General features: G+C 33.2%; 4 protein-coding genes and 1 long non-coding RNA gene across 9 annotated transcripts; 2 read left to right on the top strand and 3 right to left on the bottom strand.

The window, feature by feature from the left end:
• Positions 1-15,234: 15,234 nt before the first annotated feature.
• On the bottom strand, positions 15,235-16,388 carry LOC140876288 (somatic embryogenesis receptor kinase 4-like). 3 transcript variants are annotated; one of them, XM_073280214.1, is made up of 2 exons: positions 15,764-16,388; positions 15,235-15,562 (listed from the first exon to the last, which is right to left on the bottom strand). In XM_073280214.1, exons 1-2 carry the CDS (start codon positions 16,212-16,214, stop codon positions 15,549-15,551), a joined length of 465 nt encoding a protein of 154 aa, XP_073136315.1. In that variant the 5' UTR covers positions 16,215-16,388; the 3' UTR covers positions 15,235-15,548. The 3 variants fall into 3 exon arrangements, with proteins under 3 accessions (XP_073136315.1, XP_073136314.1, XP_073136313.1); XM_073280213.1 differs by having other exon boundaries at positions 15,235-15,514; XM_073280212.1 differs by having other exon boundaries at positions 15,235-15,509.
• A 7,558-nt stretch (positions 16,389-23,946) lies between these two features.
• Positions 23,947-24,423, bottom strand: LOC140871002 (CST complex subunit STN1-like). Its single transcript, XM_073273447.1, has one exon. It carries the CDS (start codon positions 24,421-24,423, stop codon positions 23,947-23,949), a length of 477 nt encoding a protein of 158 aa, XP_073129548.1.
• A 3,918-nt stretch (positions 24,424-28,341) lies between these two features.
• On the top strand, positions 28,342-29,167 carry LOC140870993 (uncharacterized). Its single transcript, XM_073273435.1, has 3 exons — positions 28,342-28,406; positions 28,610-28,799; positions 28,946-29,167. Exons 1-3 carry the CDS (start codon positions 28,342-28,344, stop codon positions 29,165-29,167), a joined length of 477 nt encoding a protein of 158 aa, XP_073129536.1.
• Positions 29,168-45,118: 15,951 nt separating this feature from the next.
• Positions 45,119-45,816, top strand: LOC140865286 (uncharacterized). Its single transcript, XR_012144551.1, has 3 exons — positions 45,119-45,252; positions 45,617-45,680; positions 45,764-45,816. It is a non-coding gene; the product is annotated as an uncharacterized lncRNA (long non-coding RNA).
• An 18,718-nt stretch (positions 45,817-64,534) lies between these two features.
• Positions 64,535-65,688, bottom strand: LOC140876286 (somatic embryogenesis receptor kinase 4-like). Of its 3 annotated transcripts, none has more exons than XM_073280208.1 (2): positions 65,064-65,688; positions 64,535-64,862 (listed from the first exon to the last, which is right to left on the bottom strand). In XM_073280208.1, the coding sequence occupies exons 1-2, from the start codon at positions 65,512-65,514 to the stop codon at positions 64,849-64,851; spliced, it is 465 nt and encodes a 154-aa protein (XP_073136309.1). In that variant the 5' UTR covers positions 65,515-65,688; the 3' UTR covers positions 64,535-64,848. The 3 variants fall into 3 exon arrangements, with proteins under 3 accessions (XP_073136309.1, XP_073136308.1, XP_073136306.1); XM_073280207.1 differs by having other exon boundaries at positions 64,535-64,814; XM_073280205.1 differs by having other exon boundaries at positions 64,535-64,809.
• Positions 65,689-69,185: the final 3,497 nt, after the last annotated feature.

Here is a 69,185-nt window from a genome sequence, read left to right as displayed (position 1 = left end):
TGAAAGCTAATCGAATCGTTTCCAGGCATGGATCTTCCCAAGAAATTTGTAGTCAAAAAAATTAGAGACTTTAAAACCTCAATAGAAATAGGATTGTTTACAATAATATTATTAATAATAAGAATAACAATAAAGTAATGAGATCTTTAAAATGTTATCCAAATCTTATCATATCTAAAAGATTTAATGAGAGTTTTACAGAAAGAATTGGATTCTTTCTTTCCCATCTCTATGTTTTACCTTGTTTTATTTTTTGAGATAGTAAAAGATGCAAAAAGCAGTATTGATTTGAGATTTCACAGGCATGGATCATCCCAAGAAATTTGTTCTTCGATCGATGGATCATCTTCACGAACTCAATATTGAATGTGTATTCTGGTAAAACTTCCCCTAAAATCAGTAATCACATGCAAGCTTCGGTTTGCAAATCGTGGTATCATATTCCATCTCCGACCCGTTTATTTCGCCCACGACCTATAATTCTTTGGAGCCCTTTAAATGCAGTCTGTATTTGGATTCAAGATCTGATGAGATCTGTCTTATTGAAACTGGAAAGGAAAAGGAAGTTGTTGAAACATCCCTTGAACGTGAAACGACGTCTTTCCACAAGAAAAGACCAGATGCTGGAATTAGTTGGCTCGTGCAATGGCCTGTTATGCTTCCTGGTGAAAACCCGATTACCAGACGATAGATATAAAGAAAACGTTTGCGTATACAACCCTTTAACGTGTGATTACATAGAGATTCTGGAAACATGCTTAGTGTATAAAAGAAAAGTTTCGGATTATGGCACGAAATTTGGATTTGGTTGCTGCAAGTATACGGGCCAGTGGCAAGGTTTTCAGCTTCATGCCAGAATGGGATAGAATTCTCTTTGGATCAACAATTCAAGGACAGGTTTTCACTGTGGGAGTTGATAGTAGATGGAGGGAGCACGAAATTGATGACTACTGCGAAATCTATTCCACACGTTGCAAATATCCTGTTGTCTTTAACGGAGTGCTTCACTGGCAGGGGGACGTATTTATCGACCAAACAACTAATATTATTTATACATTTGATCTGAAGAAGAAAAGAGTAGAATAATCCATCTACCACCCACTTTGCAAATCATAGGGTGGATTATACCGCTTGTGGGAATATTGAATGATCATCTTTGTGCAGCTGAGATTGAGGATTTCTCTTGTGTTTGGATAATGAAGGATTAACGGGGTTGTGGAATCTTGGACTAAGTATATAGTTTTGGAAGGACCCGATTTCACGGAATCCACATTTTGTTTGCACCGGTGCTTCACATGCATTTTCTGAAGAAGAAGAAAAAGAAGAAGAAGATATTGACTCTGAAGAAGAAAAGGAGGAAATAATGGGAGTCGCGAATCATATTTGCTTGCACTGGAGAAATAAAGCGCATATTTGGGTGGGAAAGTCGTCCACCTCTGCCATATGTTCCCGTCTGGAAAATTTAGGTACAAGATGTTTTTACAAGTTAATTAATTTTCTATGAATTTGTAAAAAAAAAAAAAAAAAGAAAAGCTAGTTTGTATTATGATTTTTTGTCTTGTGATATTACATTACAATGCACTCTTTATACAAGTCCCTTTGAGATTGTTATGATTGTATTAACTCTTTGTTCGTATTTATTTAGGGATTTTTATGGGTTTATTGGGGTTTGTTTTGCTTTATTTGTTAGCTTATTAGTAGGTGTCCGTTCATCCAGATGTTTTTTTTAATTCCCATTTTGTACGTCTATTGGATTGTACGTGTTGTGGCATGATGCATTGTAGAAGGCCTAATATATACCCCATATATTTTCCATGATTCCAATGCCCCTCTTTCATCGTTCTGTTGTAATTTATGTTTGTGCTTGCTTATAGTATTGCCCGTGTCCATTGTTTTTAGTTCATTTTACATCACACAATTTGAATTCTTGTTTCATTCTACGCTGTCTTTGGCCTTTTAATATTTAATGATTATTTCATGATCCCATTGAATTTCTTGTTTCTTTCTGACAGTACTATAGCTTCCCCTTGGTTTTGAGTCATATTGAGAATGAATCTCTAACTGACCTTGTTTCATCTTTTTCTAGTCAAGGAACGTACTTACAAACCGTGTTCAATCCACAATTCCATGCATAATTTCTGAAAAAAAAAAGGGAAAATGAAAATAAAAATTTGTTAACTGAAAAATACGAAAAATAAAAAATAATCAATTTGTAATTAGTTAATAATTATTAGCCAAAAATATTATAATCATACATTTTTATACTAAATCTATCATAATAAAATAAAGTCATTTCAATCCAATAATATTATACAATCAAATTATGGATAATATATTAATTATTTAGTATAAAAATATAATTCTATATTATTAATATTATATATATATATTTATATATATTTAAATATATATATATATATATATATTTTAAAATTAATTAATTCTAGAAAATAAGTATATGCAATGTGTGTGCGATACAAGATATTAATGAAGACAATGAGAAAAATGATAGTTGTTCTAAATTCGCCATAAATTAAAGAAAATTTGAGTACAATTTTTGTTTTGGGTTGAAAAAAAAAAATTCAAAAAGACATTTCAAAAATAAAAAAATAAAAAAATGAATATGTTTGGGGTTAGGGAGGAAAATAAGAAATGTGAATGTAGCGAACCAACTCGTATCTATTATCTAATCAAAATTTAATTGAGCATGCATAATAATTAATTGAAAGCTTAACATCGAAAAGTAAATACAACAAATCCAGTTAGCGGAATACAACCGACGATCTAAATTTTAGTAATAAATCCCGTTTATACAACCATATCGAAATAGGATATGAAATCCCTGACCCTAACCCCTAGCACTCACACTGCTGTTGTGACACCTGATCTGACTCCTGCAATGAACCGCCCGCACCGTCGAGCATAAGACCTGCCCCGCCACATCGGTATCCAAGATACACAAACACAAGGGCGTAAGCGACTACGTTCAATACGAAAAAATAATATATAAACAGATATGAAGCATAAAAATGACTTTAAAATTCTAGTAAAACAGTCTGCTCAGGGGCGCCAATGAATATACAACACCGTGCTGGAGAGCGATTTCGCGGGGCACTCGTATACTTCCTTATCACTCAAACATCAGTCTTGACCGTCGCGGCGTCTCACAGTGATAAACAAAATTATGGGGGCTGAGCCTCCTCATACACTCGACCCAGCTCTCATGAGATGCAGTTTATTATAAAATCATGCATGTTCTAAAGCAGTAAAACATAAAATATAAAGCACATACAAATACAACACATAAGTTCATATATCACGCCGGCTATCTCGATCAGTACTTGCGTACCTCTATCATAATAGGAAAATCCTAGTACACTGCTCTAGGTTTCAAGCCTACAAGTTAATATTATCATATATCACTATCAATGATCTAAAAGTCTTAATTAAGCTAATAGATACTCCTATTATTTTTAGGAGCCCAAAGTTATACTTTCGTTCATTGTCAGTCATTTGATGTCGATTGTCCCAACTCCTGGACACAGCTACCTTTCGAACGATTCGTCAACTCCCGGTGATAGCCTAGAAGACTAGGAACCGATTATATGGACTAAGAAGCAAGAGAAAATGATAGGAAATCGGTGCAATAAATGAGCTCTCGGACCATCTATTTATAGAGCTCGATCGAAGCCTTCGATCTGCACTTTGGAGCCTCCGATCCGTGCATGCCTGCCGCGTGTCCTGCCAGCATATTGAAGCCTCCGATCGCACATCAGTGACTTCATCCTTACATCACTATTCTGACATCATTGTGTTCAGCCGACTGCCAGGGTTCGGAGCGTCCGAACTCCAATCGAACCATCCGATCGGAATGGAGCTTCCGATCCTCCAAACATAGCTTCCAAACTGCCCATTTAGCTAATTATTTAATTTAATTATCATTAAACCCTTAATCACCATATTTTGGGTACGAGTCACTACATTGAATTAGTTATAAATTGGAACCTGGAACCGTGAAAATGTGAAGGAGTGAGGTGAGAGTTTAAAAAACAGATCAAGACACCAATTAATTATTCTACTATATATCCTAAAATTTAATAAATAATAAAGATTGATATCAATAATAAAAAAAAGCTCTAAACAAAAGTAATTCACAATCATTATATATTTCCTTTTCTTCGGCCATTTCTAATATTTCAAAATCATTACAAGATTTATTTATTATAAAAATAAGAGAATGGAATATTGCATGAAAAAGAACAAAAACTTCAAATTTGGGAACAATTGAAAATTCTGTACCGAAGTTTGTCAATTGTCCTCAACAATATAACATTATTGAATATATATTCAATAAATCAAAAACATCATAACAATATAACATTCATTTACCAAGATATACTTTAAAAACAATTTCAAGAACAAAACCCTATAAAAATTGGGGATAATTAATTTAAACCGAGGAACTGTCAAAATTAAATACGAAAATTAGGAATAATGATGCGAATGCTTCGACAAATATATTCAAACAAGAACGGTAGCAACACATTTGAGTCACAAAACCCTAAAAATAATGGAAACACATAAATATTAAAGATTAATTCGTACAATGAGGACCAAAATAATTTCTCTAAACGAACAATTTTCTCAGTTACTCAAGACAAATCATATATAGCAGCCGATTTAACAAATTAAAAACAGGGTTCACCTATTTTTTTTATTTCTCCGCCTTCTTCACAATGCTCGATTTCTTATACTTCCTCACTCCACAAGCTCTTTCAACTGACTTATCTTTTGACTGTCTGCTTCGTCTCGTCATCAGTGCCATTTTTTGAGCTCAAAACCTTGTCGCAAAAGATCACTGCTTTTCTGCGAGAAGAATCAGTTGGGGGAGGGAGGGAAACTACCGATCGTCTCGGTTTCCTGGTTTTTTTTATTTGAAAATTAAAGTGAGGGGTAGCGTTGGATGTTTAAATCATTTTAGGGGCATTTTGGTATACAGACCAAAATAGAGAGTTGTAACAAAAAACAGACTTATGTCAGGGATTTAGAACAACAAATTCCTAAAACAGGAACCGATGAAAAATTCATGTTATCTCAAATTCCCCCATGGAAAAATCACAATTTACATGCTGAGACGTGGAGTGCACACCATGTGCGAAGATTCCACGCTTTACCTTCTCGAACAACACACGAGTCCTTGTACAAAATGCCAGTCATATAACCTACACGGTTTTCATGAATATGCGAATTTATTATACATATCGACATGCATGCATTGCATTATATTTCCGATGAGATGGTCTCATTTTTTATATATGTCAATTTTATTTATATTTATAATAATAAATAATATTTTTGGCATAAAATGTAATAATATTTTTTAATGGATAACTCATATAAGAAATCTGTCTGAAAAAATGACATTTGAGACCGTTTTATAGGAATTTTTGTTTTACCATAATATATACTAGCGGATGACCGATGACATACACGTTATTTTGTGTTCTATAAAAAAGAATGAATAAAAAATGAAGTGTTTTTTTAAAAAATTAAAATAAAATTATTAACTTTTAAATTGTCATGTAGGAGATAAAAATAAAATATATAAAAAAATATAGTTAATTTGATAATACGATGGGTGTTTTACGAAAATCCAAAATCACACAATTAATTTCTCCTCGTATAGTTAATATAGGGAACTCTTGCATTATAATATATACTCGCGACGGAGCACACGCATTGCATGTGGAACATATTATATACAAATATAATGTATTGTATATTAAATAATTTGTTAATTTAAAAGTGTTTTTTTATCTATATTTTTTTAAATCTAAAAAAAATTAGTTAGTAAAGAGTACACACACTTAATAAGATAATAATAATAAAGATAGTAAATATAGTAAATATATATCTATATATAATATTTTATATTATCTCTATAGAACAAATGTAATTTGAATGAAAGAGAACAACATAAATAAATATAGAAATATGTCAAAGTATGTAAAATATTAAAGATTTTGTGTTTTTGGGTTAGTTGATGGAATAATTAGAGAGAAAAGGGGATCGAAAAGAGCAAATTGAGGAGGGTGAGAACAGTGGAAATTAATAAAATGCTGAAAAATCAAAAAAGTTTCTTCATCCATCATCATCATAATAAATTATTATTGTTGTTGTTATTTTGTATGCCCCTATAAAACTGCGACATAAGTTGGTAAGTCATATATATAACAAAAAATTTTATGAGATGTCTTGAAGGTCATTTTTTTAGACTAGTATCTTATATGAGTTATTTATTAAAAAGTATTACATTTTATGTTAAAAGTATTACTTATTATTTTCGAGGGAAACTTGTAAAACTTGTAAAAATATTACTTATTATTATAAATAAGAATATGATTGTTTCGTCTCACATGTATGAGACCGTTTCATATGAGTGTTAGTCATCATATACATAGTTAATGCAAATTTTATTTTATGAGACAATATTATGAGTTCATGTTGTGAGATAGATCTCTTATTCAATCCGATTCAAAGAAAAATAATTCTTTTTTTTTAATCTAAAATATGGTTTAATTTTCTAATAAGTAATCATCTAGAGCCATGAAACTGTCTCACATGATTAAACTCACTCAATTATTAATTATTAAATGATAAAATATATATTCATCAAATCATATTTTTTCGATTCCAGAATAGTCATATACATATATATACTAGAAAAGTGCACGTGCGCTGCACGTGGATGACTAACGGTTGAAAACATGATCACGAAATTTAGATATTATTTAAATCTGTTTAATAATACTATTTTTAGGAGTATTTATCAATCTAAATAGAACAAAACACATTAGATAAAAAAACAACGTGCATTACAATAAATCATATATATTCACATATCCAAATATGACACTTTTCAATCCGTGTTTTTGTGTGATTTTGATGTGAGGAAAACTTTCTTCAAGTCAAAAAAATTACTTCATTCGTCCTAATTATATAGAACTATTTTTTCACACGGATTAAGAAAAAAAATATTGGGATACAAATTTTGTACAAACTCCTTATTCTATCCCTATTTAATTTATTTAAAAAATGATTGCATAATTTTCAAGATGTAGTTAATAAGGATATATTAGTCAAGGAGTGTAATAAATATTATGTTGAATCCGATATTTTGGTGATAACAAACAACAACTCATTGTATAGGAATGTGCTGCCAATCCTTTGTATTTCAGGAATCTACTACAACTCCTACCGCAACCGTCTAAACCCTTCAAGTTATCTACCGGAAGCTTGTCAACCGCCTTTGTCTCTCGACCGATTGCAGTCACAAGCCTATCGACTGGTTATTCAAACCAGCAGAGGATAAATCTCTCTACCGAAAGCTTGTCAACCGCCTTTGTCTCTCGACCGATTGCAGTCACAAGCCTATCGACTGGTTATTCAAACCAGCAGAGGATAAATCTCTCTACCGGAAGAAAGTCAACTGCTTATCAAGACATCTCAAGACAAATACTTGAGACAAGACGTTCTTTGCAAGATCTTTTATTAAAAGCAGAACCAGCGTATCAGAAGATCTGTTGACTCTTGCATCGAGACAACAGGTTGCACTAAAATGGCAAAAACGCAGAATGGCTACAGATAAAGCATTCGACCGTTTATACCAGTTTTGGACTCTGGAAGTTATCTGCATCTAAAGAAGTGTACGATCTTCATACAGAATCATCAACGTATTTATGAAGCATTAAATATGCATTCAATGCAGCATCAGAACATTCAAAATAAAGACGTTGATGATTGACCTATATAAAGGGAAGATTGCTCAAGAAGTAAAATAGAGAAGACAAGCAACTCGAAAAATCTCAATCAACTCAATCACTTGAATACTATCAGAAGTCCTCATCTGATATACCAAAGCAATACTTGAGCACACTATCAAGATCATTCACTTGCTGCTCAAATAAACCCTCGCCTACAGTTTACATATCTGATCTTCAAGGATCATCCTAGGGTTTCCAAGCTTCTCGACCGCTCTGCAGTTTGAGAAACTCAACCGGACTGTACTCATTATTGAAGAGACTTGAAGCTACTCTGAAAGTTTCCACCAGTCTGATAAGAACTGAGAATCTTATCTGTGTAAATCTAGGAGTTTCGGATTAGGCATTGGATAAGTCCTAAGTCTGAAGTGGGTGTATTGCAAGACGTTGTAATAACCAAAGTCTTCTAGTGAATTCCTTCCTAAGTGAAAGAAAGGGAGACGTAGAAGGATTAAGCCTTCGAACTTCCATAAATCGTGCTCAGTCTTTACTGCATATTTATCTTATATATTGCTCTTACATCGTGTTATAACTTGCCTTTGCATCACTAAAACCTCTGAACTATTTCCGCACTTTTTAAGTTGTTCAAACCGTTTTAGAAGTTGAGAAAACAGATTAAGTGAACTAAACTTCACTTGATCATTTTGAAAAGGAAGAAGAAAAGTTTCAGAGTGTATTCACCCCCCCCCCTCTACCCTCTGAACCGATCCCAACATATTACTATACATTTGAGACAAAAAAACAATGTGACCTATATAAGTTGACAGATAGAGTTTTTTTTTTCATTAAATTAATACTAATAATAAATAAAACCAATAAAAATAAGGGTAGTACTACATGTACACGGATTTTTATACGTTCAATTAAACATTAAACTTAAAATTACATGATTATCCCAATACTATATTTGAAAAAAATCTTTCAAAAATGCATCAGAGATAATCATGTAATTTTAAGTGTAATGTGTAAACGTGTAACTCTCCGTGTACATGTAGTATTATCCTAAAAATAATGTAAAACCGATTGTATGACGCTTACCAATAGCTATAGCTGGTGGTGACGGTGCAACTCAAATCTTTTAAACTGCACAACTCAAGCTCTATGTCTCGAAAAATTTTATTAATTAAAAAATGATCATATTAATGTTAAAATAAAAACCCTAAAATTGTTATTAAATTCAATATCACTCATGTTTGTGCGAAATTTTCAACCATTAAAAACCTTTCTCTATTTTTTTAGAGTTACATAATATAAATAGTTAATTTTATGTCATAATGATTCTTCTGTAAATTAATATTGATGTTCATGGGAAATAAAATTTCTCATGATATGAATTAAATAAATATGTGTAATAAAAAAACATATTTTAAAGACAAAAAAATATAATATGTATTTTAAGAAAAAAAGATTCAAACGTCATATGTAATTTTTTTCCCTATAATTAATATTTATTATGAATATTATATTATATATAGTCTACACTAAATTCAAAAGTAGAAAGTAATTTATATCATTTAAAACTTCTCATTAATTTCTTTTTCTATGAATAAAACTTAAAATAAATCAAACTAATAAAATTATAGTGATGATAAATGTTAGAAAAATTTACAAAAGCACACTTAAAATCCAAATGATCTGAATACTCATATTCATTGGAAAGACGCTCTAAAAAAATGACATATATTGACATATTTTAAAGGCACTTGTGGATTTTTTTTAGTGTTTTTTTTAATCTCTTTATTTTACTTGTGGCTATTAGGCAAAAATTATATATAAAGGTTGAAAAACAGAAAAATCTGGAAGCCAAAAAAAAAAAGAATGTAGACGTCTTTATATCCTTAATATCGAAGTAAAAATAAAATACAAGAAAATGAATGACAAATTTATTTATATTTAGGAAGATGAGCAGGAAAAAAAAATTACATTAATTTTACAAAAAAATGGATAGCTGGTCATAATAATTAACACACAATATTTACCGAAATAATTAAATGCAAACACACGCTTCGAATGCATCAATAAATAATCCTTCCGTTATACATCAAATAATAAAAAATTAGACCTTATTTTTTTCTTAGAAATATTATTTTCTACTAAGCACTCAAACTACAAGGTTATCAAATTTAGTGGAGTTAAGTATATTATTAATGACTATATTAAGTTAGTACAGAAAATGACATAAACAACCTTATGAATCACAAATAAATTATAGATAGAAGAATAATATATATAAATAAAATTGAAAATAAATCAAACTAATCAAATTATAGTGCAAATAAACATTAGACAAATTTACAAAAGTGCATTTATAATCTACATGTTTCACTACCCAGTTTCATTGGAAAGAAACTAAAAAAAAATTGATATTTACTGACATATTTAAAGGCACTTGTGGATTTTTTTTAATTTTCTAATTTTTCCTATTTTTTTTATTTTACTTGTGGCTATTAGCAAAAAATTACATGAAAAATTACTTTTTTTAAAAAGTAAAATATGGAAGCGAAACCAAAAAAATATAGACGCCTTTATACCCTTCATATTGAAATAAAATCAAAGACACGAAGATGAAATCAAAATTTATTTATATTTATAAAAAAGGGGAAAACATTAGTTTCACAAAAATTAAAGTGGGTAGTCGGTTATAGTAATTAACACACATTATCGAAATAATTAAATAAAAACACACGGATCCAAATTACTATGCATTAATAAATAAACCTTCCACTATACATCAAATAATAAAAAAATTAGCTCTTATTTTTTCCTAGAAATATCATTTTCCATTAAACATTCAAACTACATGGTTATGAAATTTGGTGGAGTTATTTATACTATTCATGACTCTATTAAGTTTCTGCAAAAAATGATATAAACAACCTTATGAACCAAAAATAAATAAGAGGGTAAAAGTGGTAACAAATCAAACTCATATATTTATAGTTGTAGTATAGATTATAGTATTAGATTAGATAAAGATAAAATTGATCACAAATCAAAATCATATATTTATAGTTATAATATAGATTATAATATTAGATTAGATATTAGAGATATATAATAGATAAATCAAATCAAATAAGAAAAAAACCAAATAATAATGCACCAAATTTTTATTTTTTATTTGAAACAGTGCATATCAAATAAAAACAAGATCAAATAAAAAATAGTAGATGCACAAAATTTTAATTTTTTTCTATTTGAAAGAGTGCATGATATACTTTTTCAAATGATTTACTTAATTAGTTGAAGAGAGTCGCATAAATAAATAATTGAAAAAAACACATTAATTATGAAGTATTAATGGAAAAAGGTAGCCATGTAAATTCACAATTAAAATTACATATTATAATATAGATTATAGTATTAGATTAGATATTAGAGATATATAATAGAGAAATTAAATCAAATAAGAAAAAAACCAAATAATAAATAGTAGATGCTGGACGCACAAAATTTCCATTTTTTATTTGAAACAGTGCATATCAAATAAAAACAAGACCAAATAATAAATAGTAAATGCACAAAATTTTAATTTTTTTTATTTGAAAGAATGCATGATATACTTTTTTAAATGAATTACTTAAAGTTAAAGAGAGTCACATAAATAAATAATTTAAAAAACACATTAGTTATGTAGTATTAATGGAAAAAGAAATGCATGTAAATTCACAATTAAACTCACATATTTATATATGTAATAGAATAGATTAGATTAGATAAAGGTAAAATTGTTCACAAACAAAACTCATATATTTATAGTTATAAATAATATAGATTATAGTATTAGATTAGATATTAGAGATATATAATAGAGAAATTAAATCAAATAAGAAAAAAACCATTTTTTTTTAATTTGAAACAGTGCATATCATATAATGATCGGATGGACACTATGCAAGCTACTCTACTTGCTCAACTAGATGCAAAAATTGACACTATGCAAGCTTGCCTTGGCACTCAACTCACTGAGATCATTCTTCGACTCAACCAAGGTGATGCCAAAAAGGGGGAAGAAGAGCAACGTAGAGCAGCAGAGGCAAGAAGACGTGAAGAAGAATCCAGAAGAAAGGAAGAAGCCGACAGAAGAAGAAGAGAAGGCGATAGGTCAGGAGGAGCCAATTGGTTCAAAAAATGAACAAATTGTTTCTTCCTTACTTATCGCAGCTGCATCTCATTGTTGTCTTTCTTCAGTAGGTGTAATAAGAATGCTTATTGTAATTAATGAAATTCATTCTCTCAATGAAGTTCATTTTAATGTTTTCATATTGTTCTTGGAGCACTTAAGTTTTGTCATCACCAAAAAGGGGGAAATTGTTGAATCCGACATTTTGGTGATAACAAACAACTCATTGTATAGGAATGTGCTGCCAATCCTTTGTACTTCAGGAATCTACTACAACTCCTACCGCAACCGTCTAAACCATTCAAGATATCTTCCGGAAGCTTGTCAACCGCCTTTGTCTCTCGACCGGTTGCAGTCACAAGCCTATCGACTGGTTACTTAAACCAGCAGAAGATAAATCTCTCTACCGGAAGCTTATCAACCGCCTTTGTCTCTCGACCGATTGCAGTCACAAGCCTATCGACTGGTCATTCAAACCAGCAGAGGATCAGTCAACGGCTTATCAAGATATCTCAAGACAAATACTTGAGAAGAGACGTTCTTTGCAAAGATCTTTTATTAAAAGCAGAACCGGCGTATCAGAAGATTTGATTGACTCTTGCATCGAGACAACAGGTTGCACTAAAATGGCAAAAATGCAGAATGGCTACAGATAAAGCATTCGACCGTTTATACCAGTTTTGGACTCTGGAAGTTGTCTGCATTTAAAGAAGTGTACGATCTTCATGCAGAATCATCAATGCATTTATGAAGCATTAAATGTGCATTCAATGCAGCATCAGAACGTTCAAAATAAAGACGTTGGTGATTGACCTATATAAAGGGAAGATTGCTCAAGAAGTGAAAGAAAACAAGAAGGAGACAAGCAACTCAAAAATCTCAATCACTTGAAGTCCTTATCTAACATACTGAAGCAATACTTGAGCACACTTACAAGATCATTCACTTGCTGCTCAAATAAACCCTCGCCTACAGTTTACATATCTGATCTTCAAGGATCATCCTAGGGTTTCCAAGCTTCTCGACCGCTCTGCAGTTTGAGAAACTCAACCGGACTGTACTCATTATTGAAGAGACTTGAAGCTACTCTGAAAGTTTCCACCAGTCTGATAAGAACTGAGAATCTTATCTGTGTAAATCTAGGAGTTTCGGATTAGGCATTGGATAAGTCCTAAGTCTGAAGTGGGTGGATTACAAGACGTTGTAATAACCAAAGTCTTCTAGTGAATTCCTTCCTGAGTGGAAGAAGGGGAGACGTAGAAGGATTAAGCCTTCGAACTTCCATAAAATCGTGCCTTAATCTTTACTGCTATTTATCTTACATATTGCTCATACACTGTGTTCTAAACTTTGCATTACTAAAACCTCTGAACTATTTCCGCACTATTTAAGTTGTTCAAACCGTTTTAGAAGTTGAGAAACCAGATTAAGTGAACTAAACTTCACTTGATCATTTTGAAAAGATAGAAGAAAAGTTTCAGAGTGTATTCACCCCCCCTCTACCCTCTGAACCGATCCCAACAAAATAGTAGATGCACAAAATTTTAATTTTTTTTTATTTGAAAGAATGCATGATATACTTTTTTAAATGAATTACTTAAAGTTGAAGAGAGTCACATAAATAAATAATTAAAAAAACACATTAGTTATGTAGTATTAATGGAAAAAGAAATGCATGTAAATTCACAATTAAACTCACATATTTATATATGTAATAGAATAGATTAGATTAGATAAAGGTAAAATTGTTCACAAACAAAACTCATATATTTATAGTTATAAATAATATAGACTATAGTATTAGATTAGATATTAGAGATATATAATAGAGAAATTAAATCAAATAAGAAAAAAACCAATTTTTTTTAATTTGAAACAGTGCATATCAAATAAAAAAACAAGACCAAATAATAAATAGTAGATGTAAAAAATTTTAATTTTTTTTATTTGAAAGAGCATGTAAATATCAAATAAAAAAACAAGACCACATAATAAATAGTAGATGCACAAAATTTTAATTTTTTTTTTTTTGAAAGAGTGCATGATAAACTTTTTTAAATGAATTACTTAAATTTTTTTTATTTGAAAGAGTGCATGATACACTTTTTTAAATGAATTAATTAATTAGTTGAATAGAGTCACATAAATAATTGAAAAAAAATATTAATTATGTAGTATTAATTGAAAATGGTAGACATGTAAATTCACAATTAAACTCGCATATTTATATATGTAATAGATTAAATGAATTACTTAAATTTTTTTATTTGAAAGAGTGCATGATACACATTTTTAAATGAATTACTTAATTAGTTGAATATAGTCACATAAATAATTGAAAAAACACATTAATTATGTAGTATTAATTGAAAAAAAACATTAATTATGTAGTATTAATTGAAAAGGGTAGACATGTAAATTCACAATTAAACTCGCATATTTATATATGTAATAGTAGATTAAATGAATTACTTAAATTTTTTTTATTTGAAAGAGTGCATGATACACTTTTTTAAATGAATTACTTAATTAGTTGAATAGAGTCACATAAATAATTGAAAAAACACATTAATTATGTAGTATTAATTGAAAAGGATAGACATGTAAATTTACAATTAAACTCACATATTTATATTTTTTTTATTTGAAAGAGTGCATGATACACTTTTTTAAATGAATTACTTAATTAGTTGAATAGAGTCACATAAATAATTGAAAAAACACATTAATTATGTAGTATTAATTGAAAAGGATAAACATGTAAATTCACAATTAAACTCACATATTTATATAGATAATAATAATAATAAATATATGTAATAGATATATATAATCTAGCTCTTTCCTTTTTAGATTTGCAATACGAGTTAAAATTTCAAAATAGCCCTATCATTTCGGCTTAAACTTGTGAAACTATCCCTGAAGTATTTAACATGGTCAAGATATAACTTTGAAAGTATTACATGCCATTTTTGATTTTGTTTTAGAAATCTCACCTTTTACGTATGCCCCAAGAATATATTATATAATTATAGTGTCGTGTACTCGTGTACGTAATTTATATGTTATTATATTAGTTTGAAAATTTAATCCGTCCAACTACGGCTGTCTCACCTCATAAAATAAAATCATATAGCATGAATCCATTTTATAGAAAAGTATATTTTTAAAGTTGGGTTTTAGTTTTAAATTTATCTTTGAAATTATTTTCAGCTGTTGTATCCAAACTAACAAAAATACTTTTTGTTTGTTCCATGTTAATAAAATATCTAATAAAGTGTCGGCGATTAGTCAAAATTGGCCCAAAAAAGAGTTTATAATATTTTTACGTGGTTTCTTTCTAGCTCCGTATTACCATATATAATAAGTATATCATCCTCCACAAGTCTTGCGGCGTTGATTTTTTCAGGGCGGCGGCGCGTACTTGTTTCCGCCTCGTCCGATCCTATAAAAGCGGCGAGGCTAGTCACCATTTCCTCCACCATCACCTTGTCTCACCGTCGGGAACGTGGGTATGGCCATCGCCCAGACCATCCTCACCCAAGATCTCGCCGATGCATCAAAAACTGCTCTGCCGGACTCAGCTTTTTAGAGACATGAACCAATTAAAGCCAATATTCTTCTCACGCACAGAGACACAAAGAGAAGAGAAGAAAAGAAAAAAGGAGTCCACTTTTCAAACATCTTTAGTAGAAATTCAAACTTATAAGCAAATCAATTATTTCCAACTATCATAAAAATTCAAACTTTGTGTACCCCGATTCTACCGGAAACTTTTTTTGTAATTAAGTAACAATTTACTTAAAATTAGTACACGAACCTTGAAGAGTAGCCATGCCTCCAATTTCAGCCGGTATAGTTCCAGAAAAGTTATTAACATTGAGATAAAGATCGGTCAACTCAGTGAGATTAGCAATCTCCTTGGGTATCTCCCCCGACAAAGAATTGTAATGCAAATACAGACCCGACAAGCATTTAAGCTCCGCCACCGCCGGCGGCAGTTTCCCGGCGAGCCCTTTTCCTTGCAGGGAAATATTTGCCACCTTCCGGTGTTCATTACACGCAACTCCCTCAAACGCGCCGGAGCAGGGATCGCCGTCGGTGGTCCACGACGATAAGTACTTGTTCTCCGGGTCCAAAGAGTTCTTTATCTCCGTCAATGCTCTCAACTCCGCATTTCCACGAATGGGATTAATTTTCAAGGAAAAACATGTGAAAATGATCAAGAGAAGAGGACTCAAAACTGAATAACTTGATGAGCGAGTCTGCATCGATCTCGTAGTTGAAAGCAGAGGACTTTTCTTGGTTTGATCTGATTCAATTAGGCTGATATCTCAATCTCATAGTACTGTTGAAAATGTAAGATTTGGAATTGAATGCAAAGTAGTGTTGTTGAGAGGAGTATAAAGAAAGAAAGACAGAATAGTGTGGAGTTAGGCGACAAGGGTGGGAAAAGGTTGTCAGAGTGTACGACTTTGGAGCGTATTTACTTGCTTACACTTACACATGCATGCATATTAGGAATTTTGGGGAACCCATTCCATTTTCTTCTTTCTTTAATTTATACCTTTGTTTTTCTTTAATTTAATTTAAGCCTTTTTAATGCTCCAATTATATTTCAAAAATCAAAATGTTTCTCTCTATTATTGTTTTTATATTATTAATTGATATATCATAAATAGGATTTATTAATTAAAAATGCATTTCTGTGCATGTTTCCAAATAATGGAAAAATTAAAGTTGTAAAGATGAAATATGATTAGCGTGTAAAGATACTACTTATGCTAGTCCCACAAGAACGGAAAAGCTTTTAATCCAAATATAAATTTAAAAGTACAATTCTTTTGAATCTATAGCACGAGAATGCTGCAAAATATGTATTTGTATTGATTCTCATAAAATGATAATTGTATCAAATGATTTTTCAAGTTGTAATTATTTGACACAAAAAAATATCCAACTTTTTATCAATATATAATCAATTGGAGTATATATAATCAATATTTAAATACGTTTAACGAAATAAAATATAAAATAGTATAACCGCATTTTCTTTTCTTGAAAAAAAAAAACTCCAAACGCCCGGGAAAAAAAGTGGAAAAAAAATCTCCAAGACGTGCTTCAAGAACATCTCCAAGAAGTAAAAATTACAGAGAAACAAGAAATGCCGTCTTCGTCGGAAATAATCCATATTAGATTTAAAGTACGCAACATGATCATGTCGACTCATGATCCCGACGAAGGAGCGAACAGGATTCTCCATGCGATGCAGGTCATGAAAAAAAGTGATGTGAAGGATGAAGTTGCACAGTGTGTTCTTAGACACTGTTGCGAGCAGAAACTTTATCAACGCTATTACGCGTTGGTGGTTCAAGCAATGATAAAAATGGATCGCGATTATAAATGCTATTTCCAAGAAAGTGTCCCCATCTTGTGCGCGGAGATGGAAAAATGGCCCAAAAGTAAGATTATAATCTTCGGATATCTTTGCGCGGGTTTACTCGTGGGTGACGCCCTAAAATGGGAGCAGTTCCTTGAGATTGAGAATACATATGGTACTTTTGTCAACACCGTAAAACAGGTACGTTACAAATAGTAATTTGATTTATTTATAATAAAATCTGACATTTCTTTGTATTTTTTCAGAATGTGGTTCTGGAGATCGGGGAAGAAGCTGCAATGGCTAAGTTTGTGGATTTTCATTATGGAGATGGTGGCGATCGATTTTAGAATGATGAAAATTCTTCTGACAAATCCAGGGGACAGGTAAGTACGTACATCCTTTTTTCTTTTTTCTTTTTGGAACTTAGAAGTTATAATCACAATGTTTGAATGAAGAATTAGAATAGATTCTGTGTTCTTTCTTGTGCACTTGAACCCCTTTTATTGTATTATCTTTAATGGATGAAGATTTCTGTGTCACGGTCTCACTGAAATGGTTCGTCTACTTTGCAGCTGGATAATAATGCAAGTCTTGTGATTTTCCTTTATTTGGGATGCAATCACACGTTATCATGAAATTTTTTAAAGTGTGATGTTACTGTTCTATGACACTATGAATTTTCGGCTACACTCCTCTTAGTCTGTAATTTTCTTCTAAGATTTTTGTCGGCTAAACTTTTAATTAAAAAATAATTGTTCAAGTAATTTATTGGCGTGATATTTTGAGTGATTGAGCATTGTGAAGGTAAGTCAGATCTCTCATGAAATTAGGTTTATGGAGTTCAGTAAAAATCTCAAACAATCTTTTTTTGGTTTCTCTTTATTAAACAATCAATGCATATTTGGCTAGATACTGGATAATGCCAGGTGTTATGGCTTCCATGCATTTAAAAGTTGTGGGACTTCAATGGTATCTGTTTCATGAAAATTAAAAGAAAAATATTGGTTACTTGCTAGTTTTGGGTTATGAGTGATTGTGATTTAGGGGTGCGTTGGGGTCATGACACCCTATTCCAACTTACAATTAGTAGAATATGACGCCAACTTCCCTAAAAGGCATCTCCACCTAAAGTCATTATTGTTATACATGCCTATTAATATACCATTGATCTTTTGCGTATGAGAAGGGATTCTTTTTTAATGTGTAACATTCTTAGTATGCACGCCAGATCATATTTTTTAGTCGGTTGAATTAAAAAAGTTGCATTTTGATGCTTATCTTTGCAATGGGAACTACTGATTTTGTGTCTTATTTGGACATGTAGGGAAAAAGTGGGAGTACACAACATAAACCTGTTGAACTGTGGCTTTCTGAATGATCAAGAGAAGGGAAGGGCTCAAAATCAGAGGAATTTTATTGAACAAAGTTTATGATACACAAAAGTTTATGATACATTGCTTTTCTCCCGTGTACTACTGCTTTTCTTTCTTTTTTTTTTTTAACAAAGTTTATGATACATTGCTTTTTTGGTGTGAAAAAAAAAAGTAAGATCAAGTAAAACTAGAGCAATGTGTATGATATAGTTGTGCAGAAAAAGTATAATTACATGAGGAAGAGAAAAAACATCGTTGGGCTGTTGTGCTATCAAATATTGTGTATAAATATGATTATTTTGTACTCATATTATTAATCAGAAAATCATATAAAACAGCTTTATAAAACAATCTTGGGACTTAGCGCCTACACTTGGTTGAGTGAACAATTAATTAATCATTTTTCCTGATTGATTCTTGAGTTATTTGGTGGCAAATCAACTCCTACAGTACCTCTATATATACAGTTCTCTATCATCTAGATTCTTCTATATAAATCTAGACAACATATCATTCTAGATTATGCTTCTATTCATGTTCCACCCCCATGTTCTAGGCCCATGGATCTAGAATCATCATGGCTTGTCAGCAATGTTCTAGGTTCTTCCGCACGAAGGTAGAATCTTCATGTCCTTTCTCAAATTCTCGAACAATCCATTGTCTTCAAGGAATTGCTTGAATACTCAAGAAGGTTATGGATGCCACCATGTAGTTTTCTACATTGAGACAAAATGCAGAAACTACACTACGAATATTTCTAGTATTTCTTCACTACTAAGAAATGGAAATTAAAATGAATAAATGGTGAAAAGAGATTCATTGCCTTCAAATCCGTGTTTTCATAATCGGATCGGTGATCGAACTGGTCTACCTAAAAAAAACGATCCAACCGGTCAAACATTTTAACCGAATGGTCGAACCGGAAAACCGTTTATATAATATAATATAATAAATAATATATTTTGAATTTTAAAAACTCAAAAACGTGCCTAAATAGACAAAAAAAATATATATTACCATAGTTTGAAAACTAAATAAATATGTAAATATTCAAAATATCAATTATTGTTATACATTATTTAAATAATAAATTATTTAATTTAAAAATCTATTATTATTATTAAAATAATATTTTTAATGGAGTACAAATAAACATGTATATATGTAAAAAAATATTAAATTTAAAGTTTTAAAAATAAAAAAATTAATTTTTGAAAAAATAAAAAAAATTTAGAAAACCGGTTCAACCGGTTCAACCAGTTTTTCGGTTCTTTACCAGTTCAACCAGTTGTTGACCGGTTCTGACCGATTGAACCGGTTTTCCGGTTTTTGGAAGTGAACCGGACCGGACCGGCAACCGGTTTCCGATCATACCGGCCAATCCGGCCCGATTCTAAAAACACTGCTTCAAATCAAGATCTTTGAGGGCTCGTGTGCAAAATAGAAATTAGTTTATTATTACTTTGCATTGATTTCTTTCATAAACATTGCAAGATTTTGTTCTAAAAAAAATATATGTGAGCTTCTCTGTAAATTCATAAATTTTTAAAAATGTGTCATTTTATGAAACCAGTGATCTTGTGTTTGAATTTATAATATATATATATATATATATATATATATATATGTGTGTGTATGTGTCTTCATGTGAAATAAAATTTAAAGATATTATTTATTGTCGTTAATATAATTTTTGAATGAAAATACGATTGTTTATAGAATAACTGGAAATTCTAAAAAAAAGTTAAAAAATCAATTTTTATTCATAAAATTATCTTGGTGGTAGATTTATCATTTTTTATTCATAAAAACATAGACAAACTCACATATATTCATAAAATTATAATGGGTATAGATGTATAACATTGCAAGATTTTTCTATCAAATATATATATTGAAAAAAATATATCCTTGTAATTAAACCATAAGCTTGTGTTTGAATTTTAAAATACACAAACATATATATATATATATATATATTGTAAAAAAAAATTAAAAATATTATTTATTGTGTAAATATAATTATTGAATGAAAATACGACAGTTTATAATATAACAAGAAATACTAAAAAAAGTTAAATAATCAATTTTATTCAAAGAGTTATAAAATTTTAATTTTATTCATTAAAAAATTATTATTACTTTCAATTCTATGGCCAAATACATTTAAAATAGATGCCCAGTTCCAAATTCAGAATATAGGCATGCCTTGAAACACCCAAAAAACTCTCAAATACTGAGAAAACAAAACCTTATATACATAACAATAAAAGTACAAACAATTACCATATATTTATTTTACAAAGTTCAGTCTAAAGAACTAAAGATATTTTGCTAAAAAACAGTCTAAAGATTAGTTTACATAGATATTTTATAACCAAGCATATCTTATGGTATAAAATTTGAAAACACATTCACAACTTCAAGATCCAAAAAACTTAAAACAATGGATTTTTTTTCTTTTTTAACTACAAATCATGACTTGTCCTTTTAAAATGTAGGCAGGTTTAAATTTCTGGAGTAATTACCACAAAGGCCAAATAATACTCCTCTATTTTCTTCCTCTAGAATTTAGCACCCACACACTTTAATACCAATAATATAACACCAAATAACCGAGAAGGAAAGAAAAACATACCTCATTTTCAATCCATAAAAAACCAGAAAAGAGGCCTATATTTTTCTTCAAAGTTTGCACCTGTGAGAAAGAATTCAGTGATCAAACTCCACATTAATGGAATAAATTAACTACAAAAACCTGAACATAAGAAAGATGAAACAAATGATAGGATGACCGAACATAAATATTTGACATAGAAAAAAGAAAACCTTTGCCTTTTTCCAAAAAAAGAATATGTGAAAAAGATGCAGGTTCTCGTCAGCTTTTCTCTTGACAACTTGATAGCCACTAAAATTCATAATGTAGATATCAAGATAGAGATCCAATAATATCACTTCATTCAATATTAACACAGATATAAAAACGGAGGCCAGCAAGGTAAAATGCATTGAGATGGCTACCTACATGCAGTGCAGCCTCATTAGTTTGTTTAAAATAATGTTTTCCATTTGCTACTTGAATGTTACATTTTGGTTGGTTAAATCATTCAGGTAGTTTATGTTAGAGCGAAGAAGAGGTGACAATTGTTTTTTTGGGTTATTTATTTTGTCAGATTTCGATTTTTGTCAGCTAACTTTGTCTTTTTTTTTTTTTGGCAATTATAGTGTTTTTTTTTCGATTTGACGTCACCATGAAAACAATGCAGTGTTGATGTGTCGTTGATTTGTATAATGTCATATCAACAATTTCAATGAAAAAAATTAAAATTGACCAAAATAAAAAATTGTACGACTAAAACTGAAATTTGATAAAAATAGATGATCAAAATCGTAAAATGACAATTTACACGACCAAAAATGCAGTTTTCAAAAAAAAAAAAATTGAACTTTAGTGGATCAAGTTATAAACTTACCTAATAAAAAAAATTTGGAGTGAGCTACAGCCTTACATTGACCTAAACTAGATCTGTCCTTATTTATTTACATAGAGTGCTTGATTTCATTTTATTTTATTATCTTGTAGTTATATATTATTCATCGTCTATTATTCGAATCAAATGTGTCCAAAAATAGTAGTTTCTTGCACATGATGATACAATTTCATGATTCATCTTTGTGTTCAAAGAGGTAGAAGAATGTAATGGCTCATCCGCCAAACCTTACAACTCCACGAAAATTTATAATTTAACCCCACCACATCCGCATATATCTTTCAACTAACTATTCCATCTAAATAACTTCTCTTCTTTTCCCTATATGTGATTTCGCCATAGTCATCTAAAAAAGTAAAAATCTTAACTCGATTTAAAAATAAATTAAGAAACCAAGATCTCATGATAACATTAATCTCTGGAGACGGGAGAGTATATATATTTTGAGATTTGGGGTTATTATTATGTTTATCAAATAAAAGTTTGTCTGTGGAGTATCACGAAATATTGGAAGATCGAAGCCATATAATTTGGAGAAGAAATTGCATATTATTATTATTCGAAGCAACTAAACCATGTAATCCTTTCATTAGTCAGTCAATATGACCTGGCCACGTTGAAGAGTTACATAACCAAGTGTAGCAGTAATAACAGTGGGACTACTTTAACAAAGCCATGGAGTTGTAAGGTTTGGCGGATGTGATGGGGTTAAGTTATAATTTTCGTGGAGTTGTAAGGTTTGGCGGATGAGCCATTACATTCTTCTACCTCTTTGAACACAAAGATGAATCATGAAATTGTATCATCATGTGCAAGAAACTACTATTTTTGGACATCATTTGATTCGAATAATAAACGATGAATAATATATAACTACGAGATGATAAAATAAAATGAAATCAAGTAATCTATGTAAATAAACAAGGACAGATCTAGTTTAGATCAATGTAAGGTTGTAGTTCACTCCAAAATTTTTTTTTATTAGGTAAGTCTATAACTTGATCCACAAAAGTTCAATTTTTTTTTTTTTGAAAAACTGCATTTTTGGTCGTGTAAATTGTCATTTTACGATTTTGATCATCTATTTTATCAAATTTCAGTTTTAGTCGTACAATTTTTTATTTTTGTCAATTCTAGTCTTTTTTTATTGAAATTGTTGATATGACATTATACAAATCAACGATACATCAACACTACATTGTTTTCATGGTGACGTCAAATCGAAAAAAAACACTATAATTGCCAAAAAAAAAAAAGACAAAGTTAGCTGACAAAAATCGAAATCTGACAAAATAAATAACCCAAAAAAAAAACAATTGTCTCATATTTTTTCAATAGTATAGTGTAATGAATTTTTAAAATTATGTATATTATATTTTTTGTAATAATATATAATTTATTACATAAATTTCAAGTGCACACCAAATCTAATCATGAATCCCTCGGTAAATATAAATAAAATATGGTAGGACAGGGCATATCTTCGAACAGATTGATATAACCAAAAAAAAATGCAGAAATTAAAGATGAAAATGATATATGGTCATGGACTAGAGTCGATGAATTATAGTTGATTATGAGATCGAAGTCTCGGACAAACCCCTTCCCACTCAAGAAAAACGATGGAGTAGATAAAGGATGAACCCAAAACAACTACATATATTCACCAGATCATCATACACAATAATCATCAAAGATCAACCCTGAATTTGTTTTTGTACGTACCCAGAAAGATCAGTATAAAGTTTCAAATTGATCAACATGATTTTTTACCCTTGTCTCTGTTGTTGGGAAACTTGTCGTAACAATTCCTCCCCAACCTCACACAATCCAACCAGTGCAGCACTTGTGCATTCGGGTCTGCTTCCAAAACAACATGGGAAACCGTTATTTGGAGCGTGCCCCTGTAGGCCTTCACTTTCCCGCGGACCCTTGCGACAGCACCCAGGTGAATCTGCGAGGCAAGTTTGGCTGCCATATCGGCATTAAATCGAACAGCTGATGGATCGCGCCTGGAGAAGTAAGGAGAGACGAGTTGATTGAGCCAGAGGACACAGGGGATGCAACCAGTGCCATCATCGATGGTGAATTTCAGGAACTTCCCTGGTTTGTGCTCCCGGGTCACCACGATTCCCAGAGACTCGACATGTAAAACAGGCATGCCTCTTCGGGATAGGCCTGTGGGGCAGGGCGTAAGAGCAAGGAAATACAAAGCCAACAATTTGACGTCCATTGTTTGGCTCGATCTATCCGATAAACTCACAACACCACTCTATCTGGAAACCAAAAATATCATAAATTAAGGACCTGAATTCTGAATCACAACACCAATAACAGCAACAACACCAACAAACAAGTCGAGACGAGAGAATCTTTCTATCCGCAAAATGAAATTTTCCGTTAACAGTGCTCAACGTTGGCGCGGTAATCATCTCTAAGATACAACAAATATCTAGATATTCGTCGAACGAACATATGTGTCAACCTTTTTTTTTTTGTGAGAAGGAGGAGAGATTTTGCATAAATAGTTATCAGATTGTTAACATACTTATTTTTGCATATATGATCAGTTATATATATACCATGATGTCTAAAGACAAATCTTATGGTTTAAGGATGCAATCAATGATAGAAAAAGCCCAAAAAAATGCAACTTTTCGGAGCACATACGACACGCTCAAGCGGGGCGGACACTCTTGGCCAACCTTTTGTCTGCAGAATATAGTGTTGCGCTCGAGCGTTAATAACCACTCGGGCGGCCACTTTTATGCAGTAGGTGAGGGCTGCGCATTTTAACTCAATTTTATCCAAAAAAAAATATATATATAGGATCATAAGACGTTACCTCACCGCGCCAGCCATGCGCGTGTATTAATTGCATCGATTAACGTCTTGTCCATTTACAAAATATCGTGCCCTTAAGGGACCAATCCCATAATCCAAAATTGAATTATTTAAATATACAAACACATTAGAGACAAGACTTTTTCCTCCAATTAATTCAACAATTTCTCCAAAAATTTGGACAAACTTATTTCCCTCCAATTATTCATTCACTAACTTTTCCAACACTTGTTTTTCATTCCCTACAAAGACCAATTTATATATTTACCTCTTTATATATATATATATATATATATATATATACATATATATATTTCATTGACTTCTTAGAATTTTCTCAACCCCCACACCTCGCGATCTGCAGAAAATCTACACCTCTTTCATCTTTGAAACTTATACTATCAAGAGGCAAATCTTTTTTTCACAGAGTGAACAATAGGATTAGAATAATATCGACTAATGACCACACCTCGCGATCTGCAGAAAATCTACACCTCTTTCATCTTTGAAACTTATACTATCAAGAGGCAAATCTTTTTTTCACAGAGTGAACAATAGGATTAGAATAATATCGACTAATGATGGATCCCTTGAAATAAATCTGCACCTCTTCGATTTGCACGTGAGACACCCAACTAACAATGGAGCCCTCTTTCGATAAGCTTTTTCTACCGACTTCTTTTTAAACTAGAGTGGATTGGTGAAAAAAATAAAAACCGCTGAAATCGTTTTCTTCTTTGTTGTAATTTTTTTCAGGAAAATGATAAAAGAATGGAGAGAATGAGAGGATGAAGATTCTCAGATCTAAAATGAATGAGAAACCATGATCAGAGATACGAAGAGTCAAACCAAAGAATCAGCAGACTTTTTACAAATAAATTTTTTTAAAAATTTATTGCCACGTGTCGATCGATAACTGGCTCAGGGTAGTACTCTGCCGACTCATCCCTCATAAGGTACCTTATAAATATGTAAATATGTTGGACCAAAAATGTAATCTTTCGAAAAATAAAATATATGAATTATATATTATTATGGATCTTGTATATCATGAATCATCATCAAAGTAAACATATAAATGAGTTGTTGAAAATGCAACCAAATATTCATATTAAAAGATCTAGATAAACATCATAACATGGAGATCGGAACTTCCGATCAGCAATCGGAGCTTCCGATCGGCTGTCGGTGACAGGTGTGTGGTTGCATGTGGTTGAGATTGACACGTGGCATCGGAACTTCCGATCAGAGGAACGGAGCTTCCGATTTGCATGTTCGGAGCTTCCGATCAGGGAACGGAACTTCCGATCGACGTTTATAAATATAGGGTCCGAGCTCCTCATTTCAGGCTGATATCTTTATTCTGGTAAATACTGGGAGGCCAGATAATTTTTTTGATGCGATGGATCAGGCTAAGGAGCAGAAGCGGGACTGATGAGAAAGAGGGAGAATCAGTACCAGCCTCAACAGCAGCAGCAGAGGCAGTATCAGAATCAACCACAGATGATGAGGGTGGTAGCAGTGGTGGTAGCAAGAAGAACTATTTCCGTCCCAAGGGGAAGCAGTTCAAGAAGTTGGGAAGCACTTCTTCGAGCTTGAGTGGCTCGAGATAGTTCAGTTCTGGACAGGGTTCAGGATCATCTGGAGCTATGTGTAGCAAGTGTGGAGGATGACACTCTAGTGAGCAATGCAGAGGAATTTTTGGGAACTGCTACATCTGTCAACAGACAGGACATATCAGAAATAACAGCGGAAACTTAAACAATAATAAAAATATTTACAATCATATCGAATAAAACCAGTGTATTAACCCAAATACAACTGAAACAAAAGCTTAGACAATAACCAAAATACATTAGATTATTCGGACGTGCAACGGCGACATTCCAACCCTGAAACTCGCATAGACAATACAATAAAACGACGAAGTTCGAATTTTAAACATGTTCCAAAACTAAACTAGATTGACATGCTGATTCGACTTCTAAACCGAGTCCCACTACTAGCTCTCCCTCTTGATGCTAACCGGGTCTACGCTGACTCGATCCTGCCCTACATGTTGCCAAGTACACATACAAAACAAAGCAACAGCCGAATAACTCCGGTGAGAATGATATTCCCAGAAAAAGCAACATGAAAAGTAATATACCAACAACAATTCTTTCAGACAATGTAATCAAATCAAAACGAATGATATGCATGTCTTTAAAATAGGGATATCAATTTTGATAAACAAGGGGTTGCTGCTGTGCTTTTGGGATCCCGATGATGAGATCACGTAACGACTCACCGACTCTCCCAATCAAGGTGGTGCCACGTATCCCACTCTCCTAGATTTTGGTGCGACTATAAGGAGTACACTGACACCAGGTGAACTTTTACACCCAGGCCACTCACAGTATAGCCCCCAAAATGTCTAAATAAAAAAGGTCGTTCTGCCCGCTGAAATCAACGGTTTGCATCAATATGAATGCATAAGAAAACATAAAGCATTAAGCCAAATTACAAAACTCAATCAACAACAATATACAAGTTCCACATGCTAGAACAAGTATTGATGAAAGTATGTGATTTTAAGGGGAAACTCGAGAACCAACTGTCCCGAGTATGCTATCCCGCTAACGATGACTACTTTTACCTTTCAATGCAATAGCTCCAACTCTGGATACGCTACAACAAAAAGGTTATATCAGAAACTATACAACCTAACGATAACAACGGCTCAAGGTATTCTATTTACCGATTCTTCGTCCCACTCTTCTACGAACGAATGCTGCTAACACCGTGCTTGACAACTCCAAACAATCTATACAGGACAATAGATGATCAACAACAACAAACAATCCCAATGCCCAAAGTTTTACAACTCAAACATGGTTCAAAATCCTCAAAACTCAAACCGGCGGCATAACGACTATAAATGATCAAACCAGAAATACAAACAGCAGTACAACATCGATATCAACTCATAACAATGCTAAGATCACAACAAAAGCTCAAACCCAACAAGTCTCAAACCAAATTTTCGAACAAAGGCTTCCAAAAATCATAACAATTCCGAACGACGCTCAAATTCAAAACCGACTGAGAATAAACGATCAGGACTCTGCCAAGAACAACATACTCAAAAGTCAATCGATTCTAACAACATCAAAAAAACAAAACGTATCTAATCGGAGAAATACTTACGGTATAACAGAGCTCTCGCTGCCGTGATCGCTAATCTGCTTTCAGAAATAAATTCCAACGGCCTGATAGAGCTCGGACTGAAATCTGGGAGCTTGAAAAGGCATTTCCCCAAGCTTTAATGGAAGAAACCGATGGAAGGGAAGGAGAAGAGGATAATGAGACTAAGTCAAAAGCAATACAAGTGTAGATAATATATTAAACTCCAAAATTGCATTTTAGTCCCTAAAATTTCCAAAATTTTCAAAATAGACCCTGATCAAAATCAAGTCGGCTCTTCAACTCTGTAATCTCCGATTAACTCAAGTAAACTCATTTAAGATAAAAACGGGGCGTTACAACCGTTTGAGGCTCTGTATGGTTGTCGTTGCCAAACATTCTTATTATAGGGATGAAGTAGGGGAGAGACAGGTTGAGGTACCAGAGTTAATTCAACAGATTGTGGATAAAGTGGAATTGATCAAGAAGAGGATCAAGACTGCACATAATAAACATGCCAGTTATGGGAACACCAAGCGCAAACCTTTGCATTTTGAGACAGGAGAACATGTGTTTTTGCAGGTTTCACCTTTCCGAAAGGTTATGAGGTTTGGTCTCAAGAGAAAGCTAGCACCGAGATTCATTTGTCCATCTTGGAAAAGGTCGAGGATATGGCCTATCGTTTGGCCTTACCACCTTTACTATCCGGTATTCATAACGTGTTTCACGTGTTATTACTTCATTAGTATGTGGAAGATGAGTCGCACATTCTGCATCCGACAGAGGTTCAGCTGAAACCCAATTTTTCTTATGTTGAGAGACCGGACAGAATTATTGACAGGAAAGATAAAGTGCTTCGGAATATGGGCATCCCTCTGGTCATGATTCAGTGGCAGCGTCGAGGTACCGAGGAAGCTACTTGGGAGCTCGAGATTCGTATGCGTTCTGAACAGCCGGAGTTGTTTTGATTGTATCTCTTTTTCGTAGTCTGCAGTATTTTAATAAGATATTTCAGTTTGTTTTCGTTATTTTGATCTTGATTTCGAGGACAAAATCTCTTAAGTGGGGGAGAATGTAGTAACCCGTCTCCAATATAAGTTAATCAAGTGTATAATAATGATTAACTGGCTAAAAACATGATTAAGGGATTTCCTAACGAGTATAAGGAATTCAAAAATGGCCGGGAAGGTTCCGAGGGTTCGGAGAGATCGAAGGCTCCGAACAGAGTTCGGAGGGTCCGAGCCAAGATTAGAGCCAATGCCTAGGATCGGAGGCTCTGTTGAGTTCAGAGGCTCTGAACTTGGGATCGGAGGCTCCGATCGCATATTGGTCCAGCTATCCGTAATATTACATCATGCATGACATCATTGAGTGGACTTCGGACGCTCCGAAGATGGATCAGAGGCTCCGAACAAATGTCGGTCGGCATCCTCTGGAAGCAAGACACGTGTATGGCTGAGGGAGTTCGGATGATTTGATCGGACGCTCCGATCAGGATCGGAGGCTCCAAACTCGGTATCAGAGCTATAAATAGAGGGCCGCGAGCTCAATTTCATTTGCACCTTCCAAAATCCTTTCTCGTTCTTAGCTCATTTTAGGCAATTTTAGGGGCTTCTAGGCGTCGTATTGGAAAGCCGGGAGTGGCGGAACACTGCGGGGACAACAGCGGAGCTGTGCCTAAATTTTGAGGCATTCGTCATCAAAGGGCTGACTACGGACGCGGGTATAACTTTGGGTAACCATAGATAGTAGGGAGTATGTAATATCTTAGTTAAAGCTTTTACAACACAATAAGTGATATAGTGATTATTGCTTATAGGCTTGGACTGTGAGTAGCTGGACTGTTAGGTTGCTAGGGTGCTCGAGATTTCTTCTTAGAGGTGCGGATGTATTATTCGAGATACCAGGTTGAATATACGTGCATTATGTTTGCATGTTTTGTGTGGAATTATTATGTGCATTGATATTATGCGGCATGCATGTACACGTTGAGATTTATGCCTTGTTTTGCATAGCCTGTAGTAGGGGTCGCTCAGCCCCATATTTTAGTGGATGAATTCCATGGATTAGGATCCGAATATATCCACGATTTTTTATGGTATGGGAGCCACCTCATGATGCGACGACCCAGCGTGCTACATACCATGATGCCTTGACTAAAAAATATTCTGGATAGGTTTTCCAATACCCTTCATATTGCATATGCATGCATGGTATATGTATATTCATATTTCTATACAGAGCGTTTTGCTCACGTCCAAGTGTTTTGTGTAATATCCAGAAAATTAATAAATATATTCATGATTTATTAAAAGAATTTTAAATGAATTTTAAGTTATTGTATTTTATTATTCATGATTTAAAATTTATTATCAATTAAATATATTTTATGTGTTGTGTAAATGATTTAAAAGTTGATGTTTCATATATTAAAATATATGTTTATTTGTTGAGTTAAATGATTTTATGAAAATTGATTCTAAACCGAGAAAACGAGACTAGCCTACGCACGAAATTGTAGGAAATAATTCTACGAGTATTTTGAGTATAATATTGTTATGTTTTGTTAAACGAGTCAAAATATATTATTATTTTTATCAGACGAGTCGAGACGTGTTTTTGTGACTGCGTTTTAAGCAATCAACACATGATATGTATTATAATTGATAGCAACGTTTATCCACACCATCCCTACTAATTAATGTAATTGTTCCCTTGACTTAGCCACCCCATCTCCTTCACGTTTCCTTTCCCCATTTCTGCTATCATTAATCTTCTTCTTCATTCTTACTCCACGGTCTTCTAGAATTGTAAAAAAATTCAAGCTCCGATCTCGCTCGTTTCGTGGTTAACTCGTTACCAAGAATCCGGATCATCTCCTCCTCTAAATTAAGGCAAGTTTTTAAAGAAATTTTAAACCACCATTCAAGATATATGTATTTTGATGTGAAAATTCTGATTTATGTAATGTTTATTCATGATTTTTAAGAGTTCAAGATCATGGTTTATGTTTGATTGAAATCATGAAAATTAAGTAGTTCTTGATGATTCTTTGAGTATGATCGAGAGTTTAATGATGATTTTAAATTCTTTATTTGTTCTTGAGATTTTAAGAAATGTTTTATGCAAAACTTATAGCATAAGTAGTAGAAAATCTCATATTTTGAAGTTTTAAGTTAAATCTTTGAAATATGTTATGTGTTTGGTTGTTCCGAATTTGCAGCGCTTGTTGCAATTTTGAAGATAACGACTAGTGTACTAATCCAAATGATATGAGGCTTAATTTATTTGAAAGCTAGTTTAAATTTCTACAATTTTTGTGTTTTGAGTTTTGTCAAAATCATTTTGGATGTTTGGCCAAAATCGCCCCGAAGTGTGTCGGTTGTTTTGAATTTCCTAAACTGACCCTTCTCGGGAGAATACGTATAACGTTTTACTACAAAATTCAATTGAGGTGAAGTTTTCAGCATTGGAAATCCAAGATCAAGGGCTACAACTTTCACGTTTACCACGTTTCCAAATTCAGGGTGCAAGAACTCGAAAGATCAGTCTGAATACATGACAACTGCAGTGCAGCAGAGCTGGTGCTGCGCAAGTATAGCGCCCCAGTGCTGATCTTTCAGAGCTGGAGCGCTGTAGCTTCGAATTAATTTTCTTAAGTTTTGATTTTTGGGTCCTAATTTCATGGTTATGATCTTTTAAGGCTTCTAAAATATATTTAAGAGTTTTTATGAAAAATGTTTCAACTTTTAAGTCAAAAACGAAAAGAACGACTTATGTGGATCGATTACATTATGTGATGCATGTACATGTCTATGTTTCATTCCTGAAACTTATATTCAATATGAAAGTATGATTTTTATCATTTATGACATACATGAAGTTATCGAGTAAAGTTTTATGTTCATGAATGAAAGTTTTGAAGGAAGTTACGATGAAATAATGATGCTTCATAATGAATGAAATGATATGATGAAAGATGAAAGTTATGATGAAATGATAAGATGATGATGCATGAATGAATAATGTTATGATGAAGCATGAATATATGATATGTTGATACATGAAAATATTTTGATGTTTTATGTGTCTTTGTGGTGGCAATACGGGACTGATACTTTGGTTTGGGCTCCGGAGGGACCTTTCCAAATATGGCTCAATATACGGGTTAGGTCCTCTGGGATGAGCTCCGGAGGGGCCTCCGAAAATGAAAGAACGAATGTTATGAGGCTTAGTGCCATATGCGTTGATTAACAAGAAAAGATGAATGTGCCCATTATGAAGGTTGCCACAATTTCACATAATTCATCACCCCAAAATGATAAGTTTTTATATTATGTTCATGGTTTATGTTCACGGTTTGATGTTGTCCAAGTTTCATGATTTTATTTATTAGATGTTAAGTGCAAATGTTTATTTAAGAAGAAAATGGTAAAGTATTGAGAATATGCATGAAGTCTATTTTCAAGATTTAAAGTTAAGTAGTTAATGTCTATGTTCAAGTTCCTTGGATCTTTTAGGTGTATTAAAGTTCATGTTCAAGATTTTAAGTTTAAAGTTCTATGATGTTTACGTTAAAATTCTTCAAGTTCAAGGTATCATGTTATGTATGCTCAAGTCATTTTAAGTTTAAATTATTTTGAAGCTATAATGACATAGATATGTATATTTTAATCTTGCTGAGTCCTTTAGACTCACTATACTTGAATGGTACAGATGGTTTTGAAAGAGTGGGTGCCCAGTGAGCCAACTTGTGGCTATGGGCTTTGATGACTCTTTGTATAAACGATCTTTTGTTTAATATAATTTACACTTTTATTAATGGCAATGACTTTATCTTTCTTCATATTGTTATATTGTGATATACTATTGTTGTTTTGATAAAGACCTTGAATATACTATAGTGTATGTAAGATGTGGTAGAACATGGGGATGCCTATCATGAAACGCATCTTATAGTCACTGTATATTCTAAACTGTTCCTAGTCGATTGAGCCGTCCGATAATAAGGATAAAGATCGCTCGAGTTTGAGACTAGCATTTGCGATGCAGAGTACCACGTTTCATTGGTAGGGAACATGGAGATGTTCGAAGCATGCAAATGGATATTCATATGATGAATGATCGAACTACCCTATCCGGACTTTCCAAGTGGTTATCACTTATCGAGTGGATGAAGTCCGCGGTTTTGATTGTACACCATTAGTCCTTACTACTTGAAACATCATGGAGACTCTATATGCTAGTACTGTGCTTTGACTCGTTTACCGACTCTATTGGGGTCATCAGGTGTCGGGATTGGGTGCAGTTACGACACATATAGGAGTCGATGCATTGTTGTCAAGGATTCACCACATACTTGCGAGTGTGGATATCCTATGCGATCTGAGGAGATATTAGTGTGACGAATCTCTGGCCAGAGTACTTGATGTGATTTAAGAAATGGTTTCTTAGTAGCACATGCGATGTCACTAATTTGATCTTCAAGATGTATTGCATAGTTATCGAATCTTGAGCGACTCTCGATAAACCAATGGTTGTTGATTCGATCGAGATATATGGATGAAGGGACCGTACTGTACGCTAACCAAAATCTACTGGTTCTTGTAGGCACTATCAGTGATACCTAGGGAATCATGGGGCGATGTTGCTAGGCACTCTACCATGATTCGATGGGCAAGTCGGAAATTGTTGTTCCGAGTCACAAGGAGTTGTGAGCCCACGGCTAGCTGTATCCCTGAACCATTGAGGGTCACACAGAGTAATGGATTTTTAATCCCCGTTGAGATAGTTAAATTTAAAAAGTTAAATTTAATGAACAAAGAAGTTGGACTTCTTAATAAAGAGTAAGGGAGTAGGATTTCCTAAAATGACATAGGGATGGACATTTTTGGAAACCACTGAATTCGGATTCAGGAAAATTTATCTTGACTTTAAAATGTGCAGAAATGGTTTCTGTGCACATTGGTGAAATCGGTTTATCAATCGGAGTCACGATGAATTTTGTATTAATTTCTGAACATGCGGGCTTTGCTTGTCGGGCCTCAACTTATGACTAATGGGCCCTAAGGTGTTAGTGGCCTGCATTATAAATAAGTTATTGCAGTACATAAATTACACACAACTGGTCATAATTGGAGAGACAGTTTTCGAAAAACCCTAGCTCTCTCTCTCACACGACCGCCGCCCCTCCCTCACTCTGTCAGAGATTTTCCGGTCTGTAATTTTGAATTGCAGTCAGGATTAACGAATCAAATTCGTTATTCTCTTCGCAGAAAACTTCTGATAGATTTTCTAGTGCAATCTATCAGAGGGATTAAACCTCCATTCGTGGACCTGATTGAAGGAAAGATTATTCATCAGTTCCAGGGAGAGACAACAAGAGCAGAGAAATCTGTTGGAGTCCAGAATCTCGATTCGAGATTAAAGGTAAAAATTATATAATTGTTATTTAATTTTTACACACACAAATAATTTAATCGTAAGGTTGATACCCACACTATGGAATTGTTCCATATTAAAATTTTTAAACTTCCGCTGCACCGGGTATCAATCCTGATTGATCTGAACGCCGCGTGTTCTCCAACAGTGGTATCAAAGCCAGGTTGCTCAGATCAAACGATTAAATTAATCGATTGTACAAAAATTTTTGAGTCTCGGTTTTCAAAACAAAATAAATATTTTAAATAAAATTTTTTTTTTCCGGGCAAAACCCGGGCAGCGATGGTCGCTGCCCCGGGCAGCGATTGTCGCTGCCCTAGGGGGCAGCCGGGCTGCCCCGGCCCGACCCCACGGGGGTGCGGGCCGGCCCGGGAGTGTCCCGGGCGGCCCGCGGGAAAAATTATTTTTTATTTTAAAATTAATTTTAATATGTTAAAATTTTATTTTTGGTCTGGTCAAAAATTGTTTTGATTGGTTCACGAGGCTTCAGATCGAATTGTTCGAGTCCGAAAATTTTAAAATTTATTTTTGGATAAATTTGAATTTTTGGAAAATTTTAATATTTTATCCTTAAATTGAATTTTGAAATCAATTATTTTTGGTACAATTGATGATAAGATTTGATCTTATGAATATATTAAGTAAAATATGATTTTATCTATAAAATTGGATTCTGTAGATAAAATATGATTTTATTTGATAAAAAGGTAAAATATGATTTTATATGTAAAATAAGATTTTATATATAAAATATGATTTTATCCTGTTTAAATTTAAATTGCCATATGCATGTTATCCAATAAATTAAATTTGAATTAAATGTTATTGGATAAGGATGATCGATTGCCATGACCAATTTTGTAGGTGTATGTTAGGAATTTACATTTGTTTTTATTGTTGTTGGTTTTATTAATGGGCCTGGTTTATGGCCCAATATGAATGTCATATGTAATAAAAGTGGGCTTGGTTTATGGCTCGTTCCCACCCCTAAAAATGTATCCCCTACTTGTCATTGTTATTTATTGTAAATACATTAGATTTAGTGGGAGATCAAGATTTGAAGATGGTGGGCCCAGCAGACAATAAAGACAGAAGAAATGTACATTGGAAGCTAATGTAATAGGATTGCATTGCATACTGCATATTACCTAGGATTGGACTAAGACTCGTGATTGGCAACCACGGGTCAAATTAGAAATGGAATCAATCATCCTATATAATATATGATATTATGATTGTATGCATGTTTTAGACATAATTGCGTGAATCCGGCAAGCATGCAATATTTAAAAATGATGAGACAAATTTTTATAATTAAAAATCCCTCATTTTAAATATGATTTAAAATTGATATCAAGATAAATAAAGGAAATTTAAATTTGTTTAAATGTTCCTACCTTCCATCAACGATCAATGTATGAGATGCTACCCGCGGATACGGTCCGGCTCATATTATTGGGGGGGCCCGTTCGTCGGAAAGCTGTACATTGGATCGACACATGTTGTAAGTTGGGTGGAACTCCCATGGGATCGGCTCATATTATTGGGGGATCCACATGGCGACCGTCCATCATAACTTAATATTGATGGGTCATCTTGACATGTCACTATAAACGGCGTCATATTATTGGGCCCTTATTGGACATGAGGTAAAAATATGGAGGTTGCTTTGGAAGCAATTGGGCTCTACCTTTTGAGAATTATGGTTGGCTGATATTATTCGGGACCATAAGTTTGTCAATTGGACTCCATGTTCTCACTAAGGAAAAAGTTTCCCGTTTTCACTAGAGGGTAGTGAAATCGTTAAAATAGTGGGAGTGAGATTCATAAAATTAAATTTCGCCTATTTTATGTCTTAGTAAATTGCTTAAACAATCATTGATATATGTCTGTTTTTCTTTTCAGTATTTCATAAGATGAATTCGCGTAATCCATTATTCTCGATCCTCGAACAAAACAAGTTGACTGGCGCAAACTATAGGGAATGGTTCCGGAAGTTGAAGATTGTCTTGACTTCGGAGAAGATGCTCTACGTGTTAGAAAAATCTCCTCCGAAGGAAGCACCAGCTGACGTAAGTCCAGAGGAGTTGGCCAAACTTGATACATGGTGGGACCATGATATCAAGACCAAATGCTATATGCAAGCCTCGATGTCTGATGAACTCCAGAGGCGATTTGAGGACACCGTGAATGCTGCTGACATTCACGCTCAACTCAAGGAACTTTTTGGGGCTCAATCGAGGGCTGAAAGGTTCGCTACTGTTAAGGAGCTAATGACGTGTCGCATGCGTGAAGGGACTTCGGTCCGTGATAATGGGGTACGAGTGATTTGGCTCATACAGAAGTTAGTAACCTTAGATTTGGTGTTGGAGCATGAACTCAACGTGGACTTACTGCTTCTGTCTCTTCCTTCTTCGTTTGACGGATTTGTGGTAAATTTCAATATGAACAAGATAGAGGCCTCCCTTGAAGAGATGGTCAATATGCTTGTGACATATGAATCCACATTAAAGAAGGATAAATCGGTTTTCTTGGTGGGCTCCTCATCTTCTGCTAAGAAGGGGCCAAGTACGAAGGGTAAGAAACGTTCTGCCCCACCCAAGAAAGTCGAACCCGAGAAGAAGCACAAGACAAAGGCTTCAAACAATGGAAAATCCAAGGATGTTTGCCATTACTGCAAGAAGCCCGGTCATTGGAAGCGTAACTGCAAGGAATATCTAGAGCAGTTGCGAACTGCAAAGGGTATGTTCTATATTGAAATAAACGTTTCACTTAATACTACTTCTTGGGTATTGGATACCGGATGTGGATCTCACATTTGCAATGATTTGCAGGTGATGACAAGAAGTCGGAGGCTTAGAATGGGTGAGACCCAGCTGAGGCTCGGGAATGGTTCCAGAGTTGAAGCTACAGCCGTAGGAGATGTTTGTTTAATTTTGCAGAACGGTTTTAAGTTACTTTTAAGAGATGTTTTATTTGTTCCGGATTTAATTAAAAACATTATTTCTGTTTCTATGCTAGATAGAGATGGTTATTCTTGCAATTTTGTGAATGAGATTTGCAATATTTACAAGAATGAATGTTTGAGTGGAAATGGACAACTTGAAAACGATCTATACAACTTAAAACTGAAAGACATTCCAATAAATTATATTGATAAACCGGCAACAACAAACAAAAGGAAAATCGATAGTCAAAACCCGGCAAACCTTTGGCATGCTAGGCTAGGTCATATTTCCTCAAGGAGGATGAACAAGCTAGTGGGAGAGGGCATGTTTGATATGTCTGATATTAACTCTCTACCTACTTGTGAATCCTGCCTAAAAGGAAAAATGACTAAATCTCCTTTTAAAGGGAAACCTGAGCGTAGTCAAAATCTGTTGGATTTGATCCATACAGATGTTTGTGGACCATTTAGAGTTGGGACTCAATATGGCCACACCTACTTCATTACCTTTACTGATGATTATTCAAGGTATGGGTAATTATATTTAATGAAATATAAGTCTGAAGCATTTGAAAAGTTCAAAGAATTCAAGGCTGAAGTAGAAAACAAGCTAGGTAAAAGTATTAAAGCACTTCGATCGGATCGAGGTGGAGAATACTTAAGTACCGAGTTTTTGGACTATCTAAAAGAGAATGGGATTCTCTCTCAGTGGACTCCTCCTATGACACCACAGCTTAATGGTGTATCGGAGCGTTGTAATCGAACTTTGTTGGACATGGTTCGATCCATGATGAGCTTCCACCATCGTTTTGGGGCTATGCGCTTGAAACGGCAGTATTGTTGTTGAACAATGTCCACACTAAAGCAGTGGACAAAACACCATACGAGTTATGGAATGGCAAAGCTCCTAAGTATTCGTACTTGAGGATTTGGGGATGTCCTGCTTACGTGAAGCAGATAGTAGGAGATAAGTTGGATAGTCGATCCAGCTTATGTTATTTTGTAGGGTATCCGAAGAATTCAATCGGATATTATTTCTATTATCCTGCTGAAACAAAGGTGTTTGTTTCAAGGAATGCCACCTTCTTGGAGAAGGAGTTCTTATTGGATAAAAAAGGCGAGATGATGGAACTCGAAGAAGTTCGAGAAGAACCCGAAATACAAAATGACGATCCTACACCTCAGGAACCATTGCTGGACACGCCAATATCTAGAAGATCCGAGAGGACTTCTAGACCTCCTGTTTGATATGGTCTTCTTCTTGAAGGGGATCAAGATGAACCCGACATTGGATGTGATCCAAGAAACTTCAAGGAAGCAATTTCTGATGCGGATTCAAATTTATGGCTTGAAGCTATGCAGTCAGAATTAGATTCGATGCATACAAACCAAGTTTGGTCTTTAGTAGATCCTCCCGATGGAATTGTTCCAATAGGGTGTAAATGGATCTACAAGAGAAAGCTTGGGCCTGATGGTAAGGTATTGACCTACAAGGCGCGATTGGTGGCGAAAGGTTATACTCAAAGACAAGGAGTTGACTATGATGAAACCTTTTCACCAGTTGCAATGTTCAAGTCCATAAGAATCCTTATTGCCATAGCTGCATGGTATGACTATGAGATATGGCAAATGGATGTGAAGACTGCTTTTCTTAATGGAGACATTAAGGAAGAAATCTATATGAAGCAGCCTGAGGGGTTCACATCCATGGGAAGCGAGCATAAGGTATGCAAGCTTCAGAGATCAATTTATGGTCTAAAACAAGCATCAAGAAGTTGGAACCAGAAATTTGATGAAACAATAAAGGATTTTGGTTTCATCAAGAACCCGGAGGAACCATGCGTGTACAAGAAAGTAGTTAAGGATGCTGTGACATTCTTAGTACTTTATGTTGATGACATCCTACTCATTGGGAATGACGTAGGGATGTTGCAGTCAACAAAGATATGGTTATCAGGTAGATTCTCGATGAAGGATTTGGGTGAGGCATCCTATATTCTTGGGATACAGATCTATAGAGATAGATCTAAGAGAATGATAGGACTCACACAATCAACCTACATCGAGACCATATTGAAACGGTTTTCAATGGATGGGTCCAAGAGAGGACATCTACCTATGTGTCATGGAGTTTCTCTATCCAAGTCTATGTGTCCCAAGACTGATGAAGAGATAGAGAATATGACACATGTACCATATGCGTCAGCTATAGGTAGTATCATGTATGGGATGATATCTACTAGACCGAATGTAGCATTTGCTCTGAGTGTCACGAGCAGATATCAAGCTAATCCCGGTCAAATGCATTGGAAAGCCGTGAAGGACATTCTTAAGTACTTACGAAGGACTAAGAATATGTTCATGGTATATGGAGGAAGAGAACTGAAATTGGAAGGCTATACCGACTCTAGCTTCCAAAGTGACGTGGATGACTCGAAGTCAACCTCTGGATTTGTGTTCATGCACAATGGCGGTGCTGTCTCTTGGAAGAGTTCCAAGCAGGACACCACAGCGGATTCCACCACTGAGGCTGAATACATTGCAGCATCAGCTGCTGCTAAAGAGGCAGTTTGGATGAGGAATTTCGTCCAAGAGTTGGGCGTCATTCCTGAATTTGTTGGTCCAGTCCCGGTGTACTGTGACAACACGGGTGCCGTTGCTCAAGCAAAGGAACCAAGGTCTCATCAAAGATCCAAACACGTACTGAGGAAATACCACATCATCCGGGAGATTGTGGAAAGAGGAGACATCACTGTCGAACGAGTGGCCTCTGCAGACAATATCGCTGATCCACTTACTAAGCCCTTGCCGGGACCATTGTTTGACAAACATCGCGAAGCAATGGGTCTACGTAGTATGACTAGTTGGCTATAGGGCAAGTGGGAGATTGAAAGAGTGGGTGCCCAGTGAGCCAACTTGTGGCTATGGGCTTTGATGACTCTTTGTATAAACGATCTTTTGTTTAATATAATTTACACTTTTATTAATGGCAATGACTTTATCTTTCTTCATATTGTTATATTGTGATATACTATTGTTGTTTTGATAAAGACCTTGAATATACTATAGTGTATGTAAGATGTGGTAGAACATGGGGATGTCTATCATGAAACGCATCTTATAGTCACTGTATATTCTAAACTGTTCCTAGTCGATTGAGCCGTCCGATAATAAGGATAAGGATCGCTCGAGTTTGAGACTAGCATTTGCGATGCAGAGTACCACGTTTCATTGGTAGGGAACATGGAGATGTTCGAAGCATGCAAATGGATATTCATATGATGAATGATCGAACTACCCTATCCGGACTTTCCAAGTGGTTATCACTTATCGAGTGGATGAAGTCCGCGGTTTTGGTTGTACACCATTAGTCCTTACTACTTGAAACATCATGGAGACTCTATATGCTAGTACTGTGCTTTGACTCGTTTACCGACTCTATTGGGGTCATCAGGTGTCGGGATTGGGTGCAGTTACGACACATATAGGAGTCGATGCATTGTTGTCAAGGATTCACCACATACTTGCGAGTGTGGATATCCTATGCGATCTGAGGAGATATTAGTGTGACGAATCTCTGGCCAGAGTACTTGATGTGATTTAAGAAATGGTTTCTTAGTAGCACATGCGATGTCACTAATTTGATCTTCAAGATGTATTGCATAGTTATCGAATCTTGAGCGACTCTCGATAAACCAATGGTTGTTGATTCGATCGGGATATATGGATGAAGGGACCGTACTGTACGCTAACCAAAATCTACTGGTTCTTGTAGGCACTATCAGTGATACCTAGGGAATCATGGGGCGATGTTGCTAGGCGCTCTACCATGATTCGATGGGCAAGTCGGAAATTGTTGTTCCGAGTCACAAGGAGTTGTGAGCCCACGGCTAGCTGTATCCCTGAACCATTGAAGGTCACACAGAGTAATGGATTTTTAATCCCCGTTGAGATAGTTAAATTTAAAAAGTTAAATTTAATGAACAAAGAAGTTGGACTTCTTAATAAAGAGTAAGGGAGTAGGATTTCCTAAAATGACATAGGGATGGACATTTTTGGAAACCACTGAATTCGGATTCAGGAAAATTTATCTTGACTTTAAAATGTGCAGAAATGGTTTCTGTGCACATTGGTGAAATCGGTTTATCAATCGGAGTCACGATGAATTTTGTATTAATTTCTGAACATGCGGGCTTTGCTTGTCGGGCCTCAACTTATGACTAATGGGCCCTAAGGTGTTAGTGGCCTGCATTATAAATAAGTTATTGCAGTACATAAATTACACACAACTGGTCATAATTGGAGAGACAGTTTTCGAAAAACCCTAGCTCTCTCTCTCACACGACCGCCGCCCCTCCCTCACTCTGTCAGAGATTTTCCGGTCTGTAATTTTGAATTGCAGTCAGGATTAACGAATCAAATTCGTTATTCTCTTCGCAGAAAACTTCTGATAGATTTTCTAGTGCAATCTATCAGAGGGATTAAACCTCCATTCGTGGACCTGATTGAAGGAAAGATTATTCATCAGTTCCAGGGAGAGACAACAAGAGCAGAGAAATCTGTTGGAGTCCAGAATCTCGATTCGAGATTAAAGGTAAAAATTATATAATTGTTATTTAATTTTTACACACACAAATAATTTAATCGTAAGGTTGATACCCACACTATGGAATTGTTCCATATTAAAATTTTTAAACTTCCGCTGCACCGGGTATCAATCTTGATTGATCTGAACGCCGCGTGTTCTCCAACAGGTTTAGCAGTTTTGATTTAAAAAGCTTTGGTAGCATGACTGAAGAGTCCAAGAGGCGAAGACATTGCATGTCACAATAGTTCAAAAGCTCTGATGTATTTAAAAAGAAAATATTTACCTATGTTTATTTATGTTATGTTGTTACAATATTTTATTTACGATGCTCAAAAGTAATGGTTTAATTATTTTCATTTTCAGTCTTTTAAAGATGAGTTGGGATTTCAAATATTTCGTCTTTTAAATGTTTATTTTAGTTTGATATTTGTTATGAAAGTTTCTCGATTATTTTAAATGTATTTGATGTAGTAGTATGTTTATAGTAACTCACATTCCCTTATCCCATTTAAATATTTGAAGTAGGTTTTGACGTGTCGTATTTTAGAAGGTATTTGTGATAGGGTTGCTTCCGTGTTTCAAATATATTGTGTGTGGTGGAGTCACGAAATTATATTGTTACTAGTTATACTTTAAAATTCATTTTGAGTTAGCGTGATGCACTCCCTACATCATTTAAAAGTTATGAAAAATTTTATCACTCTTTTTTCGCAACTCTTTTATTAAATGTTTTAATATACGGGACGTCACAGTTGGTATCAGAGCAATTGGCTCTGGGAGATAGTTCGTGCATGCAATCTCGCCAAGGACTCGAATGCTCCTGCCTTCATGACTATAAGTTATATGTTTAATAATTTCAATTGTGTTTTCTCTTACAGTTATGATCACCTGTGATTTTCAACAGAAAATTTTCCTATGTTAGATGGATTTTTGGATTTGAGTTGTGATGAATCTGACTTGATTAAGAGTATCTTGGGAAAATAATGATTTGTTGTTCCAAAATATCAATTGAGATTTGTATTACTTTTTCATTTGGGTTAATAGGAAGATTTTATTATACTAAACTAAGTGATCATTTTTAGATTTAAGTCGGTATACTTGGGATATTATTGTTTGGATTAAAAGATTTTGTAAGGGCACATGATTTGTTGATGAAAATTTCTTCTTTGGACATTAAAGTTAAGATTATTTTCTGTTGGATATTATACTTTTACTATGAGAAATGTAAGATGATAATTGATTTTTGTTGGTATACTCTTGTTGTATGGAATAGGTTCGTTGACAAATAATGTTCTCGGTGATTGTTTCTTTGGACTATAAGAAGAATAATTTAGGATTAAGCTGTGACACGAAAATTTGCCGACATGTGAAATTACTTTTGGATTTCGCAAGGTTAAGTTTGTTGGAACAAGCTTATTTTCAAAATTAAGATTTTGAATGCTAGGCTTTAATGGAAGAATTTTAGAAATTGATTGAGTTTAAGTAAGCTCTATCATTATGACCATACAATATAAGAGAAGAACAACGAGTACAAGAAAATTCAAGAATAGAGAGAAAACATGGGGTGGATATTCATCGGTAAATACAAGGTACATGAGAAGGATAATCATAATAGTTACAAAGAGTAATATTGCAAATCTTATCTTGTTCTTCGAGATCTTGAGGAAATAACTTGTGATAGGGAGAATAAGTTGAGTGTGATTAAAAATAAGTTTGAGTGATCGTATTTATACGGTGAAAGAGAAGAAAACAAGCCATTTTGTTACCGTTTTCTTTGACCTTTAGCTAGCGTTGGGAGTAGGAATCACGTGTCTAAAGATTTTGAGGATTTTGGTGATCTGAATTAAGTCTTAAAGCAGATTCATGGCCGACATGAAAAGATATATTTCGATCTGAATTAAATCTTCAAGCGGATTCGTGGCAGATTCGAACAGATATGTTTTTATTTGATAAGATTAGAATTGCAAATAAAAACGATAAATTTTTATCAGAGTGCACAGCAGATTGTTGATTTATAAGACAATAATATTGGAAACTAGACATGTAAGTGTGGGATTGTATGGATTAGTTTAGAAAAATTTTATAATTTTGGAGATTGATCAGTCAAATTTCGAGGACGAAATTACTTTAAGGAGGGTAGATTGTAATATCCAAAAAATTAATAAACCTATTCATGATTTATTAAAAGAATTTTAAGTTATTGTATTTTATTATTCATGATTTAAAATTTATTATCAATTAAATATATTTTATTTGTTGTGTAAATGATTTAAAAAGTTGATGTTTCATATATTAAAATATATGTTTATTTGTTGAGTTAAATGATTTTATGAAAATTGATTCTAGACCGAGAAAACGAGACTAGCCTATGCACGAGATCGTAGAAAATAATTATACGAGTATTTTGAGTATAATATTGTTATGTTTTTGTTAAACGAGTCAAAATATATTATTATTTTTATCAGACAAGTCGAGACGTGTTTTTGTGACTGCGTTTTAAGCAATCAACACATGATATGTATTATTATTGATAGCAACGTTTATCCACACCATCCCTACTAATTAATGTAATTGTTCCCTTGACTTAGCATCTCCTTCACGTTTCCTTCCCCCATTTCTGCTATCATTAATCTTCTTCTTCATTCTTACTCCACGGTCTTCTAGCTTTGTAAAAAAATTCAAGCTCCGATGTAACGCCCGGTATTATTTAATTTTAATCCAAGAATAATTAATTTGGGAATATTTGGAGTTTTGATTTAAATTCTAATATTCTTAAATTGATTAGGATTGAAATTGAATGAAATAGGAAGTTGAGGACCAAATTGCAATTTTTGAATAGTTAAGGGGCTAAAGTGCAATTATTATTGAAGTTATCAGAATTTGAAAGTGAATACTCAGCATACACGTGTGATATAACACATATTTCATTAGATTTTCAGAGGCAAGAACCGTGAGGCAAGAACAAAGAACTCCAACCATTTTCTTCATCTTCAAATTGAGATATCTTTGGATTCGGGTATCCGATTTCGATTCCGAAAGATGTTCTGGAATCCTTGAAATGAGACCTTCAATTTGATGTAAGTTTTTTGTTCTTTCATTATGGTTTGAGAAGTCGAAACTGGCAGATATCAGATGTGGTTATGAATTGTTGTTGATGAGCTTCTATACCTTGTTTTCTTGAAGTTGGGTTGAGGAATGATTGTTGTATCATGTTCTTATGATCTCTGAGCTATGATTTGATTTATACCTGCTGATATGTTGAGGATTATGTTTGTTTTGAATCCTATACAACTGATATTGTTATAGTTGCGTTCGGGATTGCCGAGCTTATACCGATATGCCGTCAAACTCTTGATTTGAAATGGTTTGCTAGCTTGTGCTCGAGCTGCTGTTGAGGTGTATAGTAGCTGATATTTCCTTGGTTGTATGCTCTGTTTTCAGTGTATAAACAGGACACATCGAGCTTGAGAACATCGCCTCTGAAACCGATAGAAGAAAGATCAAGGTTTGAAGCTATTCAATAATGGAGTTTGAATGGTTTTAAGTGCAGATTTTGATACAAGTCTTGTGATTGTTGTGTTGGTTCAGATTTTGACAAGTTAGAAGACACCATACACATCACATTTGAAAGGTAAAAGTGGACTACTACTTGAATGGGATTATAACTCGAGATGGTTTGTATCGAGTTCCCTAAATCACATACTTATATACTTAATTACTTTTCTATGCTCTTCTATGATTTATTGAATGAGTATTAGATGTTAATGAATGCTCCTGTGATGAATATATTGAATTCATCTTGAAAGACTTATTCTTTGATTTTGAAATGAACGGAAACGTTCGAATAGACGATTTGAGTTATTATATATGTATGGCCTGGGTGGTTGAAAAAGCCTAGCGTCTGAAATGCATATGTAGTGGCTTCAAAGTCTAGAGAAGTAAGATAAGTAGTCCCACCTCGATTGGGAGAGTCTGTGGTTAGCTATGATATCTTCTTCTCAGGATCCCAACCGACGAGATAAGAGATGAACCTTGTTTTAAAACATGCATTGTCTTTATTTATATCATGAGCTTGATATATGTTTTATATGCATGTTTAGTTGCTTTTACTGGGAAATGTATTTCTCACCGAAGTTATCCGGCTATTGTTGTGTTGTATGTGTCATGGCAATAGGCGGGAGTGGAACCGGGCAAAAGTGAACTTGAAGGACAAGGGATGAGAAGAATAACGTGATGATCCGAGTGTTAGATGGTTTGAGTGAGCTGTCAATGAAAGTGTTGAATGTCATAAACATGATTATGTTATAGCTACTTGTACCATGATTTGTTGATAATAAGTTGTTGTCTTGTTTATGTATATAGGATTTGGAAAGATGTGTAAATCCTTAAGACAACATGATGTAGCATGATGATTCTTGTATGATATGTAATTCTAGCATGAGACTTTATTCAAGTATATGGTGATCTTGTTCTTATTTAACTATATCTTGTTTAGGATATATGTTAGTTGTGGTTATAAGATTGAATTGTTAGTGTTCAATTATGCCATGAAGTACTTGAACATGCTAGGAAGATTACATAGTTTGACAGCAAAAGTTCTGATCTTTTCTTCTGGAAATGTGCTCGCTCGATCGGGTGATTCCTACCGATCGAGCGAGGCTGTTATTTCTTGGATAGAAACTTGAGCAGTTGTGCTCGCTCGATCGGTAGAAAATGACCGATCGAGCGATGCCATAATTTTGTTGCACCCGAGAGTTGGGCCTTTGTGCTCGCTCGATCGGTAGCTTTTTACCGATCGAGCGAGGTGCTCTGATTCTAAAAAAAAAAAAAAATTTTTTGTTTAGACTTTGATTCTTGTTTGTTATTTATGATCATTTGATTAATGAGAGATTAGAACTCGGGCCGTCACAACAGGTGGTATCAGAGCAAGACAGTTCTGGACTAAGATAGATAGCGAGTGGGGTAGATCGAGTCTTCTTCCTTACTTGTTTATTATGCTATGATTTATTACATGCTTGACTTACATGGTATAAATGCTAGCATGTTTTACTTTCAAGTATTTTATTACATGATGTTGTATTTATTTTATTTGAAAGTATGATTGATAATGATTAAAGATGCATGCTTATTGCACTATCTGACATGATACAAACATGTGATCTGTTGTTTACGACATGCTACATGATTATCTGAGTCGATTGGAAGCATGTGCTATCTGAATACCTTGATTATTTATTTATGATTGAATCAGAACCGAGTCTTGATAAGAGGTAAGATGATCAGAGGAGGACTGAAATAGATTTGATGATTCTGGTATCCTAACCCTTTTGATAATCAGATATGTCTCGACGACCAAACCAACCTCCTCTCATACCACAGGTTCCTACTCCTAGGCCAGAGCAGACAGTGCATCCTTTGCCAGAACAAACAGTAGTACCTCCGACAGTGCCTCAAGCTACTGAAATTCCGAGTAATGAACAGGGAAGTACTTCTCGAGATATGAATGATATGTCAGCTACAACGATGGAAACACTGCTCAAACGTTTTCAATCATACCATCCGCCTACACTGAAGGGTACTGAGAATGCAGTCGAATGTGAAGGATGGCTTGATGATATGGAGATTTTGTTTGATTCACTCGACTATGGTGATGAGCGGAGAGTCAGACTGATTGGGCACCAATTGCATGAGGTTGCGAAGAGCTGGTGGTTCACGACTAAGAAGGCTCTGGAGCATAGAGGAACAGTACTCACCTGGACAGTCTTCAAAATTGAATTCTATCAACGATTCTTTCCGGTGTCTTACCGCAAAGATAAGGGTGCAGAGTTTGCTAATTTGAAGCAGGGAAATTTGAATATTGAAAACTATGTTGCAAAATTTTCTACATTGCTACGTTTTGCTCCACACGTTGCTGACAGTGATGAGGCTATGGCTGATCAGTTCATTAATGGACTGAATCCAGAGGTATTTACTTTGGTGAACACAAGGCGACCAAATACATTTGCTGATGCCTTGAACAGTGCCAAAGGAGCAGAAGCTGGTTTGATACAATAGCGAGGAGCTTTGTATTCTGTTCAACCTCTGAGACAGCCACAATCTTCAGCTTCAGTCTCACAACAACCTCCTCGGTTTGAAAGTGGTGGTAGTAGCAGTGGCAAGAAGAAATTTTGGCAAGCTCGAGGAAAGCAGTTTAAGAGATCTGGGAGCAGTTTTTCGAGTTCGAGTGGGTCAAAACCGAAGTCTGGCATGGTTTGTAACAGTTGTGGTGGAAGTCATCCGACTGATCAGTGCCGAGGCGTATTTGGGAGTTGCCATATATGCCATCAGCCAGGACATTTTGCGAGAGTGTGTCCTCAGAAAGGTTCCGGACAGTCACGAGGTTCAGAGTCATCAGGATCAGTGGCTCAACCTGGGAGGCAAGCCTCATCTGTCCATTCCTTCCAACCACCACACCCACAGCAACAACCAAGGCCAGGAGGGAGTCAGACAGGTAGCCAGCCTTCGAGACAACAGGCCCATGTCTTTGCATTGACAGAGGAACAGGCACAGGGAGCACCGAATGATGTTATTGCAGGTAACTGTTCTCTTTATGGTTATCCTGCCTATGTATTGATAGATACAGATGCATCCCATACATTTATCTCTGAACGATTTGTGTCATTACATGCTTTGCCTGCTGAATCTTTACCTGTTGTTGTATCTGTCTCTTCTCCTTTGGGGAAAGGTCTTATATCAATTCAGACAGTTAAGGATTGTTTATTAAAGTACGACGGTAATGAAATAGAGATAGATTGTATTGTGCTTGGTTTGTCTGATTTTGACTGCATTATCGGAATTGATATGCTAATAAGTACAGAGCTACCGTGGACTGTTTTCAGAAAGTGGTGAGGTTCAGACCTGAGATGGCTGGAGAATGGAAGTTTTATGGTAAGGGTTCTCGTGCAAAGATTCCTCTGATTTCTGTATTATCCATGACCCGACTTTTGCAGAAAGGAGCGGAGGGATTTATTTTTTATGCAGTTGATGTTTTGAAAGCTAGCCCGAACCTGGCTGACTTACCAGTGGTTAGTGAATTTGTATCTTTAATTAGCAATTTGAAAGCTAATCGAATCGTTTCCAGGCATGGATCTTCCCAAGAAATTTGTAGTCAAAAAAATTAGAGACTTTAAAACCTCAATAGAAATAGGATTGTTTACAATAATATTATTAATAATAAGAATAACAATAAAGTAATGAGATCTTTAAAATGTTATCCAAATCTTATCATATCTAAAAGATTTAATGAGAGTTTTACCGAAAGAATTATTCTTTCTTTCCCATCTCAAAGTTTTACCTTGTATTCTATTAATAGATAGACCAAGAGCCAAAATCAGTAGTGAATTGATCTTTTCAGGCATGGATCTTCCCAAGAAATTTGTTCTTCGATCGATGGATCATCTTCACGACTCAATATTGATTGGTATTCTGGTAAAACTTCCCCTAAAATCAGTCATCACATGCAAGCTTGTTTGCAAATCGTGGTATCATATCATCTCCGACCCGTATTTCGCCCACGCCTATAATTCTTTGGAGCCCTTTAAATGCAGTCTGTATTTGGATTCAAGATCTGATGAGATCTGTCTTATTGAAACTGGAAAGGAAAAGGAAGTTGTTGAAACATCCTTGAACGTGAAACGACGCCTTTCCACAAGCAAAGACCAGATGCTGGAAATATTTGGCTCGTGCAATGGCCTGTTATGCTTCCTGGTGAAAACCCGATTACCAGACGATAGATATAAAGAAAACGTTTGCGTATACAACCCTTTAACGTGTGATTACATAGAGATTCTGGAAACATGCTTAGTGTATAAAAGAAAAGTTTCGGATTATGGCACGAAATTTGGATTTGGTTGCTGCAAGTATACGGGCCAGTGCAAGGTTTTCAGCTTCATGCCAGAATGGGATAGAATTCTCTTTGGATCAACAATTCAAGGACAGGTTTTCACTGTGGGAGTTGATAGTAGATGGAGGGAGCACGAAATTGATGACTACTGCGAAATCTATTCCACACGTTGCAAATATCCTGTTGTCTTTAACGGAGTGCTTCACTGGCAGGGGGACGTATTTATCGACCAAACAACTAATATTATTTATACATTTGATCTTGAAGAAGAAAAGAGTAGAATAATCCATCTACCACCCACTTTGCAAATCATAGGGTGGATTATACCGCTTGTGAGAATATTGAATGATCATCTTTGTGCAGCTGAGATTGAGGATTTCTCTTGTGTTTGGATAATGAAGGATTACGGGGTTGTGGAATCTTGGACTAAGTATATAGTTTTGAAGGACCCGATTTCACGGAATCCACATTTTGTTTGCACCGGTGCTTCACATGCATTTTCTGAAGAAGAAGAAAAAGAAGAAGAAGATATTGACTCTGAAGAAGAAAAGGAGGAAATAATGGAGTCGCGAATCATATTTGCTTGCACTGGAGAAATAAAGCGCATATTTGGGTGGGAAAGTCGTCCACCTCTGCCATATGTTCCCGTCTGGAAAATTTAGGTACAAGATGTTTTTACAAGTTAATTAATTTTCTATGAATTTGTAAAAAAAAAAAAAAAAAGAAAAGCTAGTTTGTATTATGATTTTTTGTCTTGTGATATTACATTACAATGCACTCTTTATACAAGTCCCTTTGAGATTGTTATGATTGTATTAACTCTTTGTTCGTATTTATTTAGGGATTTTTATGGGTTTATTGGGGTTTGTTTTGCTTTATTTGTTAGCTTATTAGTAGGTGTCCGTTCATCCAGATGTTTTTTTTAATTCCCATTTTGTACGTCTATTGGATTGTACGTGTTGTGGCATGATGCATTGTAGAAGGCCTATTATATACCCCATATATTTTCCATGATTCCAATGCCCCTCTTTCATCGTTCTGTTGTAATTTATGTTTGTGCTTGCTTATAGTATTGCCCGTGTCCATTGTTTTAGTTCATTTTACATCACACAATTTGAATTCTTGTTTCATTCTAGCGCTGTCTTTGGCCTTTTAATATTTAATGATTATTTCATGATCCCATTGAATTTCTTGTTTCTTTCTGACAGTACTATAGCTTCCCCTTGGTTTTGAGTCATATTGAGAATGAATCTCTAACTGACCTTGTTTCATCTTTTTCTAGTCAAGGAACGTACTTACAAACCGTGTTCAATCCACAATTCCATGCATAATTTCTGAAAAAAAAAAGGGAAAATGAAAATAAAAATTTGTTAACTGAAAAATACGAAAAATAAAAAATAATCAATTTGTAATTAGTTAATAATTATTAGCCAAAAATATTATAATCATACATTTTTATACTAAATCTATCATAATAAAATAAAGTCATTTCAATCCAATAATATTATACAATCAAATTATGGATAATATATTAATTATTTAGTATAAAAATATAATTCTATATTATTAATATTATATATATATATTTATATATATTTAAATATATATATATATATATATATATTTATTTATTTATTTTTTAAAATTAATTAATTCTAGAAAATAAGTATATGCAATGTGTGTGCGATACAAGATATTAATGAAGACAATGAGAAAAATGATAGTTGTTCTAAATTCGCCATAAATTAAAGAAAATTTGAGTACAATTTTTGTTTTGGGTTGAAAAAAAAAAATTCAAAAAGACATTTCAAAAATAAAAAAATAAAAAAATGAATATGTTTGGGGTTAGGGAGGAAAATAAGAAATGTGAATGTAGCGAACCAACTCGTATCTATTATCTAATCAAAATTTAATTGAGCATGCATAATAATTAATTGAAAGCTTAACATCGAAAAGTAAATACAACAAATCCAGTTAGCGGAATACAACCGACGATCTAAATTTTAGTAATAAATCCCGTTTATACAACCATATCGAAATAGGATATGAAATCCCTGACCCTAACCCCTAGCACTCACACTGCTGTTGTGACACCTGATCTGACTCCTGCAATGAACCGCCCGCACCGTCGAGCATAAGACCTGCCCCGCCACATCGGTATCCAAGATACACAAACACAAGGGCGTAAGCGACTACGTTCAATACGAAAAAATAATATATAAACAGATATGAAGCATAAAAATGACTTTAAAATTCTAGTAAAACAGTCTGCTCAGGGGCGCCAATGAATATACAACACCGTGCTGGAGAGCGATTTCGCGGGGCACTCGTATACTTCCTTATCACTCAAACATCAGTCTTGACCGTCGCGGCGTCTCACAGTGATAAACAAAATTATGGGGGCTGAGCCTCCTCATACACTCGACCCAGCTCTCATGAGATGCAGTTTATTATAAAATCATGCATGTTCTAAAGCAGTAAAACATAAAATATAAAGCACATACAAATACAACACATAAGTTCATATATCACGCCGGCTATCTCGATCAGTACTTGCGTACCTCTATCATAATAGGAAAATCCTAGTACACTGCTCTAGGTTTCAAGCCTACAAGTTAATATTATCATATATCACTATCAATGATCTAAAAGTCTTAATTAAGCTAATAGATACTCCTATTATTTTTAGGAGCCCAAAGTTATACTTTCGTTCATTGTCAGTCATTTGATGTCGATTGTCCCAACTCCTGGACACAGCTACCTTTCGAACGATTCGTCAACTCCCGGTGATAGCCTAGAAGACTAGGAACCGATTATATGGACTAAGAAGCAAGAGAAAATGATAGGAAATCGGTGCAATAAATGAGCTCTCGGACCATCTATTTATAGAGCTCGATCGAAGCCTTCGATCTGCACTTTGGAGCCTCCGATCCGTGCATGCCTGCCGCGTGTCCTGCCAGCATATTGAAGCCTCCGATCTCACATCAGTGACTTCATCCTTACATCACTATTCTGACATCATTGCTGGCATCATTGTGTTCAGCCGACTGCCAGGGTTCGGAGCGTCCGAACTCCAATCGAACCATCCGATCGGAATGGAGCTTCCGATCCTCCAAACATAGCTTCCAAACTGCCCATTTAGCTAATTATTTAATTTAATTATCATTAAACCCTTAATCACCATATTTTGGTTACGAGTCACTACATTGAATTAGTTATAAATTGGAACCTGGAACCGTGAAAATGTGAAGGAGTGAGGTGAGAGTTTAAAAAACAGATCAAGACACCAATTAATTATTCTACTATATATCCTAAAATTTAATAAATAATAAAGATTGATATCAATAATAAAAAAAAGCTCTAAACAAAAGTAATTCACAATCATTATATATTTCCTTTTCTTCGGCCATTTCTAATATTTCAAAATCATTACAAGATTTATTTATTATAAAAATAAGAGAATGGAATATTGCATGAAAAAGAACAAAAACTTCAAATTTGGGAACAATTGAAAATTCTGTACCGAAGTTTGTCAATTGTCCTCAACAATATAACATTATTGAATATATATTCAATAAATCAAAAACATCATAACAATATAACATTCATTTACCAAGATATACTTCAAAAACAATTTCAAGAACAAAACCCTATAAAAATTGGGGATAATTAATTTAAACCGAGGAACTGTCAAAATTAAATACGAAAATTAGGAATAATGATGCGAATGCTTCGACAAATATATTCAAACAAGAACGGTAGCAACACATTTGAGTCACAAAACCCTAAAAATAATGGAAACACATAAATATTAAAGATTAATTCGTACAATGAGGACCAAAATAATTTCTCTAAACGAACAATTTTCTCAGTTACTCAAGACAAATCATATATAGCAGCCGATTTAACAAATTAAAAACAGGGTTCACCTATTTTTTTTATTTCTCCGCCTTCTTCACAATGCTCGATTTCTTATACTTCCTCACTCCACAAGCTCTTTCAACTGACTTATCTTTTGACTGTCTGCTTCGTCTCGTCATCAGTGCCATTTTTTGAGCTCAAAACCTTGTCGCAAAAGATCACTGCTTTTCTGCGAGAAGAATCAGTTGGGGGAGGGAGGGAAACTACCGATCGTCTCGGTTTCCTGTTTTTTTTAATTTGAAAATTAAAGTGAGGGGTAGCGTTGGATGTTTAAATCATTTTAGGGGCATTTTGGTATACAGACCAAAATAGAGAGTTGTAACAAAAAACAGACTTATGTCAGGGATTTAGAACAACAAATTCCTAAAACAGGAACCGATGAAAAATTCATGTTATCTCAAATTCCCCCATGGAAAAATCACAATTTACATGCTGAGACGTGGAGTGCACACCATGTGCGAAGATTCCACGCTTTACCTTCTCGAACAACACACGAGTCCTTGTACAAAATGCCAGTCATATAACCTACACGGTTTTCATGAATATGCGAATTTATTATACATATCGACATGCATGCATTGCATTATATTTCCGATGAGATGGTCTCATTTTTTATATATGTCAATTTTATTTATATTTATAATAATAAATAATATTTTTGGCATAAAATGTAATAATATTTTTTAATGGATAACTCATATAAGAAATCTGTCTGAAAAAATGACATTTGAGACCGTTTTATAGGAATTTTTGTTTTACCATAATATATACTAGCGGATGACCGATGACATACACGTTATTTTGTGTTCTATAAAAAAGAATGAATAAAAAATGAAGTGTTTTTTTAAAAAATTAAAATAAAATTATTAACTTTTAAATTGTCATGTAGGAAATAAAAATAAAATATATAAAAAAATATAGTTAATTTGATAATACGATGGGTGTTTTACGAAAATCCAAAATCACACAATTAATTTCTCCTCGTATAGTTAATATAGGGAACTCTTGCATTATAATATATACTCGCGACGGAGCACACGCATTTCATGTGGAACATATTATATACAAATATAATGTATTGTATATTAAATAATTTGTTAATTTAAAAGTGTTTTTTTATCTATATTTTTTTAAATCTAAAAAAAATTAGTTAGTAAAGAGTACACACACTTAATAAGATAATAATAATAAAGATAGTAAATATAGTAAATATATATATATATCTATATATAATATTTTATATTATCTCTATAGAACAAATGTAATTTGAATGAAAGAGAACAACATAAATAAATATAGAAATATGTCAAAGTATGTAAAATATTAAAGAGTTTGTGTTTTTGGGTTAGTTGATGGAATAATTAGAGAGAAATTAGAGAGAAAAGGGGATCGAAAAGAGCAAATTGAGGAGGGTGAGAACAGTGGAAATTAATAAAATGCTGAAAAATCAAAAAAGTTTCTTCATCCATCATCATCATAATAAATTATTATTGTTGTTATTTTGTATGCCCCTATAAAACTGCGACATAAGTTGGTAAGTCATATATATAACAAAAAATTTTATGAGATGTCTTGAAGGTCATTTTTTTAGACTAGTATCTTATATGAGTTATTTATTAAAAAGTATTACATTTTATGTTAAAAGTATTACTTATTATTTTTGAGGGAAACTTGTAAAACTTGTAAAAATATTACTTATTATTATAAATAAGAATATGATTGTTTCGTCTCACATGTATGAGACCGTTTCATATGAGTGTTAGTCATCATATACATAGTTAATGCAAATTTTATTTTATGAGACAATATTATGAGTTCATGTTGTGAGATAGATCTCTTATTCAATCCGATTCAAAGAAAAATAATTCTTTTTTTTTAATCTAAAATATGGTTTAATTTTCTAATAAGTAATCATCTAGAGCCATGAAACTGTCTCACATGATTAAACTCACTCAATTATTAATTATTAAATGATAAAATATATATATTCATCAAATCATATTTTTTCGATTCCAGAATAGTCATATACATATATATACTAGAAAAGTGCACGTGCGCTGCACGTGGATGACTAACGGTTGAAAACATGATCACGAAATTTAGATATTATTTAAATCTGTTTAATAATACTATTTTTAGGAGTATTTATCAATCTAAATAGAACAAAACACATTAGATAAAAAAACAACGTGCATTACAATAAATCATATATATTCACATATCCAAATATGACACTTTTCAATCCGTGTTTTTGTGTGATTTTGATGTGAGGAAAACTTTCTTCAAGTCAAAAAAATTACTTCATTCGTCCTAATTATATAGAACTATTTTTTCACACGGATTAAGAAAAAAAATATTGGGATACAAATTTTGTACAAACTCCTTATTCTATCCCTATTTAATTTATTTAAAAAATGATTGCATAATTTTCAAGATGTAGTTAATAAGGATATATTAGTCAAGGAGTGTAATAAATATTATGTTGAATCCGATATTTTGGTGATAACAAACAACAACTCATTGTATAGGAATGTGCTGCCAATCCTTTGTATTTCAGGAATCTACTACAACTCCTACCGCAACCGTCTAAACCCTTCAAGTTATCTACCGGAAGCTTGTCAACCGCCTTTGTCTCTCGACCGATTGCAGTCACAAGCCTATCGACTGGTTATTCAAACCAGCAGAGGATAAATCTCTCTACCGAAAGCTTGTCAACCGCCTTTGTCTCTCGACCGATTGCAGTCACAAGCCTATCGACTGGTTATTCAAACCAGCAGAGGATAAATCTCTCTACCGGAAGAAAGTCAACTGCTTATCAAGACATCTCAAGACAAATACTTGAGACAAGACGTTCTTTGCAAGATCTTTTATTAAAAGCAGAACCAGCGTATCAGAAGATCTGTTGACTCTTGCATCGAGACAACAGGTTGCACTAAAATGGCAAAAACGCAGAATGGCTACAGATAAAGCATTCGACCGTTTATACCAGTTTTGGACTCTGGAAGTTATCTGCATCTAAAGAAGTGTACGATCTTCATACAGAATCATCAACGTATTTATGAAGCATTAAATATGCATTCAATGCAGCATCAGAACATTCAAAATAAAGACGTTGATGATTGACCTATATAAAGGGAAGATTGCTCAAGAAGTAAAATAGAGAAGACAAGCAACTCGAAAAATCTCAATCAACTCAATCACTTGAATACTATCAGAAGTCCTCATCTGATATACCAAAGCAATACTTGAGCACACTATCAAGATCATTCACTTGCTGCTCAAATAAACCCTCGCCTACAGTTTACATATCTGATCTTCAAGGATCATCCTAGGGTTTCCAAGCTTCTCGACCGCTCTGCAGTTTGAGAAACTCAACCGGACTGTACTCATTATTGAAGAGACTTGAAGCTACTCTGAAAGTTTCCACCAGTCTGATAAGAACTGAGAATCTTATCTGTGTAAATCTAGGAGTTTCGGATTAGGCATTGGATAAGTCCTAAGTCTGAAGTGGGTGTATTGCAAGACGTTGTAATAACCAAAGTCTTCTAGTGAATTCCTTCCTAAGTGAAAGAAAGGGAGACGTAGAAGGATTAAGCCTTCGAACTTCCATAAATCGTGCCTCGGTCTTTACTGCATATTTATCTTATATATTGCTCTTACATCGTGTTATAACTTGCCTTTGCATCACTAAAACCTCTGAACTATTTCCGCACTTTTTAAGTTGTTCAAACCGTTTTAGAAGTTGAGAAAACAGATTAAGTGAACTAAACTTCACTTGATCATTTTGAAAAGGAAGAAGAAAAGTTTCAGAGTGTATTCACCCCCCCCCCCTCTACCCTCTGAACCGATCCCAACATATTACTATACATTTGAGACAAAAAAACAATGTGACCTATATAAGTTGACAGATAGAGTTTTTTTTTTCATTAAATTAATACTAATAATAAATAAAACCAATAAAAATAAGGGTAGTACTACATGTACACGGATTTTTATACGTTCAATTAAACATTAAACTTAAAATTACATGATTATCCCAATACTATATTTGAAAAAAATCTTTCAAAAATGCATCAGAGATAATCATGTAATTTTAAGTGTAATGTGTAAACGTGTAACTCTCCGTGTACATGTAGTATTATCCTAAAAATAATGTAAAACCGATTGTATGACGCTTACCAATAGCTATAGCTGGTGGTGACGGTGCAACTCAAATCTTTTAAACTGCACAACTCAAGCTCTATGTCTCGAAAAATTTTATTAATTTAAAAAATGATCATATTAATGTTAAAATAAAAACCCTAAAATTGTTATTAAATTCAATATCACTCATGTTTGTGCGAAATTTTCAACCATTAAAAACCTTTCTCTATTTTTTTAGAGTTACATAATATAAATAGTTAATTTTATGTCATAATGATTCTTCTGTAAATTAATATTGATGTTCATGGGAAATAAAATTTCTCATGATATGAATTAAATAAATATGTGTAATAAAAAAACATATTTTAAAGACAAAAAAATATAATATGTATTTTAAGAAAAAAAGATTCAAACGTCATATGTAATTTTTTTCCCTATAATTAATATTTATTATGAATATTATATTATATAGTCTACACTAAATTCAAAAGTAGAAAGTAATTTATATCATTTAAAACTTCTCATTAATTTCTTTTTCTATGAATAAAACTTAAAATAAATCAAACTAATAAAATTATAGTGATGATAAATGTTAGAAAAATTTACAAAAGCACACTTAAAATCCAAATGATCTGAATACTCATATTCATTGGAAAGACGCTCTAAAAAAATGACATATATTGACATATTTTAAAGGCACTTGTGGATTTTTTTTAGTGTTTTTTTTAATCTCTTTATTTTACTTGTGGCTATTAGGCAAAAATTATATATAAAGGTTGAAAAACAGAAAAATCTGGAAGCCAAAAAAAAAAAGAATGTAGACGTCTTTATATCCTTAATATCGAAGTAAAAATAAAATACAAGAAAATGAATGACAAATTTATTTATATTTAGGAAGATGAGCAGGAAACAAAAATTACATTAATTTTACAAAAAAATGGATAGCTGGTCATAATAATTAACACACAATATTTACCGAAATAATTAAATGCAAACACACGCTTCGAATGCATCAATAAATAATCCTTCCGTTATACATCAAATAATAAAAAATTAGACCTTATTTTTTTCTTAGAAATATTATTTTCTACTAAGCACTCAAACTACAAGGTTATCAAATTTAGTGGAGTTAAGTATATTATTAATGACTATATTAAGTTAGTACAGAAAATGACATAAACAACCTTATGAATCACAAATAAATTATAGATAGAAGAATAATATATATAAATAAAATTGAAAATAAATCAAACTAATCAAATTATAGTGCAAATAAACATTAGACAAATTTACAAAAGTGCATTTATAATCTACATGTTTCACTACCCAGTTTCATTGGAAAGAAACTAAAAAAAAATTGATATTTACTGACATATTTAAAGGCACTTGTGGATTTTTTTTAATTTTCTAATTTTTCCTATTTTTTTTATTTTACTTGTGGCTATTAGCAAAAAATTACATGAAAAATTACTTTTTTTAAAAAGTAAAATATGGAAGCGAAACCAAAAAAATATAGACGCCTTTATACCCTTCATATTGAAATAAAATCAAAGACACGAAGATGAAATCAAAATTTATTTATATTTATAAAAAAGGGGAAAACATTAGTTTCACAAAAATTAAAGTGGGTAGTCGGTTATAGTAATTAACACACATTATCGAAATAATTAAATAAAAACACACGGATCCAAATTACTATGCATTAATAAATAAACCTTCCACTATACATCAAATAATAAAAAAATTAGCTCTTATTTTTTCCTAGAAATATCATTTTCCATTAAACATTCAAACTACATGGTTATGAAATTTGGTGGAGTTATTTATACTATTCATGACTCTATTAAGTTTCTGCAAAAAATGATATAAACAACCTTATGAACCAAAAATAAATAAGAGGGTAAAAGTGGTAACAAATCAAACTCATATATTTATAGTTGTAGTATAGATTATAGTATTAGATTAGATAAAGATAAAATTGATCACAAATCAAAATCATATATTTATAGTTATAATATAGATTATAATATTAGATTAGATATTAGAGATATATAATAGATAAATCAAATCAAATAAGAAAAAAACCAAATAATAATGCACCAAATTTTTATTTTTTATTTGAAACAGTGCATATCAAATAAAAACAAGATCAAATAAAAAATAGGAGATGCACAAAATTTTAATTTTTTTCTATTTGAAAGAGTGCATGATATACTTTTTCAAATGATTTACTTAATTAGTTGAAGAGAGTCGCATAAATAAATAATTGAAAAAAACACATTAATTATGAAGTATTAATGGAAAAAGGTAGCCATGTAAATTCACAATTAAAATTACATATTATAATATAGATTATAGTATTAGATTAGATATTAGAGATATATAATAGAGAAATTAAATCAAATAAGAAAAAAACCAAATAATAAATAGTAGATGCTGGACGCACAAAATTTCCATTTTTTATTTGAAACAGTGCATATCAAATAAAAACAAGACCAAATAATAAATAGTAAATGCACAAAATTTTAATTTTTTTTATTTGAAAGAATGCATGATATACTTTTTTAAATGAATTACTTAAAGTTAAAGAGAGTCACATAAATAAATAATTTAAAAAACACATTAGTTATGTAGTATTAATGAAAAAAGAAATGCATGTAAATTCACAATTAAACTCACATATTTATATATGTAATAGAATAGATTAGATTAGATAAAGGTAAAATTGTTCACAAACAAAACTCATATATTTATAGTTATAAATAATATAGATTATAGTATTAGATTAGATATTAGAGATATATAATAGAGAAATTAAATCAAATAAGAAAAAAACCAATTTTTTTTTAATTTGAAACAGTGCATATCATATAATGATCGGATGGACACTATGCAAGCTACTCTACTTGCTCAACTAGATGCAAAAATTGACACTATGCAAGCTTGCCTTGGCACTCAACTCACTGAGATCATTCTTCGACTCAACCAAGGTGATGCCAAAAAGGGGGAAGAAGAGCAACGTAGAGCAGCAGAGGCAAGAAGACGTGAAGAAGAATCCAGAAGAAAGGAAGAAGCCGACAAAAGAAGAAGAGAAGGCGATAGGTCAGGAGGAGCCAATTGGTTCAAAAAATGAACAAATTGTTTCTTCCTTACTTATCGCAGCTGCATCTCATTGTTGTCTTTCTTCAGTAGGTGTAATAAGAATGCTTATTGTAATTAATGAAATTCATTCTCTCAATGAAGTTCATTTTAATGTTTTCATATTGTTCTTGGAGCACTTAAGTTTTGTCATCACCAAAAAGGGGGAAATTGTTGAATCCGACATTTTGGTGATAACAAACAACAACTCATTGTATAGGAATGTGCTGCCAATCCTTTGTACTTCAGGAATCTACTACAACTCCTACCGCAACCGTCTAAACCATTCAAGATATCTTCCGGAAGCTTGTCAACCGCCTTTGTCTCTCGACCGGTTGCAGTCACAAGCCTATCGACTGGTTACTTAAACCAGCAGAAGATAAATCTCTCTACCGGAAGCTTATCAACCGCCTTTGTCTCTCGACCGATTGCAGTCACAAGCCTATCGACTGGTCATTCAAACCAGCAGAGGATCAGTCAACGGCTTATCAAGATATCTCAAGACAAATACTTGAGAAGAGACGTTCTTTGCAAAGATCTTTTATTAAAAGCAGAACCGGCGTATCAGAAGATTTGATTGACTCTTGCATCGAGACAACAGGTTGCACTAAAATGGCAAAAATGCAGAATGACTACAGATAAAGCATTCGACCGTTTATACCAGTTTTGGACTCTGGAAGTTGTCTGCATTTAAAGAAGTGTACGATCTTCATGCAGAATCATCAATGCATTTATGAAGCATTAAATGTGCATTCAATGCAGCATCAGAACGTTCAAAATAAAGACGTTGGTGATTGACCTATATAAAGGGAAGATTGCTCAAGAAGTGAAAGAAAACAAGAAGGAGACAAGCAACTCAAAAATCTCAATCACTTGAAGTCCTCATCTAACATACTGAAGCAATACTTGAGCACACTTACAAGATCATTCACTTGCTGCTCAAATAAACCCTCGCCTACAGTTTACATATCTGATCTTCAAGGATCATCCTAGGGTTTCCAAGCTTCTCGACCGCTCTGCAGTTTGAGAAACTCAACCGGACTGTACTCATTATTGAAGAGACTTGAAGCTACTCTGAAAGTTTCCACCAGTCTGATAAGAACTGAGAATCTTATCTGTGTAAATCTAGGAGTTTCGGATTAGGCATTGGATAAGTCCTAAGTCTGAAGTGGGTGGATTACAAGACGTTGTAATAACCAAAGTCTTCTAGTGAATTCCTTCCTGAGTGGAAGAAGGGGAGACGTAGAAGGATTAAGCCTTCGAACTTCCATAAAATCGTGCCTTAATCTTTACTGCTATTTATCTTACATATTGCTCATACACTGTGTTCTAAACTTTGCATCACTAAAACCTCTGAACTATTTCCGCACTATTTAAGTTGTTCAAACCGTTTTAGAAGTTGAGAAACCAGATTAAGTGAACTAAACTTCACTTGATCATTTTGAAAAGATAGAAGAAAAGTTTCAGAGTGTATTCACCCCCCCTCTACCCTCTGAACCGATCCCAACAAAATAGTAGATGCACAAAATTTTAATTTTTTTTTATTTGAAAGAATGCATGATATACTTTTTTAAATGAATTACTTAAAGTTGAAGAGAGTCACATAAATAAATAATTAAAAAAACACATTAGTTATGTAGTATTAATGGAAAAAGAAATGCATGTAAATTCACAATTAAACTCACATATTTATATATGTAATAGAATAGATTAGATTAGATAAAGGTAAAATTGTTCACAAACAAAACTCATATATTTATAGTTATAAATAATATAGATTATAGTATTAGATTAGAAATTAGAGATATATAATAGAGAAATTAAATCAAATAAGAAAAAAACCAATTTTTTTTAATTTGAAACAGTGCATATCAAATAAAAAAACAAGACCAAATAATAAATAGTAGATGTAAAAAATTTTAATTTTTTTTATTTGAAAGAGCATGTAAATATCAAATAAAAAAACAAGACCACATAATAAATAGTAGATGCACAAAATTTTAATTTTTTTTTTTTTGAAAGAGTGCATGATAAACTTTTTTAAATGAATTACTTAAATTTTTTTTATTTGAAAGAGTGCATGATACACTTTTTTAAATGAATTAATTAATTAGTTGAATAGAGTCACATAAATAATTGAAAAAAAATATTAATTATGTAGTATTAATTGAAAAGGGTAGACATGTAAATTCACAATTAAACTCGCATATTTATATATGTAATAGATTAAATGAATTACTTAAATTTTTTTATTTGAAAGAGTGCATGATACACATTTTTAAATGAATTACTTAATTAGTTGAATATAGTCACATAAATAATTGAAAAAACACATTAATTATGTAGTATTAATTGAAAAAAAACATTAATTATGTAGTATTAATTGAAAAGGGTAGACATGTAAATTCACAATTAAACTCGCATATTTATATATGTAATAGTAGATTAAATGAATTACTTAAATTTTTTTTATTTGAAAGAGTGCATGATACACTTTTTTAAATGAATTACTTAATTAGTTGAATAGAGTCACATAAATAATTGAAAAAACACATTAATTATGTAGTATTAATTGAAAAGGATAGACATGTAAATTTACAATTAAACTCACATATTTATATTTTTTTTATTTGAAAGAGTGCATGATACACTTTTTTAAATGAATTACTTAATTAGTTGAATAGAGTCACATAAATAATTGAAAAAACACATTAATTATGTAGTATTAATTGAAAAGGATAAACATGTAAATTCACAATTAAACTCACATATTTATATAGATAATAATAATAATAAATATGTAATAGATATATATAATCTAGCTCTTTCCTTTTTAGATTTGCAATACGAGTTAAAATTTCAAAATAGCCCTATCATTTCGGCTTAAACTTGTGAAACTATCCCTGAAGTATTTAACATGGTCAAGATATAACTTTGAAAGTATTACATGCCATTTTTGATTTTGTTTTAGAAATCTCACCTTTTACGTATGCCCCAAGAATATATTATATAATTATAGTGTCGTGTACTCGTGTACGTAATTTATATGTTATTATATTAGTTTGAAAATTTAATCCGTCCAACTACGGCTGTCTCACCTCATAAAATAAAATCATATAGCATGAATCCATTTTATAGAAAAGTATATTTTTAAAGTTGGGTTTTAGTTTTAAATTTATCTTTGAAATTATTTTCAGCTGTTGTATCCAAACTAACAAAAATACTTTTTGTTTGTTCCATGTTAATAAAATATCTAATAAAGTGTCGGCGATTAGTCAAAATTGGCCCAAAAAAGAGTTTATAATATTTTTACGTGGTTTCTTTCTAGCTCCGTATTACCATATATAATAAGTATATCATCCTCCACAAGTCTTGCGGCGTTGATTTTTTCAGGGCGGCGGCGCGTACTTGTTTCCGCCTCGTCCGATCCTATAAAAGCGGCGAGGCTAGTCACCATTTCCTCCACCATCACCTTGTCTCACCGTCGGGAACGTGGGTATGGCCATCGCCCAGACCATCCTCACCCAAGATCTCGCCGATGCATCAAAAACTGCTCTGCCGGACTCAGCTTTTTAGAGACATGAACCAATTAAAGCCAATATTCTTCTCACGCACAGAGACACAAAGAGAAGAGAAGAAAAGAAAAAAGGAGTCCACTTTTCAAACATCTTTAGTAGAAATTCAAACTTATAAGCAAATCAATTATTTCCAACTATCATAAAAATTCAAACTTTGTGTACCCCGATTCTACCGGAAACTTTTTTTGTAATTAAGTAACAATTTACTTAAAATTAGTACACGAACCTTGAAGAGTAGCCATGCCTCCAATTTCAGCCGGTATAGTTCCAGAAAAGTTATTAACATTGAGATAAAGATCGGTCAACTCAGTGAGATTAGCAATCTCCTTGGGTATCTCCCCCGACAAAGAATTGTAATGCAAATACAGACCCGACAAGCATTTAAGCTCCGCCACCGCCGGCGGCAGTTTCCCGGCGAGCCCTTTTCCTTGCAGGGAAATATTTGCCACCTTCCGGTGTTCATTACACGCAACTCCCTCAAACGCGCCGGAGCAGGGATCGCCGTCGGTGGTCCACGACGATAAGTACTTGTTCTCCGGGTCCAAAGAGTTCTTTATCTCCGTCAATGCTCTCAACTCCGCATTTCCACGAATGGGATTAATTTTCAAGGAAAAACATGTGAAAATGATCAAGAGAAGAGGACTCAAAACTGAATAACTTGATGAGCGAGTCTGCATCGATCTCGTAGTTGAAAGCAGAGGACTTTTCTTGGTTTGATCTGATTCAATTAGGCTGATATCTCAATCTCATAGTACTGTTGAAAATGTAAGATTTGGAATTGAATGCAAAGTAGTGTTGTTGAGAGGAGTATAAAGAAAGAAAGACAGAATAGTGTGGAGTTAGGCGACAAGGGTGGGAAAAGGTTGTCAGAGTGTACGACTTTGGAGCGTATTTACTTGCTTACACTTACACATGCATGCATATTAGGAATTTTGGGGAACCCATTCCATTTTCTTCTTTCTTTAATTTATACCTTTGTTTTTCTTTAATTTAATTTAAGCCTTTTTAATGCTCCAATTATATTTCAAAAATCAAAATGTTTCTCTCTATTATTGTTTTTATATTATTAATTGATATATCATAAATAGGATTTATTAATTAAAAATGCATTTCTGTGCATGTTTCCAAATAATGGAAAAATTAAAGTTGTAAAGATGAAATATGATTAGCGTGTAAAGATACTACTTATGCTAGTCCCACAAGAACGGAAAAGCTTTTAATCCAAATATAAATTTAAAAGTACAATTCTTTTGAATCTATAGCACGAGAATGCTGCAAAATATGTATTTGTATTGATTCTCATAAAATGATAATTGTATCAAATGATTTTTCAAGTTGTAATTATTTGACACAAAAAAATATCCAACTTTTTATCAATATATAATCAATTGGAGTATATATAATCAATATTTAAATACGTTTAACGAAATAAAATATAAAATAGTATAACCGCATTTTCTTTTCTTGAAAAAAAAAACTCCAAACGCCCGGGAAAAAAAGTGGAAAAAAAATCTCCAAGACGTGCTTCAAGAACATCTCCAAGAAGTAAAAATTACAGAGAAACAAGAAATGCCGTCTTCGTCGAAAATAATCCATATTAGATTTAAAGTACGCAACATGATCATGTCGACTCATGATCCCGACGAAGGAGCGAACAGGATTCTCCATGCGATGCAGGTCATGAAAAAAAGTGATGTGAAGGATGAAGTTGCACAGTGTGTTCTTAGACACTGTTGCGAGCAGAAACTTTATCAACGCTATTACGCGTTGGTGGTTCAAGCAATGATAAAAATGGATCGCGATTATAAATGCTATTTCCAAGAAAGTGTCCCCATCTTGTGCGCGGAGATGGAAAAATGGCCCAAAAGTAAGATTATAATCTTCGGATATCTTTGCGCGGGTTTACTCGTGGGTGACGCCCTAAAATGGGAGCAGTTCCTTGAGATTGAGAATACATATGGTACTTTTGTCAACACCGTAAAACAGGTACGTTACAAATAGTAATTTGATTTATTTATAATAAAATCTGACATTTCTTTGTATTTTTTCAGAATGTGGTTCTGGAGATCGGGGAAGAAGCTGCAATGGCTAAGTTTGTGGATTTTCATTATGGAGATGGTGGCGATCGATTTTAGAATGATGAAAATTCTTCTGACAAATCCAGGGGACAGGTAAGTACGTACATCCTTTTTTCTTTTTTCTTTTTGGAACTTAGAAGTTATAATCACAATGTTTGAATGAAGAATTAGAATAGATTCTGTGTTCTTTCTTGTGCACTTGAACCCCTTTTATTGTATTATCTTTAATGGATGAAGATTTCTGTGTCACGGTCTCACTGAATGGTTCGTCTACTTTGCAGCTGGATAATAATGCAAGTCTTGTGATTTTCCTTTATTTGGGATGCAATCACACGTTATCATGAAATTTTTTAAAGTGTGATGTTACTGTTCTATGACACTATGAATTTTCGGCTACACTCCTCTTAGTCTGTAATTTTCTTCTAAGATTTTTGTCGGCTAAACTTTTAATTAAAAAATAATTGTTCAAGTAATTTATTGGCGTGATATTTTGAGTGATTGAGCATTGTGAAGGTAAGTCAGATCTCTCATGAAATTAGGTTTATGGAGTTCAGTAAAAATCTCAAACAATCTTTTTTTGGTTTCTCTTTATTAAACAATCAATGCATATTTGGCTAGATACTGGATAATGCCAGGTGTTATGGCTTCCATGCATTTAAAAGTTGTGGGACTTCAATGGTATCTGTTTCATGAAAATTAAAAGAAAAATATTGGTTACTTGCTAGTTTTGGGTTATGAGTGATTGTGATTTAGGGGTGCGTTGGGGTCATGACACCCTATTCCAACTTACAATTAGTAGAATATGACGCCAACTTCCCTAAAAGGCATCTCCACCTAAAGTCATTATTGTTATACATGCCTATTAATATACCATTGATCTTTTGCGTATGAGAAGGGATTCTTTTTTAATGTGTAACATTCTTAGTATGCACGCCAGATCATATTTTTTAGTCGGTTGAATTAAAAAAGTTGCATTTTGATGCTTATCTTTGCAATGGGAACTACTGATTTTGTGTCTTATTTGGACATGTAGGGAAAAAGTGGGAGTACACAACATAAACCTGTTGAACTGTGGCTTTCTGAATGATCAAGAGAAGGGAAGGGCTCAAAATCAGAGGAATTTTATTGAACAAAGTTTATGATACACAAAAGTTTATGATACATTGCTTTTCTCCCGTGTACTACTGCTTTTCTTTCTTTTTTTTTTTTAACAAAGTTTATGATACATTGCTTTTTTGGTGTGAAAAAAAAAAAGTAAGATCAAGTAAAACTAGAGCAATGTGTATGATATAGTTGTGCAGAAAAAGTATAATTACATGAGGAAGAGAAAAAACATCGTTGGGCTGTTGTGCTATCAAATATTTTGTATAAATATGATTATTTTGTACTCATATTATTAATCAGAAAATCATATAAAACAGCTTTATAAAACAATCTTGGGACTTAGCGCCTACACTTGGTTGAGTGAACAATTAATTAATCATTTTTCCTGATTGATTCTTGAGTTATTTGGTGGCAAATCAACTCCTACAGTACCTCTATATATACAGTTCTCTATCATCTAGATTCTTCTATATAAATCTAGACAACATATCATTCTAGATTATGCTTCTATTCATGTTCCACCCCCATGTTCTAGGCCCATGGATCTAGAATCATCATGGCTTGTCAGCAATGTTCTAGGTTCTTCCGCACGAAGGTAGAATCTTCATGTCCTTTCTCAAATTCTCGAACAATCCATTGTCTTCAAGGAATTGCTTGAATACTCAAGAAGGTTATGGATGCCACCATGTAGTTTTCTACATTGAGACAAAATGCAGAAACTACACTACGAATATTTCTAGTATTTCTTCACTACTAAGAAATGGAAATTAAAATGAATAAATGGTGAAAAGAGATTCATTGCCTTCAAATCCGTGTTTTCATAATCGGATCGGTGATCGAACTGGTCTACCTAAAAAAAACGATCCAACCGGTCAAATCATTTTAACCGAATGGTCGAACCGGAAAACCGTTTATATAATATAATATAATAAATAATATATTTTGAATTTTAAAAACTCAAAAACGTGCCTAAATAGACAAAAAAAAATATATATTACCATAGTTTGAAAACTAAATAAATATGTAAATATTCAAAATATCAATTATTGTTATACATTATTTAAATAATAAATTATTTAATTTAAAAATCTATTATTATTATTAAAATAATATTTTTAATGGAGTACAAATAAACATGTATATATGTAAAAAAATATTAAATTTAA

Source organism: Henckelia pumila, chromosome 1 (assembly GCF_033568475.1).
Source record: "Henckelia pumila isolate YLH828 chromosome 1, ASM3356847v2, whole genome shotgun sequence".
NCBI lineage: Eukaryota > Viridiplantae > Streptophyta > Magnoliopsida > Lamiales > Gesneriaceae > Henckelia > Henckelia pumila.
The sequence above is the reverse complement of the archived record's forward strand: the minus strand, read 5'-3'. Positions and strand labels throughout refer to the sequence as shown.

Excerpts from the sequence above, each read along its gene's own strand:
- LOC140870993 (XM_073273435.1), top strand. The coding sequence starts at position 28,342 with ATGGAAGAAACCGATGGAAGGGAAGGAGAAGAGGATAATGAGACTAAG. Across the intron at positions 28,407-28,609 it reads AAGTCAAAAGCAATACAAGT|GGATGAAGTAGGGGAGAGAC; the intron begins GTAGATAATATA and ends TTCTTATTATAG. Across the intron at positions 28,800-28,945 it reads AGGTTTCACCTTTCCGAAAG|TATGTGGAAGATGAGTCGCA; the intron begins GTTATGAGGTTT and ends TTACTTCATTAG.
- LOC140871002 (XM_073273447.1), bottom strand. The coding sequence starts at position 24,423 with ATGGACGTCAAATTGTTGGCTTTGTATTTCCTTGCTCTTACGCCCTGC.
- LOC140876286 (XM_073280205.1), bottom strand. The coding sequence starts at position 65,514 with ATGCAGACTCGCTCATCAAGTTATTCAGTTTTGAGTCCTCTTCTCTTG. Across the intron at positions 64,810-65,063 it reads AGGCATGGCTACTCTTCAAG|TTTTTGATGCATCGGCGAGA; the intron begins GTTCGTGTACTA and ends CCGGCAGAGCAG.
- LOC140876288 (XM_073280212.1), bottom strand. The coding sequence starts at position 16,214 with ATGCAGACTCGCTCATCAAGTTATTCAGTTTTGAGTCCTCTTCTCTTG. Across the intron at positions 15,510-15,763 it reads AGGCATGGCTACTCTTCAAG|TTTTTGATGCATCGGCGAGA; the intron begins GTTCGTGTACTA and ends CCGGCAGAGCAG.